General features: G+C 39.5%; 1 long non-coding RNA gene across 1 annotated transcript; it reads left to right on the top strand.

Moving 5' to 3' along the window:
* The first annotated feature begins 11,428 nt into the window (after positions 1-11,428).
* Positions 11,429-45,294, top strand: LOC126058312 (uncharacterized). Its single transcript, XR_007513180.1, has 4 exons — positions 11,429-11,514; positions 11,617-11,719; positions 28,855-29,252; positions 45,160-45,294. It is a non-coding gene; the product is annotated as an uncharacterized LOC126058312 (long non-coding RNA).
* The last annotated feature ends 26,795 nt before the right edge of the window (positions 45,295-72,089 follow it).

The raw sequence follows: 72,089 nt of genomic DNA on the forward strand, positions 1-72,089 counted from the left end.
GATGACATGATCGTATACACAGAAAACCCTAAGGAATCCTCCAGAAAACTACTGAAACTAATAGAAGAGTTTGGCAGAGTCTCAGGTTATAAAATAAACATACAAAAATCACTTGGATTCCTCTACATCAACAAAAAGAACACCGAAGAGGAAATAACCAAATCAATACCATTCACAGTAGCCCCCAAGAAGATAAGATACTTAGGAATAAATCTTACCAAGGATGTAAAAGACCTATACAAAGAAAACTACAAAGCTCTACTACAAGAAATTCAAAAGGATATACTTAAGTGGAAAAACATACCCTGCTCATGGATAGGAAGACTTAACATAGTAAAAATGTCTATTCTACCAAAAGCCATCTATACATTTAACGCACTTCCGATCCAAATTCCAATGTCATACTTTAAGGGGATAGAGAAACAAATCACTAATTTCATGTGGAAGGGAAAGAAGCCCCGGATAAGCAAAGCATTACTGAAAAAGAAGAAAGTGGGAGGCCTCACTCTACCTGATTTCAGAACCTATTATACAGCCACAGTAGTCAAAACAGCCTGGTACTGGTACAACAACAGGCACATAGACCAATGGAACAAAATTGAGAATCCAGATATAAATCCATCCATGTATGAGCAGCTGATATTTGACAAAGGACCAGTGTCAGTTAATTGGGGAAAAGATAGTCTTTTTAACAAATGGTGCTGGCATAACTGGATATCCATTTGCCAAAAAATAAAACAGGACCCATACCTCACACCATGTACAAAAACTAACTCCAAGTGGATCAAAGACCTAAACATAAAGACTAAAACGATAAAGATCATGGAAGAAAAACTAGGGACAACCTTAGGAGCCCTAATACAGGGCATAAACAGAATACAAAACATTACCAAAAATGATGAAAAGAAACCAGATAACTGGGAGCTCCTAAAAATCAAACACCTATGCTCATCTAAAGACTTCACCAAAAGAATAAAAAGACCACCTACAGACTGGGAAAGAATTTTCAGCTATGACATCTCAGACCAGTGCCTGATCTCTAAAATCTACATGATTCTGTCAAAACTCAACCACAAAAAGACAAACAACCCAATCAAGGAGTGGGCAAAGGATATGAATACACATTTCACTAAAGAAGATATTCAGGCAGCCAACAGATACATGAGAAAATGCTCCCGATCATTAGCCGTTAGAGAAATGCAAATTAAAACTACGATGAGATTCCATCTCACAGACTGGCATTAATCCAAAAAACACAAAATAATAAATGTTGGAGAGGCTGCGGAGAGATTGGAACTCTCATACACTGCTGGTGGGAATGTAAAATGGTACAACCACTTTGGAAATCCATCTGGCGTTATCTTAAACTGTTAGAAATAGAACTACCATACAACCCAGAAATCCCACTCCTCGGAATATACCCTAGAGATACAAGAGCCTTCACACAAACAGATATATGCACACCCATGTTTATTGCAGCTCTGTTTACAATAGCAAAAAGCTGGAAGCAACCAAGGTGTCCGTCAACGGATGAATGGGTAAATTGTGGTATATTCACACAATGGAATACTACGCATCGATAAAGAACAGTGACGAATCTCTGAAACATTTCGTAACATGGAGGAATCTGGAAGGCATTATGCTAAGCGAAATGAGTCAGAGGCAAAAGGACAAATATTGTATAAGACCACTATTATAAGATATTGAGAAATAGAAAAAACTGAGAAGAACACATACTTTTGTGGTTACGAAGCAGGGAGGGAGGGAGGGAGGGAGAGGGTTTTTTATTGATCAATCAGTAGATAAGAACTGCTTTGGGTGAAGGGAAAGACAACACTCAATACAAGGAAGGTCAGCCTAATTGGACTGGACTAAAAGCAAAGAGGTTTCCGGGATAAAATGAATGCTTCAAAGGTCAGCAGAGCAGGGGCGGGGGTCTGGGGAACATGGTTTGAGGGGACTTCTAAGTCAATTGGCAAAATAATTCTAATATGAAAACATTCTGCATCCCACTTTGAAATGTGGCGTCTGGGGTCCTAAATGCTAACAAGTGGCCATCTAAGATGCATCAATTGGTCTCAACCCACCTGGAGCAAAGGAAAATGAAGAACACCAAGGCCACACGACAACTAAGAACCCAAGAGACAGAAAGGGCCACATGAAGCAGAGACCTACATCATCCTGAGACCAGAAGAAGTAGTTGGTGCCCGGCCACAATCGATGACTGCCCTGTCAGGGAGCACAACAGAGAACTCCTGAGGGAGCAGGAGATCAGTGGGATACAGACCCCAAATTCTCATAAAAAGACCATACTTAATGGTCTGACTGCGACTAGAGGAATCCTGGCGGCAATGCTCCCCAGACCTTCTGTTGGCACAGGACAGGAACCATCCCCGAAGACAACTCATCAGACATGAAAGGGACTGGTCAGCGGGGGGGGAGAGAGATGCTGATGAAGAGTGAGCTAATTAAATCAGGTGGACACTGGAAAGTGTGTTGGCAACTCTTGACTGGAGGGGGGATGGGAAGATAGAGAGAGAGGGAAGATGGCAAAATTGGCACGAAACGAGAGACTGAAAGGGCTGACTCAATAGGGGGAGAGCAAGTGGGAGAAGGGAGTAAGATGTATGTAAACTTACATGTGACAGACTGATTGGATTTGTAAATGTTTACTTGAAGCTTAATAAAAGCTAATTGAAAAAAAAAATGGCTGGAAGGCTTATGGCCAAAAAATATTACAAGCCATTACTAACCAGAAGTTGGGTTTTCTTGCTAAGGAAAGCTTGTTGCAATATTAGGTAATGTTGATGTAAATATAGTGGCAGGTTCCTAGACAGGATGGTCTATGCATCTGGTAAACGGATTTGCAGTATTGAAGTTCCTTTAGGGTGCTACATTTTAAGAGAGATTCTGACAAACCATAGACTGTTTAATCCAAAAGCAGGTGACCAGAATAACCCAGTATCTGGTGATAAGTATGAGACTGTGAGAGGTTTAAGTAGACCTACTGAGCTTTGCCTCAGAAGTAAGACCATGAGTAGAAGTAACAGTGGTGGGTTGGCTGAGCCAAATAAGAGAAGGTATCAAAGAGCTGGGCAGCAGTGGAATGAGCTGTATTAATACCCAGAGAGGTAAAGCTCAATGATTCAGAACTTGGGATCTAGAGGTAGACCTGGATTGTGATCCAGGCCCTGCTTTACTTCCTGTTCTGTTTTGAGCCTCTCTGCCTCATTTTTCCCATTTGTGAAATGGGGATAATAGTATTTTCCTCATAGGATTATTGTGAATACAAATAAGATCATGCATGTAGACCACTATGCCCAGTCTCTGACCCTGAGTAAGCATTCAAGAAATGTTTAGGATTCACGAGTGGTTTTAAGCCTGAGATGAGCAGCCATGACATCTTTGGGCAGCATTAGGGAAGAGATTCTTAACCCTGGGAGAACGGCGAGACCAGATGACCTTCCCTATTCTAAAATTCTGCATTTAGTTACAGTATTGAAAACAAAAGTTATAATACACGAAAGCATCTATCATTTAGAAATGGCCATTAAAAAAAAAAAAAACATTTTCAGTTGGCATAAAGCTATTTATTCATTCATGTCAGGTACCAGGAATACAGCGGTGAACAAGGTAAAGACTCCTCTTCTTGAATTTACATTTGAGTTGGGGAGAGTGACAGAGCAGTTTAAAAGAAAAAGGAGATTTTGCTTAGAGTTTGTGGTCTACGCCAATGCTGTTTGATGCCTAAAGAAATGCCCATCCCCAGCCCTCCCTCTTCCTTCCCACTGCTAAAGAGACTGGAAGAGCTAGAAGCTTGCTTCCTCAGTGTCCTGGCATCTAAGAACTGGTTGCTGTTGAGTCAACTCCAACTCATGGTGACCCCATGTGTGTCAGAGTAGCAACCTGTGCTCCATAGGGTTTTCAATGGCTGATTTTCAGAAATTGATATCCAACCCTTTCTTCCAAGGTGCCTCTGGGTAGACTAGCACTGTCAGTCTTTTTCAGTTAGTAGCAGAGCATGTTAACTGTTTGCACCACCCAAGGACTCCACCTAACGTCTAGGGGTAGCCATATAACAGATTCTGGCAAATGCAATGTAAATGGAAGTCTGGTAGACTTCAGGAAAAGCATTTGCTTTCTTCTTTTTTTTTTTATTTAATGCAGCTATATTTAGTGCTACCCTATGGGGTCACTATGAGTCGGAATCAACTAGACAGCAACAGGTTTGTTTGTTTTTTTCTCTTTCTCCTACTTTCTTGCTTTGAACTTAAATGTGATGCATGGAGCTGCTATAGCTGTCTTGGAGCTATGAAGCAAAAAACTAATGTTCTGCAGAAAGGCAGAAAGGGAGAAGGAGCCTGGCTTTTTTATGACATTGGGGTACTACTTGTTACAGATTAAATTATGTTCCCCTGAAAGATATGTTGAAATCCTAACTTATGAACATGATCTTGTTTGGAAATACAGGTAGTTTCTGACGTACTACTGGTTTCCATTCCAACGATTCTGTCATAAGTGGGTTCTAATGTAACTTGAATAACTCATTTTTTAGTTTTGTTTTCATTGTTACTGCCTTGTATTATCAGTATCTTTATAAATCTGACCTTTATTTATCTTTGGGGGTTGGAAACATTACACATAAACTTACGGATATATTTTAATACATACATACATTAAAAGAGGTACACAAATTATAAAAATTTACTCCAACAATGAAGAAGAGTTGGACAATGTTGACATTTTGTCAGTTGCAGTAATCACTCCACTTGTGGAAGGTTCTGGATCTGGATTATCCTTGGGAATGGGGGTGGCGTTTCTAGTCAGAGAATTAGTGAGAGTTGTCTGTATAGTCCTTTTCCTTCTTTCTTCATATATTTCACGGTAACATCTCACTGCTTCCCAAATCTGCCTGTTGACTTTAGCAAAGCAATCAACATTTGGGTCCATGTTTTCAAGCAACTGAAGCCCCTCATTTAGTTTAGAAAATTAAATCTATTCAGCAGTGTTTTGAAGACAGTAAATCATAAAATTGAACATCTGCATGTGAACATCTGAGAATGAAAACAGCAAATTACATGCTCAACATTGTATGTAGCACATATTACTAATGATAAGATGTACCAAAAAAAAAAAAAAGAAAGGTCACAAGTATAGTTGCTTGTAACTCAGAGACTTCCTGTAGGGTTTTGGAAGATTTTATCAGTTAACACGAGGTCATACCAGAATAAGGTAGTTCTTAGTTCCATCTGAGTTCTGCCCTTCAAAAAAGAGAACGGACACAAACAGAGGGAAGATGAACTTGTGGAGATGCATCTGCAAGACAAGGAATGCCAACAAGTGCCTGAGGCTGCCAGAAGCTGGAAGGAGACTAGGAAGTTAGAGAAAGCATGGCCCTGCCAGTGCCCTAAATTCAGACTGCCAGCCTCCAGCACTGGGAGACAATGTGTGTCTGTTCTTTAAAGCCACCCACTTGTGGTATTTTGTTATGGCCACCCTAGGAGACTAGCACTCCACTGTACTGGCCCTGTGTTACACCTTTCTCCAGATTTCCGTTTATATGAGGTAATTAAACATTTTTGTTGCTTCAGCTACTATTGGTTGGATATTCTCTTGCAGCTGAAAGCTTTCCTAAGAGATAAAAACCCAGTAACCCAGTGCCGTAGAAAATTTAATTTAACTATTAATTTGGAAGGACTGATATTTGTTTTAAGATTCAATATCTGGGAATATTAATCACTTGACTTTTTTTTTTTTTAAGAGTTTTTAGTTTCTTCAATTTATGGGTGCTTTTTGTTTGTTTTGTTTTCAATCCTGTGACTGTCTTTTGCAATACCTTTAGATTCTTGTTTCAAATTTATGCCTATGCATTTATTAGTTATAGCTTATTAGAACAGTATTTTTCCCATTTCCAATTAGTTGTTACTAGTATAGAGGAAAGGTACCAGTTCTTTCTATATACTGTATCATATTTATTCACTTTAATAAACTTATCAATTTTAATTAGCTATTAGAGATATCTGAGTTTTCTAGGTATATACCATCTGAAAATAAAGATTACTTTATGCATTGCCATTGAGTCAATTCCAAATCATAGCAACCCTATAAGACAGAGTAGAACTGCCCCATAGAGTTTCCAAGGCTGTAATCTTTACGGAAGCAGACTGCTACATCTTTCTCCCACCGAGCAGCTGGTGGGTTCTAATTACCTACCTTTTGGTTACCAGCCAAGCACTTACCCAGTGTGCCATCAGGGCTCCTGTGTCAGTACTTTACCCACCAATTAATGTATTTGCTATTGTTGTTGTTGTTAAGCCATCAAATTGGTTCCAACTCATAGCGACCCTATATACAACAGAACATGCCCACAGTCATTGTTACGCTTGAGCCCATTGTTGCAGCCACTGTGTCAACCCATCTCATTGACGGTCTTCTTTTTCATTGACCCTGTGCTTTACCAAGCATGATGACCTCCTCCAGGGACTAATCTCTCCTGACAACACGTCCAAAGTATGTAAGATGTAGTCTCGCCATCCTTGCTTCTAAGGAGCATTCTGGTTGTACTTCTTCCAAGACAGATTTGTTCATTCTTTTTGGCAGTCCATGGTATATTCAGTATTCTTCACCAACACCACAATTCGAAGGCGTCAATTCTTCAGTCTTCCTTATTCATTGTCCAGCTTTTGCATGCATATGATGTGATTGAAAATAAAATGGCTTGGGTCAGGTGCACCTTAGTCTTCAAGGTGACATCTTTGCTTTTCAACACTTGAAAGAGGTCTTTTGCAGCAGATTTGTCCAGTGCAATGCTTCTTTTGATTTCTTGACTGCTGCTTCCATGAGTGTTGATTCTGGATCCAAGTAAAATGAAATCCTTGACAACTTCAGTCTTTTCTCTGTTTATCTTGACATTGCTCGTTGGTCCAGTTGTGAGGATTTTTGTTTTCTTTATGTTGAGGTGCAATCCATACTGAAGGCTGTGGTTTTTGATCTTCATCAGTAAGTGTTTCAAGTCCTCTTCACTTTCCTGGAAGGCAGAGCTGAAGTCCAGGGCTGAGAGGCCTCAACTCAGAATCCGGAGAGTGTAGCAAATACCTAGAGTCTTGGCCACAGGGCAGGAAGGCAGGGTCATTGTGTAAATTGTCTCAGAGAATGGAGGATTATTTTCAGAACTTTGAGGGCTAATGTGATGTGTTCTGCTGACTTGCTTGGTGCCTGTTATGCCTTCTTTTCCTCCAGTTTCTCCCATTTATAATGGAAATGTCTAGCTTGTGCCTGTTCTGCCATTGCACCTTCACAGATGAAGAGGAATTTTTGGATTTTGGACTTGGAGTTAAGGATTTCGCTATAATACGGTGGGGCGAATATGTTTTGCATGTTGCAAGGATGTGATTTGGGGGGGCCAAAGGGTGGAATGTCATGGATTGAATTATGTCCCCCCAAAAATGTGTATCAGTTTGGCTGGGCCATGATTCCCGGTGTGATTTCCCTATATGTTGTAAATCCTGCCTCAATAATGTTAATGAGGGAGGATGAGTGACAGTTGTGTTAGTGAGGCAGGACTCAGTCTAAAGATTGGATTGTGTCTTGAGGCAATCTCTTGAGATATAAAACAGAGAAGTAAGCAGAGAGACTGGGGACCTCACATCACCAAGAAAGCAGTGCCAGGAGCAGAGCACATCCTTTGGACCCGGGGTCCCTGTGCAGAGAAGCTCCTAGTCTGGGGAAAGACTGATGAGAAGGCTGACAGAGAGAGAGAAAGCCTTCCCATGAAGCTGACACCCTGAATTTGGACCTTTAGCCTACTTTATTGTGAAGAAATAAATTTCTCTTTGTTAAATCCATCCATTTGTGGTATTTCTGTTATAGCAGTACTAGATGACTAAGACAGAATTAAGTTTTGGTAATTTTCATATTTAAATAGTTTTTATTATAATCTCTTGGAGTTTTATTAAAAATTATTACTGAATTTTATAAAATGATTTGGCCTTGATGTATATAATATGTTGTTGTAATGAATGTAGATTTTCTTATGTTTATTATTGGAAAAATTTTCCTTAGTTTAGAATGTCTTGCTTGGAACTTTTGTTGTATTTTATTCTTGAAACGAAAGAGGGCAGTGGATTCTACTCATAGACGATTCACTTATAAATTATGTTCCACACATTTCCAAAAGGACTTTGTGTTTGCTTACAATAAAATACTTGAGTGCATTAAAATAGAAAGAGTAAAGTAAAAAATTATATAGAGGAGGAGAGGAAAATACATTTATTCAAAACCGAGATTAGTAGTAGTTTTACCAATTAAGGATTAAATTAATTATGAGTTTTCTTGTAGCTATGGCAAAGAAGGAAATAGAGAAATAGATTCTTTGGGAGACAAAAACTTTTTCCTGTTCCAAAGTGCCTAAGTTGTTCATTGCATTGATCCCTATAGGTGAAACAAAACAACATATCTTCAACAAAAATTTAATATGACATGAAGAAACTTACATATATATGTGTATAAGATATAAATTTTAAAACGATATATATGTTTTAAATATCTGGTAAAATGTAAAAGGAGGACTGGGCCTTTAAACCAGTACCTCAGTAATAACTCTTCATTTTGGTGCACATATCCCAGATCGGATGCATAGTCTTCACGCTGTCCAATAGAAATGATGGGGGTAACTCTCTGTGTCTCTGCTGTCCAGTGCAGTAAACCTACCCTAGCACATCTGGCTATTCAGCACTTGAAACGTGCTTGAGTGTCAGAGGACCTGAATTTTCCGCTTTATTTTTTAAGTTTAAATTGTCACACATGGCTAGTGGATACTGCATTGGTGACCAGGTTTTCATTCAGTTTTCTAGTTCAGATGTGCAGTTTGCCTGCTGCCAATTCTTAAGGCCATGGATTATGTAGTGTGACCTATCGGCAATGGTTCCCATATTCCAAACTAAACTCAAAGATGAAAAATTATCATCAGCCTTGCAATTTTTATTGAGCCTGCTGTTAAATATTTCCCAAAAGAAAATGAAGTCAGTCAGGCTATACTGTACTAAGCAAATAAGCTTCCAAAAAGTTTTGTGTATGTATGTTTGTGTGTATGTATTTTACCGGTTTACTTCTGGGAATGTGCATATTCTTCCATCGCAGCTTTTTTTTTTTTTTGTCCTAACTAGAAATAATTTTCATACAAAACAGCTCAGGTTTCAACACAAACCTTGTTTCACATAGATTATTAATGTGTACCATCAGTGGAACTCACGCTAATTGTTTCAAACATCCACAAATAAGAATGGAGGGCAGTGAAGTATGTTCACAACTGCACATGGGTGATGTTGAACTACCATATCTTCACTCATGATTGCCTTGCTTCTTATCTCTGTTTTACAGTGACTTCAGTTAAATGTTTATCATTAGTGTGTGCTACTTTAAGCTACTAGTAGAATTAACTTTTTATCTTTTATTTGTAATGATAAAATTTCACTAATGTTTAAATTTGTCTTAGTAATTAATAGTTGTTGTAGACATTCATTATTACTCAGCAGTGTTATTAAAAATTTTAACTCTAAGCAAGTGTTTTTATTTGTATTTTAAAGTCTAGTTAATAAAACTTACTCTGAATAATTATTCAGTTTTTCTTGAACTTAATATTATGGAAAATTTCAACAGCTCATGGACAGTCTCGTTTGTCTCTAGCCTGTATATTTGCTCACAAATTGTTCTGCATCAAATCTCCCAAATTTTCTCTTTTTCTTACTTTCTTTCCTCTAGCTCTGGATCTCCCTTTCTTTTTGCTTTCCATTTATTTGTTGAAGAACCTGGGTCATCTCCAGCCATGGCAAGATGAATACTTGGTTCTTACACTACATCTAGGAACCCTGAGTGGTGCAAATGGTTAAACACTTGACTACTAGCCAAAAGATTGGCAGTTTGAACCCACCCAGAGGCACCTCGGAAGACAGGCCTAGCAATCTGCTTCTGAAAGGTCAAAGCCTTGTAAACCTCATGGAGCAGTTCTACTCTGCACACATGGGGTCACCACGAGTCGGAATCAACTCAGCACTATGACAACAACAGCAACAATGTTCTATCTACCAGTTTTCCAAATAATGAGAATTTGGCTGGCCTTTGTCTTGGATTCCTGGGAGGTAACCTCTAAATTCCTTGAATTTCCTGAGTGTTAGAAATGTCTTTGTTTTTCCTGGGGGACACCTCAGACCACACCTGAATTTATGTTAATGAGGTAGTTCATGGTAGGCCCCTAGATAATTTATCCTAGTGAGATGACTCACAATGGGGGCTGGCCATGCCAGAAAGACAAACCATGTGATTGAAACTTTGTGCCACAAGATAACAGCTCAACTTCCATGGAGAAGTTCAGTCATGTGGTCAATGATTATGGGTCAGTCAATCTTGCCTACATAATGGAACCCCAATAAAAACTCTGTACACCAGAGCTCAGGTGAGATTTCCTGGTTGACAACTTTCGCTGTATTCCTACACACTGATGTGACAAGTGAGTGAGCCATTCTTGAGCACAATGGGAGCCCCATGTTTGGGGTCCTCTCAGACCTCATCATATGTGTCTTTCCCTTTGACTGGTTCTGGTTTTTATCCTTTTACTATAATAAAACTGTAAGTGTAGTGCTTTCCTGCAGTGTGAGAGCATTCTAGTAGATTAAAGCATTATATTCTTAGTTTTTATCATAATAACAGATTGCCTGTAAATATATGCCCTTGGAAAGGTGTTTTATTCTGCAATGATTGAACGCTTTTTGCTGGCATTAGGTGGGCCAAAAGAAGATAAAGGGAAACCGAGCTCCACTGCTTTATGACCTTTTTCAAAGATGGTGATCTCTACCAGGTGTTACGTTAAAACTGAAAATGCAGCCAGTTGAGCATTAAACCCTCTCAGCTGATTGAAGGGCAATCTCCATGCAGCCCCAAGCGTGTATGAAACCTTCAGCCACTTTCCCATCATCTTTCAGTCCCCCTCAAAGCCAGCAAATAAATATTAAATCCAGTGTAAGCTTGTGCTTGCTCTGCAAACTAAGCTTCTTGCGTATGAATTTGGAGTTGCAACTGTTTGGATATTAAGTTTTCACTGTGTGGATATGAACCCAAGGGAATGGCAACAGACGGGGAAGGACCAAGCATCTTCTCAAAAAATATAACCAATGTCACTGAACAAATTGTGTAGAAATTGTTAAATGGGAAGTAATTTGCTGTGTAAACATTCACTGAGAACACAATAACATATTATTTATATATATATATATATAAAATTGTCTCCAAAGATATTTTTGGATCTGAACCAAGTTGAGTTTCTGGATTACCATGCCAGAGTATAAACAACACAGGTGATTATCCACCCCCACTGAGGTAATTTTAACCAGGACAATTTTAGAGAATGTAATGTATCCACTTTGTTTTACAGGAAGCTCTGATTTTGAGTGATGCCACCAGGATGAGCCTACCAGACTGAGTTATTGACAAAATAATGTAGCTAAGTGAACAAATTGACCTGTGAGTGGGTTGTTTACTATTTTTCATTTAAACATTAGAAAATATCTTCCTCCTCACCCCATTGTGGCTAATAGTGTTGCCTGATGTCATTCTATATAACAGATTGTAAAGCCATGTTGTCAGCCTTGAGGAGGAGACAGTTCATTCATTTGACGTTTTCTGAGTACATGCCCTATGCCAGGAACTGAAGGTTTTGAGGAATAAGGTAAGGCACCTTCGTTCAGGAAGCTTACTCAGGGAAGGTGACATATGTCTGATAGATTATTGAGCAGTACCTGGTTATGTACCAAGAATATTAGAACATAAAAGAGGGAACCTGAGAGTCATGGAAGGCTTCACATGTGAGGGGTGACATGTGAGTTAGATCTGGAATTTGACATGTGAAGAAGAACTTTACCCAAGCAGTTTGTATATCTTGAATATACCTAAAGAAAATTATACACACACGAAAGAAGGCTGCCTTGAGATGTGGGGGAAGAAAGGATTGAGCTAAATGGGACTCAAATTAAGCAAAAGACTAAACAATTATCTAAACAGTTAACATCAACTATTTTGAAAGCTCAAATAAAATGAGTAGAGAAATAACAAAATACAAACAATTACATGGGCAAAGCCCATGGATACATAAATCTTAAAGAAAATGTGGCTAGTAAATAAAAGTCAAAAAATATTCAGTCTCTAAGAATAAAGAGCAAGATGTCACCTTAAAGACTAAGGTGCGCTTCTTCCAAGCCACGCTGTTTTCAGTTGCCTCGTGTGCATGTGAAAGCTGGATGATGAATAAGGAAGACCGAAGAAGAATTGACACCTTTGAGTTGTGGTGTCGGCGAAGAATATCGAATATACCATGGATTGCCAAAAGAATGAACAAATCTGTCTTGGAAGAAGTACAATCAGAATGCTCCTCAGAAGCAAGGATGGTGAGACTATGTCTCACTTACTTTGGACTTGTTATCAGGAGTGATCAGTCCCTGGAGAAGGACATCATGCTTGGTAGAGGGTCAGCGAAAAAGAGGAAGACCCTCAATGAAGTGGATTGACACAGTGACTGCAACAGTGGGCTAAAGCATAGCAATGATTATGAGGATGGTGCAAGACTGGGCAGTGTTTCGTTCTGTTGTACACAGGGTCGCTATGAGTCAGCACTGACTCGACAGCACCTAGCAACAACAGCAAGAATAAAACATGCAAAGAAACTCCACAGTGAGTTTTTGATCAATTATCATTTTTGATGTAATTGTAGTAGTGAGTACTGATTAGGATGTGGTGATGGTCCCCCTTACCTAATGCTGATAACATACATTAGTAGAATCTTTTGATGATCTAATTTAGGATGTGTTAAAAGCCATAAATATTTCATAACTTTAGCTAATAATTCTACTTCTTTTAATATACTTTGAGAAATACTTCAAAATATACTAAGAACAGACATTTATTGAGTGCTTACTACTTGGCAGTACTACTACTCATAAGGACATAACCCGTTTCCATCAAGTCTATTCCAACTCATAGCACATACCATCTGTTGACTCATTTAACCCTCCCCAGGCTCTTTGGGAAACCCTGGGGGCATAGTGGTTAAGTGCTACAGCTGCTAGCCAAAAGGATGGCAGTTCAAATCTACCAGGTGCTCCTTGGAAACTCTCTGGGGCAGTTCTACTCTGTCCTATAGGGTCGCTATGATTTGAAATCGACTTGATGGCAACACGTACGTTTTTAGGTGGCTCTTTGTGGTAAGTAAGGCTATAAGATGAGTAAGGAAGGCACAGCAAGGAAGAATAAGTTGCCTCAGCTGGTAAAAGAGAGAGACAGGATGCAAATCCAAGAGCCTGGCTCGGAATGTGCACTCCCAACCACTGTGCTAATCTTCTCACTCAGGGATGCACACACAAATGTGCACACGTGTGAGTGTGTTAAGGAATTTCTGGGATGGTAATTCTTAGTAGTTAAATAGCAGAAATTTGGAAGTTACTGACAGGGTTACAAGACAGTAATGAATAAAGTGTGTGTTTATTCTATATAGACCAATATGTGGCCTTTAAAAATTGTGATCATGAAAAGTGTGAAGGCACACAGAAGATGGTTTTGACATAACATGAAGTGAAAAGGGATATAAGATTATAAAATATCCATTATGGTGGTGGAATAATGTGGAAAAGGAGAGCACAAATGGTAGCACAGCTTGAAGAATGTAACCATTGTCACTGAATTGTACATGTAGAAAGTGTTGATGATGTATCTTTGGCTGGGTATACTTCCACCAAAATAAAAAAATAATTAAAAAGATACCCATTATTATATATATAATTGTGACTAAATAACAATATACATAACACTTTCTCTGAGCCAGGTACTAAGCACTTGGTTTATTATCTCATTTAACACAGCAGTCCTGTTAACAGGTATTATTATTAATTCCTGTTTGACACAAGAGGAAACAGACAAAGGTGAGGGTCACATGCAGTAAATGACAACAACAACTGTGATAACAACAACAACAGCAGTCATCTGTTTTCATCATTGGAATATAGGTTTTATCAGGGCAGAGATGACTTTGCTATATTCAGTAACACATTGTCTGGCACATAGTAAAAAAAAAAATAGGAGTCAGTAAATATTTGTCAAGTGTTGACAAAATGAAAGAATGTAATTATCTTGTATCAGTTTAGTTTCTCTGTTGAGTTTCATGCCTTTTAATTGTTAAGTATATTGTTTAATCAGCTTATTTTAAGCTTCTCAGGTCAAATGATCTATAATTCTCTGCTTGGATCCCTTTAATGCATTTCTGAAGCTCTGGTACTAGTAATATACACATTTTTTCCACTTATCTCTTCCTGACAAGTTAGCCCTTTTATCATTAAGGCCATTCTTTCTTGGATCCATTTCAACCTGTATACTGAAGTCTCTCACCAGCCTGTGCTAGCCCTAGCTTACTGTCTTGAGACCTACACCATTCCTTTTTTTTTTTGCCTTTTCCCCTTGCCTTTCTTCATCTGTCCTTGTTTCATCCCTTTCCTTCCCATTTCTGGATCTGTTTCTTTTTCTCAGAATTCTGGGCATCACTAGTCCCAGACTCATATGGTGACTTTTATTTAGCATTGCTTTCTTTTTTTAATGTATTATTTTTATTTGTGATGATACAGTTCTTACACCATGTTCCAGTTCCTCCTCATCAAAATAAGAACAAGAATCTGTCTTTTCCTAGTTAATGAATATTTAAAGCAGCTTTAGAAATGCTCTGTATCATACATTATATTTATACACAGATAAATATAATGCTTTTGCAGTGTTTAAATCCACCTTGGACAGCAAGCTATTCTCTCACAACTGCTGATATGTGTGTCCAACTGACATTCAGTAAAGCTGGGAAATTTTTGGATAAATTTGAAGGACACTTTTCTTGTTTTTAATTTCCTTTAAAGAAATTAAACTATTTAAAGCAAAAATAATAACAATGTATTGAGGTGTTTATAGTATATGTAGAAGTAAAACATATGACAAGAATATCACAAAGGACTGGGGAGGATGAAATCACACTGCTGTAAGCTCTTTATATTATATGAAGTATATTCCATAATTTGAAGGTAGACTGTGACAAGTTAAAGAGGAATATTGTAAACTCTATAGCAACCAATAAAAAACTAATAGTACAAGTAAAACACTATACAAAATAGTCAATTATTTGAGAAGAACGCTGGAGAAAGAGTACAAAGAGCAAATAGGACAAATAAACAGCATGACGGTAGACTTAAACCCAAACAGATTAAATATAACAGTACATATAAATGGTCTAAATAAAATGCAGAGATTGTCAGTGGTATACAATAAATTATATATAAGACACAGTTAAAAGTGTAAAGTTGAAAAAAGATATAGCATTGCAAACAGTTATAAGAAAACTGAAGTGGCTGTATTACTATCAGTCAAAGTAGACTTCAGAACAAGGAATATTACCAGGGATAAAAAGAGAATGCTCTTAAGGATAAAGTGATTGATTTGTCAGGAAAAGATAAGGAGAAAAAAAATGTGTATATTACTAGTAGCAGAGCTTCAGAAATACATTAAAGGGAAAATTGATAAAGAGAAATGGATTTATGCACAATCATAGTTGGAAATTTTAACACCCATCTCTCAGCTATTGATAGAACAACTAGGCAAAAAGAATAATCAGGAATGAAGACTAGGGAAGAAAATAATGAAAATAAATGAACTAGAAAAGAGACAAACCACAAAGAAAAAGAATGAAACCAAAAGTTAGTTATTAGAAAATATCAATAAAATTGATACACCTCTAGCTATAGTGATGCTGAAACAGCTAAGTATTAATGTGAGAAAAGAAAAAGGCCTAAAATTAATGGTCTATGGTTTCTTAAGAAGAAAAAATGGGCAGAACCAATATGGTGCTATAGACAGAAGCACCACACCGTCCCTCCATAGCAAATACCTGAAAAATTAAAAAAAAAAAAAAACAGAGACAAACATAAATCCTGGAACCCTAAGTGTCAAATAAAGAGATAAAGAGCTCGGACAAGCACCGAATGGAGCAAGAAACTGACTCAGAACAGAGAGTAGGGAGAGATAAGTCCCCTATCAACGAACACAGCAAGGATTCACCATCTTGGACTCCTCAGCCACTGAGATCAGCAGACAGGGAGTATGGGAAGGTGGCTTCATGCAGCTCCCAGCAGGAGACAGAGCACCCAATAACCAGAAATACATGCTTTCCCACCCCCACCCTTCTTCCCCCTCCTTGGCCTCAGCCGTTTCCTGGTGGGCTGCAGTCACTCCACCGGGGAGGCGCTGGCTCTGTGTTGCTTGGATTCAACCCACCCACACTGGCTGGCTCCTTCAGTGCCATTTCTTTGTTGCTGTTGCTTTTTTTGGCTTCTTTTTGTTTCTTCCCTCTCTCTCACGTCCTTCCTCCCTTCCTTTCCCTCAAACACCTGGCTCCATGTGCCATCTCTGTTTCTTCTTGACAGGCTGTGAAGCACCACATGCCTGGTGAACTGCTTCCCCAGTCAGTGCCGCCACACCACTGGGATCTGTGGGACCATTTTTTGTTTGTTTGTTTTTCATTTTCTTTTTTGTTTTTTTTCACTTCTCAATTTCTCATCTTTTTGTACTTTCCTTTTCCTGTCTCCTGAATACCTGGTGCTGTGTGCCATTTCTGCCCCTTCTAGACGAGCTGTACCTTGAGGCTTAGAAGCCACTTTCCTAGTCTCAGGTGGGATCCCTGGGGGCATTTCTTTCTTTTTTTTTTCTCTCTTTTCCTTTTTGTTTTTGTTCATTTCTCAGTTTCTCGTCTCTCTACTTTCCTTCTTTTCCTGTCTCCTGAATACCTGGCATTGTATGCCATCTCTGCCCCTTCTAGATGGGCTGTGCAGTGCCTAGTGGGTTGGAAGCCACTTCTCCGGTCTGTGCCACCAAGCCAGTGGGCTCCTCTGGGGATTTTTAATCTTTTCTCAATCTTCCATCTCTTCCTACCATCCTTCCCTTCTTTTCTCCTGAACATCTGGTGCCATGTGCAATCTCTGCTCCTTCTAACCACTTCTCTGGTCCATGCCATCACACCAGTGGGCTCCTTCAGGGTATCTTTTTTTTTTTTTCTTTCTCTCTTCTTGATTTCTTGTCTCTCTCTACCTTCCTTTGTTACCCTTCTCCTGAACAACTGGCACCATGTGCCATCTCTGCTCCTTCTTGACAGGCTGTACAATGCCACTCAGATGAGGGCCCACTTCTGGTGGGCTCCCTTGGGGAATTTTTTTCTCTACTTTTTTTTTTTCTGTTTCTTGTCTCTACCTACCTTCCTTACCCTTCTCCTGAACACTTGGTGCCGTGTGCCATCTCTGCTCCTTCTTGAAGGGTATGCAGCACCATTCTGCTAGGGACCTGCTTCCGGTGGGCTCCCTTGGGGCATTTTTATTTTCTGTCATTCTCTTTTTCCCCCTTGGTTTCTTGTCTCTCTCTACCTCCCTTCTTACCCTTTTCCTAAACACCTGGAACTGTGTGCCATCTTCACTCCTTCTAACAGGGCTGTGCAGTGCCACTTGGCTGGGGATCTGCTTCTGGTGGGCTCCCTTGGGGCATTTTTTCTTCTTCTTTTTTTTGCCCTTCCTTCTTTTTCTAGATTTCTTGTCTCTCTCTACATCTCTTTCTTTCCTTCCTCCCAAACACCTGGCATCTTCTCTCTCTCTCCTCTTTTTCTCAGTGTCTTGTCTCTCCCTATGTTCCTTCCATTCCTTTCCCCTGACCACCTAGCCGCATGTGCCTTTCTCCTTTCCATTTAATCCAGTTTCTTATCTCTCCCTTCCTTCCTTTTCTTTCTCCCACCTATCTACCTGCATGTGCCGTATCTGTCCCTTCGTAATGGGCTGTGCCTCACCACCTGGCTAGAAAGCCACCAGCACACATCTTCCCCAGGTCTGTGCCACTCCAATAGCAGGCCCTCTAAGCACTTTCTTTTGCTTCTGTTTGTCTCTCCTCTTTCTCTTCCTTCCTGTACCCACTTAGCTCCACAATCACAACCTCCTCCCTCTCTCCTGCCTATCTGCACTGTGCACTGAACATCATACCCCTGAGCAGCACAGACATGGTCTACTGGAACCTGCCCTGTACTGACCCCTGGCCCCCTCCTGTTGGCCCTAGTACATGCCACAAACAACCAATCCCAGTTCCTCCCCCTTCAACTGGACCTGCCCTGCTGCACCATAGCTGAGCAACTGGCCCTGCCCACTGGACAAGGTGATGAGAAGTATTGTGCCCACAGACAAGCAAACAACAAAGAACACACAGCCTACCTCCTCAGACAACCAAATAAAACAAAAAGCAGGACGAAACAAGTCTACAATCAATAAGCCAAGAAAATAACTACTGCAAGTCCCAAAGACATCAGACGATATCAAAATACACACACACACACACACACACATACACACACACACACAGAATAGTTCCAGTAGGCATCCAAAATACAACAGATGACTTTGCAGCAGAAGAAAAGGCACTGGAATTACCTGAGAAAAACCAAAAAACCATTGCCGCTGAGTGGATTCTGACTCATAGCGACCCTAAAGGACAGAGTAGAACTGCCCCATAGGGTTTCCAAGGAGCACCTGGTGGATTCAAAGTGCTGACCTGTTGGTTGGCAGCCATAGGTTTTAACCAATACTCCACCAGCATTTCCAAACTACCTGATAGGAAATTCAAATCTCTAATATTTAGAGCTATCCAAGAGTTGAAGGAAAAAGCAGACAAAAATGAGCAAAAAATAGACAAATTCATGGAAAAGGCAGAAAAAAATGTGGAAAAGACAGACAGACTAATGAAAAAATTCAGGAAAATAACACACATGAACAAAATGTCAAAATAAATTCACAGCTAGAAATTGTACCCCCCCCCAAAAAAATAGAAATCCTAAAGATGAACAAGATCTGAGGAGCAGGTTTGAAACAATGGAAGACAGCATCAGTCAAATTGAAGACAAATACTTGTATACCTCTTTGAGGAAAAATCAGAAAAAAGAATGAAGAAAAATGAAGAAACCCTCAGAGTGATGGATATAATCAAAAGCAAAAATTTGTGAGTGATTGGAGTTCCAGAACAGGGAGAAAACAGAAAACACAGAGAGGATCATTGAAGAATTGCTGACAGAACTTCCCTAATATCATGAAAGATGAAAAGCTGACCATTCAAGAAGCTCCATGCACCCCATATAGGATAGACCCCAAAAGAAAATCACCAAGGCATATCATAATCACATCTGCTAAAACCAAAGACAAAGAAAGAATCCTGAGAACAGCATTTTCAGAAAAATGAAAAGTCACATACAGAGGGGAAGCAACATTAAGCTCTGATTACCTGGCAGAAACCATGCAGAAAAGACAGCAATGGAATGACATACATAAAACTGTGAAGACAAAAAATTGCCACCCAAGAATAATATATCCTGCAAAAGTCTCATTCAAATATGATAGCAAAATTAGGGTATTTCAAGATGAACAGAAATTAAAGGAATGTGTAAAAACCAAATGAAACTTATAAGAATTATTAAAGGGAGTCCTTCAGTTTGAGAAAAAAAAACATCAACAACAGTCTGAATCTAGGACAAAAGACCTCACCAGCCAGATACCAACCTAGGAAATGAACACTCAAGGATTAATCAAAACTAGAAGATTTACAACTAGAAACCAGAGAGGTTAACCTGTAAATGACAACAACATCAGAGGAATAAAAGAGAGACTAAACAGTGTAGGTATAGAACTTTCAAATATAGAGGACGGCAAGGCAATATTAAGTAACAAAAGACTGGTTCAAACTTAGGAAGATAAGGGTAAATTTGAAGGTAACCACAAAGAAAGTTAACGAACCTATTCATCAAAATAAAGAAGAAAAACATAATGGCTCAGTAAAAAGAAAATTTACAAAAACAAAGGAAATGAAAAAAAAATCCACCAACAAAACGAATTCAGCACAGGAGAGTAAGAACAAAGAAAACATCAGCACCACAAAAAAAAGCACTATAAAATAACAGTAATAAACTCACACCTATCAATAATTACACTGAACATAAATGGACTAAATGCAGCCATAAAGAGACAGAGAGTGACAGAATGGATTAAAAAACAGGATCCATCAATATGGTGTCTACAAGAGACACACCCTAGAAATAAAAATGTAAACTCATTACAAATCAAAAGACGGAAGAAAATATATCAAGCAAACAGCTACTGAAAAAGAGCAGGAGTGGCAATTCTAATCTCAGATAAAATAAAGTTTAAAACAAAATCCACCACAAAAGGCAAAGAAGGACATTATATAATGATTAAAGGGACTATCCATTATGAAGACATAACAATAATAAATATGTACATGCTCAATGACAGGGCTCCAAAACACAGAAAACAAGCTCTAACAGCACTGAAAAGAGAAATTGACAGTTCCACAGTAATAGTGGGAGGCTTCAACACACCACTCTTGGTAAAGGGCAGAACATCTAGAAAGAAACTCAAAAAAGATACAAAAGAGCTAAAGGCCACAATCAGCCAACTTGAACTCATAGGCATATATAGAACACTCAATAGCTGCGAAGTACACGTTCTTTTCCAATGCACATGGAATGTTCTACAGAAAGAAGACACCTTAGGCCACAAAGCAACCCTCAACAAAATCCAAAACATTGTAATAATTACAAAGTATCTTCTCTGTCCACAACACTATCAAAGTAGGAATTAACAACAGGGAAGGCATGGAAAAAAAATTACATGGAAACTGAATAACATGCTGCTTAAAAACCACTAGGTAATAGAAGAAATCAAAGATGGAATAAAAAAATTCCTAGAATCAAAGGAGAATGAAAACACATCATGCCAAAACATTTGGGACACACCTAAGGTGGTACTCAGAGGTCAATTTATAGCAATAGATGCACACATCAAAAAAGAACAAAATCAAAGCCTTAGCTACACAACTTGAACAAATAGAAAGAGAACAGCTAAAGAAGCCCACAGCCACCAGAAGAAATAATAAAGATGAGAGCAGAAATAAATGAAATAAAGAATAGAAAAATGATAGAAAGGATCAAACAAAACCAAAAGTTGGTTCTTTGAAAGGATCGACAAAATTGACAAACCACTAGCCAAACTGACAAAAGAAAAACAGAAGAGGGTGCAAATAACCCAAATAAGGAATGAAATGGGAGACATTACAATAGACTCAACTGAAATAAAAAGGATCATAACAGAGTATTATGAAAAACTACACTCCAACAAATTTGAAGACCTAGAGAAAATGGACAAACTTCTAGAAACACACTATCTACCCAAACTAACACAAAATGATGTTGAAAATCTGAACAGAACCATAACAAGAGAAGAGATTGAAAAGTTAAAAAAAAAAAAAAAAAAAACTCCCAACAAAAGAAAGCCCTGGCCCAGATGGCTTTACTGGAGAATTCTACCAAATATTCAGAGAAGAGCTCAACCAGTACTACTCAAACTATTTCAGAGCATAGAAAAGTAAGAACTGCTTCCAAATTCATTCTATGAAGCCAGCATAACCCTAATACCAAAACCAGGCAAAGACACCACAAAAAAAGAAAATTACAGACCCATATCTGCCATGAATATAGATAGAAAAATTGTCAACAAAATTCTAGCCAATAGAATTCAGCATCATAAAAAAAAAAAAATACCACCACCAAGTGGGATTCATACCAGGTATGCAAGGATGGTTCAACTTAATCCATCAACATAATCCAGCACATAAATAAAATAATCATATGATCATCTCAATTGATGCAGAAAATGTATTTGACAAAGTCCAACACCCACTCCTAGTAAAAACTCTTAATAAAATAGGTATACAAGGAAAATTCCTCAACATAATAAAGTGTATCTTTATACAAAACCAACAGCCAACATCATTTTTAAAGGAGAAAGGGTGAAAACAGTCCCCTTGAGAACAGGAATAAGACAAGGATGCCCTTTATCACCACTCCTATTTAACGTTGTGCTGGAAGTCCTAGCTAGAGCAATAAGGCAAGAAAAAGAAATAAAGGGCATCCAAATTGGTAATGAAGAAGTAAAACTGTCCCTATTTGTCAATGATATTATACTATACATAGAAAACCCAAAAGACTACAGGAGGAAACTACTGGAACTAATAGATTCAGCAGACTAGCAGGATACAAGATAAACACACAAAAATCAGTTGGATTCCTATACACCAATAAAGGCAATGACAAAAAGGAAATCAGGAAAATAATACCATTTGTAATAGCCCTAAAAAAATTAATTACTTAGGAATAAATCTAACCAGGAATGTAAAAGACCTAAACAAAGAAGACTACAAAACACTACCGCAAGAAACCAAAAGAGATCTACATAAATGGAAAAACATACCATGCTCATGGATAGGCAGACCCAGCATTGTGAAAATGACAGTTCTAAGCAATCTACAAGTATAATGCTATCCCAATCCAAATATCAACAACATTCTTTAAAGAGATGGGAAAACTCATCATTAACTTTACATGGAAAGGGAAGAGGCCCTGGATAAGTAAAGCACTATTGAAGAAGAAGAATAAAGTAGGAGGACTTCACTACCTGACCTCAGAACCCACTATACAGCTACGGTAGTCAAAACAGCCTGGTACTGGTACAACAACAGATACATTGACCAGTGGAACAGAATTAAGAACCCAGATGTAAATCAATCCACCTATAGTGACCTAATCATCAACAAGGGCCCAAAGTCCATCAGATGGCGAAAGGACAGTCTTTTTACCAAATGGTGTTGGCAAGACTGGATGTCTGTTTGCAAAAAAATGAAACAGGGCCCATATCTCACAAGCTACACAAAAACTAATACAAAATGGATCAAAGACCTAATATAAACCAAAAACTATAAGGATCACAGAAGAAAAAACAAGATCATTGATAGATCAGTGATAGAGGTCCTAATGTATGGCATTAGCAGGATACAAACCATAACTAACAACACACAAACTCCAGAAGTTGAGCTAGATAACTGGGATCTTTTAAAAATTAGACACTTAGGTTCACCAAAAGACTTCACCAAAAGAGTAAGAAGAGAACCTACAGACTGGGAAAAAAAATTGGCTATTACAAATCCGACAGAGGTCTAATCTCTAAAATCTATGGGAAAATCCAACACCTCTACAACAAAAAGGCAAATACTCCAATTAAAAAATGGGCAAAGGAAATGAACAGACACTTCACCAAAGAAGACATTCAAGTGGCTAACAGACACATAAGGAAATGCTCGAGACCATTAGCCACTAGAGAAATGCAAATCGAAACCACAGTGAGATACCATCCCACCCTGGCATTACTGGCGCGAATTAAAAAAACAGAAAATAATAAATGTTGGAGAGGCTGTGGGGAGATTGGAACTCTAATGCACTGCTAGTGGGAATGCAAAATGGTACAACTGTTTTGGAAAATGATATTGCACTTCTTTAGAAAGCTAGAAATAGAAATACCATACTATCCAGCAATCCCACTCCTACGAATATATCCTAAAGAGATAAGTGTTGTCACACGAATAGACATATGCACACCCATGTTCACTGCAGCATTGTTCACAATAGCAAAAAGATCAAAATTACCTAGATGCCCATCAACAGATGAATGGATAAACAAAACTATGTTACATACACACAGTGGAATATTATGACATAAAGAACAATGTTGAATTGCGAAGCATCTCACAGCATGGATGAATCTGGAGGGCAGAATCTGGAGGGTATTATGCTAAGTAAAATAAGTCAATCACAAAAGGACAAATACTGTATGAGACCACTCCTGTAAAACTCATGACCAGGTTTATACACAAAAAGAAACAATCTTTGGTGGTTATCAGGGAGGGGAGATGTGGGAATGGAAAAACACTAAATAGACAATAGATAAGTGATAACTTTGGTGAAGGGTAAGACAGTACACAATACTGAGGATGCCAGGACAGCTTGTACAAGGCAAGGTCATGGAAGCTTCATGGACACATCCAAACTCCCTGAGGGACCGAATTACTGGGCTGAGGGCTGTTGGGACCACGGTCTAGGGGAACAGTTAGCTCAATTGGCATAACAAAGTTTATAAAGAAAATGCTCTACTTTGGTGAGTAGCCTCTGGGCTAATTAAAGCTTGTGAGCAGCCATCTAAGATACTCCAGTGGTCCCACCCCAACGAGAGCAAGGGAGAATGAAGCCAACTAAAGACGCAAGGGAAAGGTCAGCCCAAAGGACTAATGGATCATGTCTACCATGGCCTCCAGCAGACTGAGTCCAGTACAACTAGATGGTGGCTGGTTACCACCACTGACTGCTCTGACAGGGATCACAATAGAGGGTCCCTGACCAGAGCTGGAGAAAAATGTAAAACAAAATTTTAACAAAAAAGACCAGATTTACTGGCCTGGCAGAGACTAAAGAAACCAGTCAATTCTTCTGTCTTCTTTTGCTTCTACCACCGGCCTGTCAGTTTCTCATACTGTGGCAGCTTGAATGTTGCTGATACCAGAAGCTATGCCAAAGGTATTTCAAATACTAGCAGGGTCACACATGGTGGACAGGTTTCAGCACAGGTTCTAGAATAAGGCAGACTAGGATGAAAGGCCTGGTGATCTACTTCCAAAAATTAACCAATGAGACCATATGGGTCAAAATAGAATATTATCTGGTGCACGTAATAAATGTTGCATAAATACAGTCACATCTGGATTCAAAGATCCTTCAGTAGTGATGGAGGAGGAAGAGAGCTATAGGGCAAGAGTTGTGGTCTCTTCAGAGATGAGTCACGAGTAGCTATGAGCTATCAAAGGGGTGCTCTCACAGTGGCTAGAGCAAGCACAGGAAAAAGCAAAGTCTGCTGCCTTAGGACTCAAATAGTCCAGTTGTTTAGGCCCGAAGAACTCCTGTGTTCCTAAGTCAGGGATAAAGCCTCCAACAAGTTAATTTTTCCTTATGTTAACGTAGAAGGGTAAGGAGATTTAACCAGGATTTCATTTTACTTGAATCCATAATAAACACCCATGGAAGCAGCAGTTAAGGCAAATCTGGGCAAAAGACCTCTTTAAACTGTTGAAAAGCAATGATGTCATCTTGAAGGCTAAGGTGCGCCTGACCCAAGCCATGGTGTTTTTAGTTGCCTCATATCCATGCAAAAGCTGGACAGCGAATAAGGAAGACAGAAGAAGAATTGATGCCTTTGGATTATGGTGTTGGGAAAGAATATTGAATATACCATGGACTGCCAGAAGAACGAACAAGTCTGTCTTGGAAGGAGTACAGCCAGAATGCTCCTTAGAAGCATGGATGGCAAGACTTCATTTCACGTACTTTGGACATGTTATCAGAAGGAACTAATCACTTAAGGACATCATGCCTGGTAAAGTAGAGGGTCAGCGAAAAAGAGAGAGAGTCTCTAAGAGATGTATTGACACAGTGGCTGCGACAATGGTCTCAATCAGAGCAACAATTGTGAGGATGTCTCAGCACTGGGGGGTGTTTCATTCTGTTGTATATAGGGTCCCTATGAGTTGGAACCGACTCGATAGCACCTAATGACAAGAATATCAGGAGGAAACGGAAAAAGGCCACCTGAGTTTCTTCTTTCCCCATCAATTGACCACCAGAACCTGTAATGCCACCATCTAATAAATGACCAGCTGTGGAACATGGTGGTAAAGTGAAAAATTTGAGACAGTTCTTCCCAGATGTAGTACCCCATTTGGCTGCCTTCTGCTGCACTCAGAGTGATATCCCCCCGTACATTTAGAATTCATAATGTTGACACATTCTAAGTAAATTGCAAGCCATAGATACAAAGCCACAGATACAGCCACAGGTTATTATTATTATTTAGCTGCTAACGAGTTGCCCCCTGCCTTAGTTATCTAGTGCTGCTGTAACACAAATACCACACATGGGTGGGTTTAACAAATAGAAAGTTATTTTCTCACAGGTTAGGGGGCTAGAAGTCCAAATTGAGGGTGCCAGCTCTAGGGGAAAGCTTTCTCTCTCTGTCGGCTTTGGAAGAAGGTCCTTGTCTCTCTTTTGTGCTTCTGCTTCTCAGCGACCTTCATGTGGCTTGGAATCTATCTTCCCCCATTTCTGCTTGCTTGCTTCCTTGCTTAAACTTCTCTTTAATAACTTAAGAGAGATTGGATTAAGACACACCCTACACTAATATTGCCACATTAACGTAACAAAGAAAACTCATCCCAAGTGGGATTAGAGCCACATGTATAGGAATTAGGATTTACAACACATATTTTAGGGGACATAGTTCAATCCATATCACACCTTGACTCCTGACAACCTCATGCGCAAATGAGTGAAACGCCGCCTAGTCCTGTGCCAGCCTCATGTTTGGGTAGTGTATCAGACTCTTGTGCTACAGAGTTTTCATTGGTTGGTTTTCAGAAGTAGATTGCCAGGCCTTTCTCCCTAATCTGCATCCAGCTGGAAGCTCCACTAAAACCTGTTCAGCATCAAAACAACACGAAAGCTTCCACTGATGGATGGGTGGTGGCAATGCATGAGGTACATTTGCTGGGAATCAAACCTGGTACTCCTACCAGTGAACTAGAGCAATAAAGGTACTGCTCCCAAATGAGAAAGAATCCCATGCAGAAGGATATCTCCATGTTTGGAGATTCACTGAAGCAAAGTTTTTCATTTTAACTGGGGATATTATATTCACAGGTCAGTTTCCCTAAGTAGGTATTAGGAAAGTAGTCTTATAGAGTCCTCCATCTTGAAAGGAAATAATTTGGAAAAGCAGTGATTGGTGGCCCTATTTCCACCTCTACTCGAAGTGTAATCTTATGTAAGTCATTTAAGCTCACTGGACCCTAGTTTTCTCTTCTGCAAAACTTGATAATAATAATAGTCCCTGCCTAATAAGACTGTTGTAAGGGGTCAATGAAATACTGCATTTGAAGAGCTTAGACCAGTGAGGCACATAGAAACAGATCAATAAATACTAACTATTATTGTTGTTGGCAGAGCCTGGGTGGTGCAAATGGTTACTTGCTCGACTACTAGTCGAAAAGTTGGTGGGTCAAACCCACCCGGAGACACCTTGGAAGACAGGCCTGTCGATCTGCTTCTGAAAGGTCACAGCCTTGAAAACCCTATGGAGCCCAGTTCTACTCACACACGTGGAATCACCATGAGTTGATATCGACTTGAAGGCAACTAAAAACAATAACAATTATTGTTGGCATTTGGCTCTGGTGCAGAATTTAAGGTTCACCAAAAAACTCAGTAATCAGATAAATTATATTTTAATGCAGTATTTTTTTTTATTTACTGGATTTTTTTTTTTATCCTGCTTTAAGTGAAAGTTTAAAAATCAAGTCAGCCTCTCATGCAAAAACTTATACACACCTTGCTATGTACTCCTAGCTGCTTTTCCCCCTAATGAGACAGCACGCTCCTCCTCTCTACGCTGTATTCCCCGTGTCCATTCAACCAGCTCCTGTCTGCCTCTGCCTTCTCATCTCACCACCAGACAGGAACTGCCCACATAGTCTGATGTGTCTACTTGAGCCAAGAAGCTCACTCCTCACCAGTATCATTTTCTGTCTTACACTGCAGTCCAATCCCCATATGAAGAGCTGGCTTCATAAATGGTTCCAGTCTTGGGCTAACAAGGTCTGGGGACCATGACTTTCGGGTCCCTTTAGTCTCAAACCATTAAGTCTGGACTTTTTAGGAGCATTTGAGGTCTGCATCCCACTGTACTCCTGCTCCATCAGGGATTCTCTGTTATGTTCCCTGTCAGGGCAGTCATCAGTGGTAGCTGGGCACCTTCTAGTTCTTCTGGTCTCAGGCTGATGTAGTCTCTGGTTTATGTGGCCATTTCTGTCACTTGGGCACATATTTACCTAGTGTCTTTGATGTTGTTCATTCTTCTTTGCTCCAGGTGGGTTGAGACCAATTGATGCATCTTAGATGGCCACTTGCTAGTGTTTAAGACCCCAGACACCACTCACCAACGTGGGATGAAAAACGTTTTCTTAATACATTTTATTATGTATTAAGATGCCCCCTGAAACCATGATCCCCAGACCCCTGCCCCTGCTACGCTGGCCTTCGAAGCATTCAGTTTATTCAGGAAAGTTTTTTGCTTTTGGTTTAGTCCAACTGTGCTGACCTTCCCTGTACCGTCTGTTATCTTTCCCTTCACATAAAATAGTTCTTGTCTACTATACAGTTAGTGAATACCACCCCACCCTTGTAACCATCAAAGAATATTTTCTTCTGTGTTTAAATATTTTCTTGAGTTCTTATAACAGTGGTCTCATACAATATTTGTCCTTGTGCAACTGACTAATTTCATTCATCATGCCTTCCTGCTTCCTCCATGTTATGTTTCATGGATTCATCATTGTTCTTAATTGTTGTCTAGCATTCTGTTTTTTTTTATTCTGTTATGTGAGTATATCATAATTTATTTATCCATTCAACCATTGATGGGCACCTTGGTTACTTCCATCTTTTTGCAATTGTAAACAGTGCTGCAATGAACATGGCTCTTAATTCTCTAGAATATATTCCAAGGAGTGGGATTGCTTGATCATATGGTACTTCCATTTCTAACTTTTTGAGGAAGTGTCAAGTTGATTTCCAAAGTAGTTGTACCATTATGCATTCCCACCAGCAGTGTATAAGTGTTCCAGTCTCTCCGCAACCTCTCAAATATTTATTATTTTACGTTTTTTTTGGGATTAATGCCAGCCTTATTGTTTTTGGTTTGTTTTTTGTTGGGGTGAGATGGTATCTCATTGTAGTTTTGATTTGCATTTCTCTAATAGGTAATCAATGCCTATTGAAGCAGCAGTCAAGAAATGAAATGACGTATTGCATCGAGCAAATCTGCTGCAAAAGACCTCTTTAAAATATTAAAAAAGCTACAATGTCACTTTGAGGACTAAGGTGTGGCTTACCCAAGCCATGGCATTTTCAATGTCCTCATATGCACGCAAAAGCTGAACGATGAATAAGGAAGACTTAAAAAGAATTGATGGCTTTGAGTTATGGCACTGGTGAAAAATATTGAATATACCGTGGAGTGCTGGAGGAACGAACAAACCTGTCTTGGGAGAATTACATCCAGAATGCTCCTTAGAAGCATGGATGGAGAGACTTCATCTTGAGTACTTTGGACATGTTATCAGGAGGGACCAATCCTTGGAGAAGAACAACATGCTTGGTAAAGTAGTGTGTGTGTGTGTGTGTGTGTGTCAGGTGCCATTGAGTTGATCCTGACTCATGGCAATCCTGTGTACAACAGAACAAAGCACTGTTCAAACATTGCTATGTTGGAGCACATTGTTGTAGCCGCTGTGTCAGTCCATGTTGTTGAGGATTCCCTCCTTTTTGCTGACCTTCTACTAAGCATGGTGAACAGAGAAAATATTGAAATTGTCAAGAATTTCAATTTACTTGGATCTACAATGAACCCCCTTGGAAGCAGCAGTCAAGAAATTGAACCATGTATTGCACTGGGCAAATCTGCTACAAAAGACTCATTTAAAGTGTTGAAAAGCAAGGAGACACTTTGAGGACTAAGGTGTGCCTGACCCAAACCATGGTATTTTCAATTGCCTCTTATGCATGTGAAAACTGGATAATGGACAATGAATGGTAGAGGGTCAGTGGAAAAACAGGAAGCCCCTCAATGAGATAGATTCATACAATGGCTGCAACAATGGACTCAAACATAGCAAAGATTGTGAGGATGGCACAAGACCAGGCGGTGTTTAGTTTTATTGTGCATAGGGTCACTAAGAGTCAGAACCGACTCTATGGGACCTAACAACAACAACAATCCAGTCCCTGGAAAGAAGAGAAGGCTGGGAGCCAATCTGAGCCTGAGAAATAGCCCTGGAGCCTCACAAAAGAAAGAAGGAGGAGACAAACCTCACTAAGAACATCCCATGCCAGACTTCTGTTCATACACTCTTTCATTTAGTCCTGACAGCCATCCTCCAAGGCATTTATTAGCCATATCATGAGTATGATGTTACGTGTAAGAAAGCGACCAAGTTGAGTTTCAATCAAGGTCTGTCTCCTCTGTTGTTGTTGTTGTTAGGTGCCGTCGAGTCGGTTCCAACCTATAGTGACCCTATGCACAACAGAATGAAACACTGCCTGGTCCTGCACCGTCCTTACAATCGTTGTTATGCTTAAGCTCATTGTTGCAGCTACTGTGTGAATCCACCTCGTTGAGGGTCTTCCTCTTTTCCACTGACCCTGTACTTTGTCAAGCATGATGTCCTTCTCCAGGGACTGAGCCCTCCTGACAACATATCCAAAGTATGTAAGACGCAGTCTCGCCATCCTTGCTTCTAAAGAGCATTCTGGTTGTACTTCTTCCAAGACACATTTGTTCGTTCTTTTGGCAGTCCATCTTATATTCAGTATACTTCGGCAACACCATAATTCAAAGGAGTCAATTCTTCTCCGGTCTTCCTTACTCATTGTCCAGTTTTCACATGCATATGATGTGATTGAAAATACCATGGCTTGGGTCAGGTGCACCTTACTCTTCAAGGTGACATATTTGCTTTTCAACACTTTAAAGAGGTCCTTTGCAGCAGATTTACCCAATGCAATGTGTCGTCTGATTTCTTGACTACTGCTTCCATGGTTGATTGTGGATCCAAGCAAAATGAAATCCTTGACAACTTCAATCTTTTCTCCATTTATTATGATGTTGATCATTGGTCCAGTTGTGAGGATTTTTGTTTTCTTTATGTTGAGATGCAACCCATACTGAAGGCTGTGGTCTTTGATCTTCATTAGTAAGTGCTTCAAGTCCTTTTCACTTTCAGCAAGCAAGGTTGTGTCATCCGCATAACACAGGTTGTTAATGAGTCTTCCTCCAACCCTGATGCCCTGTTCTTCATATAGTCCAGCTTCTTGCATTATTTGCTCAACATACAGACTGAATAGGTATGGTGAAAGGATATAACCTTAATGCACACCTTTCCTGACTTTAAACCAATCAGTATCCCCTTGTTCTCTCCAAACAACTGCCTCTTGGTCTATGTAAAGGTTCCTCATGAACACAATTAACTGTTCTAGAATTCCCATTCTTCCCAATGTTATCCATAGTTTGTTATGATCCACACAGTCGAATGCCTTTGCATAGTCAATAAAATACAGGTAAACATCCTTCTGGTATTCTCTGCTTTCAGCCAGGATCCATCTGACGTCAGCAATGATATCCCTGGTTCCACGTCCTCTTCTGAAACCAGCCTGAATTTCTGGCAGTTCCCTGTCAATATACTGCTGCAGCCATTTTTGAATGATCTTCAGCAAAATTTTGCTTGCGTGTGGTATTAATGATATTGTTCTATAATTTCCACATTCGGTTCGATCACCTATCTTGGGAATAGGCATAAATATGGATCTCTTCCAGTCAGTTGGCCAGGAAGCTGTCTTCCATATTTCTTGGCATAGATGAGTGAGCACCTCCAGGGCTGCATCTGTTTGTTGAAACATCTCAATTGATATTCCATCAATTCCTGGAGCCTTGTTTTTGCCAATGCTCTCAGAGAAGCTTGGACTTCTTCCTTCATTACCATCGGTTCCTGATCATATGCCACCTCTTGAGATGGTTGAGCATCGACTAATTCTTTTTGGTGGAATGACTCTGTGTATTCCTTTCATCTTCTTTTGATGCTTCCTGCATCATTTAATATTTTTCCACATGGAATCCTTCACTATTGCAACTTGAGGCTTGAATTTTTTCTTCAGTTCTTTCAGCTTGAGAAACGCTGAGCGTGTTCTTCCCTTTCGGTTTTCTATTTCCAGCTCTTTGCACATGTCATTATAATACTTTTACCTTTTCAAGCCACCCATTGAAATGTTCTGTTCAGTTGTTTTACTTCATCATTTCCTCCTGTTGCTTTAGCTGCTTGGCATTCGTGAGCAAGTTTCAGAGTCTCCTCTGACATCCATCTTGGTCTTTTTTATCTTTCCTGTCTTTTCAATGACCTCTTGCTTTCTTCATGTATGATGTCCTTGATGTCATTCCACCACTCGTCTGGTCTTCGGTAACTAGTGTTCAATGGGTCAAATATTACTTCAGATGGTATCTAAATTCAGGTGAGATATACTCAAGGTCGTATTTTGGCTCTCATGCACTTGCTCTGATTTTCTTCAGTTTCAACTTGAACTTGCATATGAGCAATTGATGGTCTGTTCCACAGTCGGCCCTTGGCCTTGTTCTGACTGATGATATTGATCTTTTCCATCATCTCTTTCCACAGATGTAGTCTATTTGATTCCTGTGTGTTCCGTCTGGTGAGGTCCACTGTATAGTCGCCGTTTATGTTGGTGAAAGAAGGTTATTTGCAATGAAGAAGTCATTAGTCTTGCAAAATTCTATCATTTGATCTCCAGCATTGTTTCTATCACAAAGGCCATATTTTCCAACTACTGATCCTTCTTCATTGTTTCCAACTTTTGCATTCCAATCACCAGTAATTATCAATGCATCCTGATTGCACGTTTGATCAATTTCAGACTGCAGCAGCTGATAAAAATCTTCAGTTTCTTTGTCTTTGGCCTTAGTGGTTGATGCATAAATTTGAATAATAGTATTAACTGGTCTTCCTTGTAGGTGTATGGATATTATCTTGTCAATGACAGTGTTGTACTTCAGGATATATCTCGAAATGTTCTTTTTGAGGATGAATGCAACACTATTCCCCTTCAAGTTGTCATTCCCAGCATAGTAGACTATATGATTGTCTGATTCAAAATGGCCAGTACCAGTCCATTTCAGCTCACTAATGCCCACGATATTGATGTTTATGCATTCCATTTCATTTTTGAAAATTTCCAATTTTCCTAGATTCATGCTTTGTACATTCCAGGTTCCAATTATTAATGGATATTTGCAGCTGTTTCTTCTCCTTTGAGCTGTGCCACATCAGCAAATGAAGGTCCCACCAGAAGCTTGGCTCCATCCACGTCATTCAGGTTCACTCTATGTTGAGGAGGCAGCTCTTCCCCAGTCATCTTTTGAGTGCCTTCCAACCTGGGGGCTCATCTTCCAGCACTATACCAGACAATGTTCTGCTACTATTCATAAGGTTTTCACTGGCTAATGCTTATCAGAAGTAGTCTGCCGGCTCCTTCTTCCTAGTCTGTCTTAGTCTGGAAGCTCAGCTGAAACCCGTCCTCCATGGGTGACCCGGCTGGTATCTGAATACAGCTGGCATAGCTTCCAGCATCACAGCAACACACAAGCCCCCACAGTAGGACAAACTGACAGACACCTGGGGGCTTTCATGTTGCTGTGATGCTGGAAGATATGCCAGCGGTATTCAGATACCAGTGTCACCTCTAGAGCCTGACTATTCTTACTACTGGCCGGTATGTGCCTAACAGCTTATAAACAGAATTCTTGATATTCTGTCCATCTTACAGGTCACAAGCAGCACTGCCACATGAAATTTCACACACTTCTCCCCTCTAGAAGCTACCTTAAATTTTAAACCATAGCACTCCTTTCTTGATATTCTTAAATGAATTACATTTCATTCTGTTATACATAAGGTCACTATGAGTTGGAGCTGACTTGACGATATCTAACAACAGCAACAACAAAAATTTCTATGCTTAGTTGAGGTACCATTTGCTGGGCAACAGCATATTTGGAACAGAAAAGGCCAGTAAGTTAAGTGAATTGAGTAACAGTATACACCTTGGTTGTAAATTCAGTCAGTTGTCTGTGCAAACCCAGTCTTGGCGCCAAGTGGAAGGAAGATGGGCTTGGATTCTGAAAATGAAAATGTCTCTGCCAATATGTGAATTGGAATCTTTTATTTTAACTTATTTGGGGTTTCACTTTTCTTTTCTATGAAATAAGAGGATTGGAATACAATAATTTATTTTCAAGAGTAAGATTCTAAGATTTTATGGAAACTTGTCTTTAACATTAAAATGACCCACTGATGAAAGAAAGCACATTGTAATTTCTACTTTTACATCAGGAATCTACGTCAGAAATCCTGGCTAAGTCAACACTTTTACCTACTGTCAACTGTGATTAAGGCATTCAGCCCTTCTTGATCTAATAAATGATTAACCCCAGTGATAAATGTCTACATGGAAGTCTGGTTCCACTGACTAATTCATTACTGGTTATTGCTACAGCCATTATTGGCATTTATCACAGCTTGGGCTGTGTCCATAAATAGAGGACAGTTATTAGCAAATGCATTATTGTTATGTTGTTTGTACGAGTTCAGTTTTAAACAATAACCCTTTGTTATCTAAGGTATCACCTTTTGGCTTCTAAAAACTTGTTCTTAGTTGCCATTGAATCCATTCTGACTCATGGTGACCCCATGGTGCAGAGTAGAACTGCTCCATAGGCTTTTCAAGGCTGCGACCTTTTGGAAGCAGATTGCCAGGTCTTACTTCTGAGGTGCCTCTGGGTGGCTTTGAAATCGCCACATTTTCTGTTAGTAGTCTAGCACTTAACCATTTGAAATATTCTGTGAATTCGTGGACTAGACATAGTCTTTCAGGAAGAATTGATCAAATATCTCTTTGTGCTCCAATAGATTTTTCGGCATAGTACCAATGTATTTACTTCATCTTTGTATGCTCAGTGCCAGGTATAATACCTGGCATGTATTAAGTAGTAGGTTCATCAGCAAATGAGAATTGATCCTAGATGGAAATCACTCAGGTAGTTCTTTTTGTCCCTGAAGAATTGAACAGTATAATTACCGGGCTGTCCAGATCCTTGCCAAATAAAACACAGTACCTTTTGGCAAATACCCATAAATCAGAACATCAGACTAAAGTGGAAGGATCAGGGAACAGAAGAGCCAGTGATTGATACTAATCAAGCTTTTGACTTATTAGAATTAATTTCAGACAAAGACCAATCCTTGTCATTTTGCTTCTTTTTCCAATGTCTGTGCATTTTATTTTGGGAGAGCTTTTCTTTGGAGGCATTCGTTCATTCAACAAATACGTATGCATCAGGTGTCATTCCATGTACCGGGGGTATTGTCTCTGCCTTTAAGGATTTCATAGGCTAATGGATAAAAAAGGCTTGTAATCAAAGAGTTACAATTCAGTGTAAGCACAGTAATAGAAACATGCCTAAGGAAGAATATGGGTATAAATGGAGAATAATGTGCTCCAATCTTCTGAGTTTAGGAATGTGTAGGAAAGACAAAAAAAAAAAAAAAAAACCAAAACCAAACCCACTGCCGTCAAGTCGATTCTGACTCATAGTGAAAATAGTCTAAAGAATGAGAAGAAGTTTTCTAGGTAGAAGAAGATGAGAAATATATTCTAGAACCAGAGATAGCATCTGTGAAAATAGAGGTGTGAAACAGCATATCATATTCTTACCAGTCACTCATGGTGACCTCGTGTGTGTCAGAGTAGAACTGTGCTCCGTAGGGTGTTCAGTTACTGATTTTTTGGAAGTAGATCATCAGGACTTTCTTCTATGTGGATTCAAATTTCCAGCCTTTCAGTTAGCCGCTGAGCGTGTGAACCATTTGCATTGCCCAAGAACTCCACAGCAAATTTAGAGAGTTATAAATAGTTCATAAGTAGCACAAGATTCCTGGAAAGGGTGAGGGATTGCACAGAGAAATAAGCCAGGAGTCTGAAAACAGGACCTTCTATACCTGCTAAGGAATTTTGGCTGGACCCTTCTGCTCAGAGGTTGCAACACTCCTGAGATACAGGGAACTACTTGGGTCACACCTCCACTACTAGTGGTGTCTCATCCGGGGCGAGTTACTTCCTTTGCCCTTGTGATTTTGCTTTAACCTTTCCCCCTGAGAATTTCAAACCTGGCTATGCATTACAATCCCCTGGGGATCTTTTAAAAAATATTTCTTTCTCCTTCTCCACCATCCCAACCCTCAAATTAATTTACCGAACACAGCCCAGCAGTGGTTCTTCAATTAGAGTTAGAGAACTGCGTAAGTGGGGACAGGCTTTAAACAGGACATAACACCAAGGTAAAATTTATTATTTTTGAAAAGCCACTTTGATCACTGTGGGATGATGCTTGGGAAGAGGATAAAGAGTACAGATGACCAATGGCAGGGATTCTCCAAGTCACTGACAGATTCGGCCAGATATGATGAATATCTAAATAAGAGCAAGAGAGGTAAAAAGGAGGAAATAAAAATAAGTACACTCTGACTTTAGTATCTGTGAGATTTGGATTCCATGGAACTGGATGAGGAGATTGAAAAAAAACTCCCAAATTAGAATACTTCCAGATTTATGGCTTAGGGTTTCTGGAAATAGAAAAAGAAGAGTCCCAGCACGCTTGGAAAAAAGTCAGTGAGCTCAATTCAGGACATGGTTTGAAAGTTTGAAATGCCTGTGGTATATTTAAAATGAGATGTCTTGAAGGCTGTGGGATATCCAAAGTTGGAGTTCAGAGAGAGGTCTTGACTAAGGGTGAGCATTTGGAGACACTTTTTGTTTAGGTAGATATGAAAATAGGTCAGTAAGATCACTCAGAGAGTGGAAAGAGTAAGTCTCAGTTGGGTTCTCTAGTGGAACAAAGTCAGTGATATATATATATATATATATATACACACACACACACATACATATATATATACATATAGAGAGATGTGATATATATATATAAACACATACAGACAGACAGAGGGAGATTCACTTCAAGGAAGTGGCTCATGCAGTTGGTGGGGGTGGAGGGGGAGCTAGCAAGTCCCAAATCTGTAGGTCAAGGGGCAGGCCAGAGAGTTCTGCAGGTTTATGTCCTAAGATGTAGAAGTCAGGCAGCAAGGATATTGCAGGGTGGACAGAGAGAGAGAGAGAGAGAGAGAGAGAGAAAGGGCTTGGCCAGAACATCTATTTATTTTCTGGAGGCAGGAAACACCCCCAAGGAAACTCCCTTTTCAACCGATTGGTTGATGATATCAAATCACATCATGGACGATGATTACATTACATTAAATTATGGCATATCAATTAGTCCAGTGTATGCCAAATCATTAAGAATCACGTTGTTGTTGTTAGGTATAGCTGAGCTGGTTCCAACTCATAGTGATTCTGTGTATAACAGAACAAAATGCTTCCCAGTCCTGTGCCATCCTCACAATGATTGCTATGTTTGAGTCCATTGTTGCAACCATAGTGTCAATCCGTCTTGTCTAGGGTATTCCTCTTTTTTGCTGACCCTCTACCTTACCAAGCGTGATGCCCTTCCCCAGGGACTGGTCCCTCCTGATAACATGTCCAAAATACGTGAGATGAAGTCTCACCATCCTTGCTTCCAAAGAGCACTCTGGCTGTATTTCTTCCAAGACAGACTTGTTCGTTCTTCTGGCAGTCCATGGTATAGTCAGTATTCTTTGCCAACACATAGATTCAATGCCATCAATTCTTCTTCAAGCAAGAGGCCATTGAAAAGACAGGAAAGAAAGAAAAGAGCAAGATGGTTGTCAGCGGAGACTCTGAAACTTCTCTCGAACATCGAGCAGCTGAAGTGAAAGTGAGGAATGATGACATAAAAGAACTGAACAGAAGATTTCAAAGGACAGCTCCAGAAGACAAAGTAAAGTATTATCATGGCAAGTACAAAGAGCTGGAGATAGAAAACCAAAATGGAAGAACACGTTCGGTGTTTCTCAAGCAGAAAGAACTGAAGAAAAAATTCCAGCTTTGAGTTGCAATAGTGAAGGATTCTGTGGGGGAAAATATTAAACGATGCAGGAAGCATCAAAAGAAGATGGAAGGAATACACAGAGTCATTATACCAAAAAGAATTAGTCGACATTGAACCATTTCAAGAGGTAGCATATGATCAGGAACCGATGGCACTGAAGGAAGAAGTCCAAGCTGCACTGAAGGCATTGGGGAAAAACAAGGCCCCAGGAATTGATGGGATATCAATTGAGATGTTTCAACAAATGGATGCAGTGCTGGAGGTGCTCACTTGTCTATGCCAAGAAATATGGGAGACAGTTTCCTGGCCAACTGACTGGAAGAGATCCATATTTATGCCTATTCCCAAGAAAGGTGATCGAACCGAATGTGGAAATTATAGAACAATATCATTAATATCACACACAAGCAAAACTTTGCTGAAAATCATTCAAAAACAGCTGCAACAGTATATTGACAGGGAACTGCCAGAAATTAAGAAGAGGACGTGAAACCAGGAATATCACTGCTGATGTCAGATGGATCCTGGCTGAAAGCAGAGAATACCAGAAGAATGTTTGCCTGTGTTTTATTGACTACGCAAAGGCATTCGACTGTGCGGATCATAACAAACTATGGACACCATTGCGAAGAATGGGAATTCTAGAACAGTTAATTGTGTTCATGAGGAACCTTTACATAGACCAAGAGGCAGTTGTTTGGAGAGAACAAGGGGATACTGATTGGTTTAAAGTCAGGAAAGGTGTGCATTAAGGTTATATCCTTTCACCATACCTATTCAGTCTGTATGCTGAGCAAATAATGCAAGAAGCTGGACTATATGAAGAAGAATGGGTATCAGGATTGGAGGAAGACTCATTAACAACCTGCATTATGCAGATGACACAACCTTGCTCACTGAAAGTGAAGAGGACTTGAAGCACTTACTAACGAAGATCAAAGACCAGAGTCTTCAGTATGAATTGCGCATCAACATAAAGGAAACAAAAATCCTCACAACTGGACAAATGAGCAACATCATGATAAATGGAGAAAAGATTGAAGTTGTCAAGAATTTCATTTTACTTGGATCCACAATCAACAGCCATGGAAGCAGCAGTCAAGATAATCAAAAGACACATTGCATTGGGTAAATCTGCTGCCAAGGACCTCTTTAAAGTGTTGAAGAGCAAAGGTGTCACCTTGAAGACTAAGGTGCTCCTGACCCAAGCCATTTTATTTTCAATCGCATCATATGCATGTGAAAGCTGGACAATGAATAAGGAAGATGCAAGAAGAATTGATGCCTTTGAATTGTGGTATTGGCGAAGAATATTGAATATACCATGGACTGCCAAAAGAACGAACAAATGTGTCTTGGAAGAAGCACAGCCAGAATGCTCCTTAGAAGCAAGGATGGTGAGACTGCATCTTACATACTTTGGACATCTTGTCAGGAGGGATCAGTCCCTGGAGTACATCATGCTTGGTGAAGTACAGTGTCAGTGGAAAAGAGGAAGACCCTTAACGAATTGGATTCATACAGTGGCTTCAACAATGGGCTCAAGCATAACAACAATTGTAAGGTTAGCGTACTACCAGGCAGTGTTTTGTTCTGTAGTACACAGGGTCACTATGAGTCAGAATTGACTCGATAGCACCTAACAACAAGAACAACAATTCTTTGGTCTTCCTTATTCATTGTCCAGCTTTCATGTGCATGTGATGCAATTGAAAATACCATGGCTTGGGTCAGCCACACCTTAGCCCTCAAAGTGATATTGTTGCGTTTCAATACTTTAAAGAGGTCTTTTGCAGCAGATTTGCCCAATGCAATACGTCATTTCATTTCTTGGCTGCTGCTTCCATGGGTGTTGATTGTGGATCCAAGTAAAATGAAATCCTTGACAACACCAATATTTTCTTTGTTTATTGTAATGTTGCTTATTGTTCAGTTGTGATAATTTTTGTTTTATGTTGAAGCGTAATCCACACTGCAGGCTGTAGCCTTTGATCTTCATCAGTGAGTGCTTCAAGTCCTCTTCACTTTCAGAAGCAAGATTGTGTCATCGGCATATCACAGGTTGTTAATGAGTCTTCTGCCAAGCCAGATGCTGTGTTCTTCTTCATATAGTTCAGCTTATTGAATTATTTCTTCAGCATACAGAATGAAAAAGTATGGTGAAAGGACACAACCCTGATGCACATCTTTCCTCACTTTAAGCCACACAGTATCCCCTTGTTCTGTTTGGATGGCTGTCTTTTTGTCTATGTACAGGGTCCATATGAACACAGTTAAGTGCTCTGGAATTCCCATTCTTCGCAATGTTATCCGTAATTTTCTATGATCCACACGATTGAATGCCTTTGCATAGTCAATAAAACACAGGTAAACATCTTTCAGGTATTCTCTACTTTGAGTCAGGGTCCCTCTGACATCAGCAATGATATCCCTTGTTCCACATCCTTTTCTGAATTCGGTTTGATTTTCTGGCAGTTCCCTGTTAATGTACTTCTGTAACCATTTTTTAATTATCTTCAGCAAAATTTTACTTGCACGTGATATTAACACTATTGTTCTATAATTTCCACATTTCACTGGATCACCTTTCTTTGGAATGGCACAAATATGATCTCTTCCAGCTAGTTGGCCAGGTATCTGTCTTCCAAATTTCTTGGCATAGACAAAAGTGAGCACCTCCAGCACTGCATCCATTTGTTGAAACATCTCAATTGATATTCTGTCAATTTCTGCAGCCTTGTTTTTCACCAATGCCTTCACTGCAGCTTGGACATCTTCCTTCAATACCATCAGGTCTTGATCATATGCTACCTCCTAAAAATAGTTCAGTATTGACCAATTCTTTTTGGTACAGTGACTCTGTGTATTCTTTACATCTTCTTTCGATGCTTCCAGCATCATTCAATTTTTGCCCATAGAATCTCTCCAAATTGCAACTCGGGGCTTGAATTTTTCTTCAGTTCTTTCAGCTTGAGACATGCCAAGTGTGTTCTTCCTTTTTAGTTTTCTAACTCCACGTCTTTGCATATTTCTTTATAGTATTTTACTTCTTGAGCTACCCTTTGAAATCTTCCATTTGGCTGTTTTACTTCATCATTTCTTCAATTTGCTTTAGTTACTCTGTGTTCAAGAACAAGTTTCAGAGTCTCTGCTGACATCCATTTTTGTCTTTTCTTTCTTTCCTGTCCTGAGAATCATAGCCTAGCCAAGATGACACATAAAATTAAGCATTGCAGCGTAATAGAAGATCAAGAACTAAAGTCTAAGAACACGCAGTTTTAAGAAAAGGGTTGAGAAAGAGGAGTTAGCAAAGGAGACTAAGAAGGAACAGCTGTCGGGATGGGAGGAAATCCAGAAGGGAATATTATTACAGAAGTCAGAGGAATCCTTTCAAGAAAGAAGTGGTTAGCACTGAAACATGTTAAAGACAGGTCGAATAATGAAATGACCATTGGGTTAAGCCAAGAGGAAGTTTTTAAGTTAAGTGCTCAGGAAAAACAAGAGCCAATTTGCTGTGGGCTGAGAAATAAATGGGATGTGAGGAATTGGAGATAAGGAATGTGATTTTTCAAGGAGTTTGCCTGAGATGAGAAAGAAGTAGGGTGGTGGCTAGCAGAAGAGGACACAAGGCTCCATGCATGTATTTGTCTGAGGAGAACCGGAAATGTTTATTTGCTGAGAGAAGGCAATCCATACAGGAGGGGTCAGTTTAAAAATGAGAGGATAGTTGACCCAGGAAAAAATGGGCATCTACAGAATGAGAGGGGGCCTTGCCCTGGTGTCCTTTACTCTACACTTCTTCCACTGAATTGGGAAAGTGAGAGAACAGGCGCTAGACAAAGGTGTTTGCTCACCACCTTCCCGCCCTACTCACACCTATCTACCTTGTCTCTACTACCACCTGCCACCCATCCTCGCAATACATCAAGCCTTTGAAGATATGTATCTTTAGGCCCAGGGACTTTGTGGCATAAAAATGTCACAAATTAAAATACAAAGGCGATCAGTATAAATCCCTCAAACAGCACAAAAAGCTGAATTGACTTTTTCTCAAAAAACAGGGTTGAATTGAATTCGTTGTTAATTCCATTTAGCTTCAAGTGCATTTTTAGGGTTTGTGTTTCACTGTAGATATTGGCCATCATTAGCTCACAAACACCATAGGTCTTTCTTTGATTTCTAGGAGTAGGGACTTAAGAAAGAGAGAAAGTCTAACCTGGCATGATTCTGTCCGTTAGTCAAGTGAAGTTTCTCGTTGTTAGGTGCCTTCAAGTCGTCTCCAACTCATAGACACCCTATGTACAGCAGAGCGAAACACTGCCCGGTCCTGTGCCATCCTCACTATCCTTGCTGCCTTTGAGGCCATTCTTGCAGCAAGTGGGGCTGAAAGGGTTAATATTTGGTGTAATTTTCTATCTCCCATTTTTCAAGAGAGGAGACAGATCACTGTGCAGAAAACGTGCTCTTTCTGTACAGAAGTTTTATTGTACACATCTGCAGAGACTGGCGAGGTATTTGGGGTTTATAAAGAATAAGTAACACCCTCGCTTCATGTACGGTCGTTAGAGACACCTTTGCTGGTGTCGTTTTTGGAAGCTGCTGTGTAGTCACACAAACCACAACACATAAATAACAAAGAGAGAAACTATGCGTCACAGGAAGAAACACAGGAAAAAAGGCATTTCTGGGCTGACAGGTCTCAGCTGAGATGGGGGCTGTGACAGCTGCTGACTGTGTCACCAGAGCAGTTCCTCAGTCTCCGTGAGCCTCCCCTGTCCAATGGCGGCAGGCCGTCGCAGTTGGGCAGACATGTCTGTGGAAGCTGCCTGATGTTAGTGTCTTAGCTACAGAGCCTGAGCCCGCACCGGAGTCACAGCGTGAAAGAAAAATCAGTTTTCCCCAGGCTGTCAAGACTGCCGAAATCCAGTTGCCTGTTATTTCAATCTAAGAGATTAATAGAAAGGCAGACTTGGGAAATAACCTGTAGCTGAGTACTGTACAAGAGTATTAACCCATGGGGCAATGAGGACTGGGTGTGGGAATGGGGAAAGGAGAACAACAGATGTGGCTTTACCAGAGAGTATTGTGGCTGGGTGAGGGCTTTGTTTCCTGGGGCCGAGATGGTGGGATACATCAGTGTATCTTTTTTACAACCCAGTTGACTGGAGGTGTGCCTAGCTTCCACAAGGCTTTATATGGCTAGAAGGTGAGCTTATGCATAAGAAATGGAACGCTCAGCTCTGGGGAATAAAATAGGGGATAAACCAAACCTGTTGCTGTTGAGTCGATTATGACTCATAGTAACCCTGTAGGACAGAGTAGAACTGCCCCATAGGGTTTCCAAGGAGCGGCTGGTGCATTTGAACGGCTGACCTTGTGGTTAGCGCTGAGCTCTTAACCACTGTGCCATGAGGGCTCCAAAATAGGGGAGAGAGTGAGTCAAAAAAAGAAGTGATCAGCGGAGGAAAACCTGAAGCACAAAGAGGCTAATATAGGGGCTTCCTTATACCCACAAAAGGTCCCTGGGGAGTGAAAACATTTTACACTCAGCTACTAACTGGAAGATTGACAGTTTGAATCTGCCCAGTAGTGCAGTGGAAGAAAGCCCTGGTGATCAAATTCCATGGGAAAACAGCCATTGAAAACCCTAGGGAGCCCAGTTCTACTCTGAAGCACATGGGGTCGCTAGGAATCAGAGGTGACTCAACAGCAGCGGGTTTGGTTTTGGAATACCCACAAAATCATAAACGTGCCTTTTATTATTCCCTCTTTTATATAGTATATGCTGTACTGTAATTAAGTCCTACTTTTATTCCTAATATTGCATGTTTGTGATTTCCTTCTTTTCTAAAAACCAATCTTGCCAGAGTTTACACATACTTCTTTTCAAAGAACCAACCTTAGACTTTGTTGATTCTTCTCATAATACCTGTAATTTCCAAGTCATTGTTTTTGACTATTATTTGTTTTCTAATCTCTTTTAGGTTTATTCTGTTTTTTTTTTTCCTTCTAACTTACTTTTTGTGCTTTAGATGAAAGTTTACAAATCAAGTCAGTCTCTCATACAAAAACTTATACACACCTTGCTATGTACTCCTAGCTGAGACAGCACACCTCTCCTCACCACCCTGTATTTCCGGTATCCATTAAACCAGTTTCTGCCCCCCTCTGCCTTCTCACCTTGCCTCCAGACAGGAGCTTCCCACATATTCTCATGTGTCTACTTGAGCCATGAAGCTCACTCCTCACCAGTATCATTTTGTGTTCCCTGTCAGGGCAGTCATGGGTGGTAGCTGGGCACCACCTAGTTATTCTGGTCTCAGGCTGATGTAGTCTCTGGTTTGTGTGGCCCTTTCTGTCTCTTGGGCTCATCTTTACCTTATGTCTTTGGTGTTCTTCATTCTCATTTGGTTCAGGTGGGTTGAGACCAATTGATGCATCTTAGATGGCCACTTGCTAGCATTTAAGATCCCAGATGGCATTCTCCAAAGTGGGATGCAGAACGATTTCTTAATACAATTTGTTAAACCAATTGAACCACATGTCCACTGAAACCATTGTCCCCAGACCCCCATCCTTGCTACTCTGGCCTTCGAAGTGTTTGGTTGTATTCAGGAAACTTCTTTGCTTTTGGTTTAGTCCGGTTGTACTGACCTCCCCTGTATTGTGTGTTGTCTTTCCCTTCACCTAAAATAGTCCCTATTTACTATCTAGTGAATATCCCTTTCCCTCCCCACCATCAAAGAATATTTTCTTCTGTGTTTAAACTTTTCCTTGAGTTCTTATAGTAGTGGTATCATATAATATTTGCCCTTTTGCAACTAATTTTACTCAGCATAATGCCTTCCAGATTCCTCCATGTTATGAGATGTTGCACAGATTCTTCATTCTTAATGATTGGGTGGTATTCCATTATGTGAATATACCATAATTTATCAATTCGTCCATTGATGGGCCCCTTGGTTGCTTCCGTCTTTTTGCTATTGTAAACAGTGCTGCAATGAACACAGGTGTGCATATATCTCTTTGCGTGAAGGCTTTTAATTCTCCAGGATATATTCCAAGGAGTGGAATTGCTGGATCATATGGTAGTTTTATTTCTAGCTTTTTAAGGAAGCACCAAATCAATTTCCAAAGTGGTTGTACCATTTTACATTCCCACCAGCAGTGTATAAGTGTTCCAGTCTCTCCACAACCTCTCCAACATTTATTATTTTGTGGTTTTTGGATTAATTTGCAGCCCTGCTGGGGTAAGATTGTATCTCATTGTAGTTTTGATTTGCATTTCTCTAATGGCTAATGATTGTGAGAATTTCGTCATGTATCTGTTAGCCACCTGAACGTCTTCTTTGGTAAAGTGCCTGTTCATATCCTTTGCCCATTTTTTAATTGGGTTATTTGTTTTTTTGTTGTTGAGGTTTTGCAGTATTGTGCAGTTTTAGAGATCAGATGCTGATCGGAATTGTCATGGCCAGAAACTTTTTCCCAGCTGTAAGTAATCTTTTTTACTCTTTTGGATAAGTCTTTGCATGAGCGTAAGTGTTTGCTTTTTAGGAGCTCCCAGTTATCTAGTTTCTCTTCTGGTGTTTATGCATTGTTAGTAATATTTTGTGTACTGTTTGTGCCAAGTATTTAAAAAAAAATACATGGCACAAACAGTACACAAAATATTAGGGCTCTTACCATTGTCCCTACTTTTTTTCCATGATCTTTATAATTTTAGATTTTATATTGAGGTATGGGTCTTGTTTCATTTTTTTGCAGATGCATATGCAGTTATGCCAGCACCATTTGTTAAAGAGACTGTCTTTTCCCCATTTAACAGACTTTGGGCCTTTGTCAAATATCAACTGCTCATATGTGGATGAATTTATGTCTGGGTTCTCAATTCTCTTCCCTTGGTCTATATATCTGTTGTCGTACCAGTACAAGGCTGTTTTGACTACTCTGGCAGTATAATATGTTCTCAAATCAAGTAGTGTGAGACCTCCCACTTTGTTTTTCTTTTTCAGTAGTGCTTTACTTATCCGGGGCCTCTTTCCCTTCCATATGAAGTTGGTGGTTTGTTCCTCCATCTCATCAAAAAATGTCTGTGGAATTTGGATCAGAATTACATTATATCTATAGATCACTTTGGGTAGAGTTGACATTTTTACAATGTCGAGTCTTCCTATCCATGAGCAAGGTATGTTTTTCCACTTCTGTTGGTCTCTTTTGGTTTCTTGCAGAAGTGTACTGCAGTTTTCTTTGTATAAGTCTTTTACGTCTCTGGTAAGATTTATTCCTAAGTATTTTGTCTTCTTGGGGGCTACTGTAAATGGCATAGAATGGTGATTTCCTCTTCAATGTCCTTTTTGTTGGTGTAGAGGAATCCAACTGACTTTTGTATGTTTATCTTGTATCCCGATACTCTGCTGAGCTCTTCTATTAGTTTCAATAGTTTTCTTGTGGATTCTTAACCATTTTCTGTGTAAGATAATGTCATCTGCAAATAGAGATACTTTTACTTCTTCTTTGCCAATTCGGATGCCTTTTATTTCTTTATCTAGCCTAATTGCTCTGGCTAGGACCTCCAGCACAACGTAGAATAAGAGTGGTGATAAAGGGCATCCTTGTCTAGTTCCCATTCTCTATGGGAATGCTTTCACACTCTCTCCATTTAGGGTGATGTTGGCTTTGTATAAATGCCCTTTATTATGTTGAGGAATTTTCCTTCTATTCCTATTTTGCTGAGAGTTTTTGTCATGAGTGGGTGTTAAACTTTGTCAAATGCCTTTTCTGTATCAATTGATAAGATCCTGTGGTTCTTGTCTTTTGTTTATATGATGGATTATACCAATTGCTTTTTTTAACGTTGAATGATCTCTGCATACCTGGTATGAATCCCACTTGGTCATGGTAAATTATTTTTTTTGATCTATTGCTGAATGCTATTGGCTAGAATCCTGTCGAGGATTTTTACGTATAAGCTCATGAGGGATATAGTCCTGGCTTTTTGTTTTTTTCGTGGTGTCTTTACCTGGTTTTGGTATCAGGGATAGACTGGCTTCATAGAATGTGTTTGAGAGATTCCATCCTTTTCTAAGCTCTAAAATACCTTTAGTAGTAGTGGTGTTAACTCTTCTCTGAAAGTTTGCTAAAATTCTCCAGTGAGGCTGTCAGGGCCAGGGCTTTTTTTGGGGGGGGGGGAGTTTTTAGTTGCCTTTTCAATCTCTTCTTTTGTTATGGGTTTATTTAGTTGTTCTACCTCTGTTTGTGTTAGTTTAGATAGGTAGTGTGTTTCTAGGAATTCATCCATTTCTTCTAGGTTTTCAGACTTGTTAGAGTACAATTTTTTATGGTAGTCTGATATGATCCTTTTAATTTCAGTTGGTTCTATTGTGATGTCACCCATCTCATTTCTTATTTGGGTTATTTGCTTCCTCTCCTGTTTTTCTTTTGTAAGTCTGGACAATGGTTTATGGATTTTGTTAATTGTTTTTCAGAGAACCAGCTTTTGGTCTTGTTAACTATTTCAATTGTTCTTCTGTTCTCTATTTCATTTAATTCTGCTCTAATTTTTATTATTTCCTTTCTTCTGGCACCTGAAGATTTCTTTTGTTGCTCTTTTTTTATTTACTTAAGTTGTTGGGATATTTCTTTGATTTTGGCCCTTTCTTCTTTTTGGATGTGTGCATTTATTGTTATAAATTGACCTCTCAGGACTGCTTTAGCTATGTCCCAAAGGTTCTGATAGGAAATGTTTTCATTCTCATTGGATTCTTTGAATTTCTTTGTTCTGTCCTTAATTTCTTCTATAATCCAATTGTTTTTGAGCAAAGTGTTGTTCAGGTTCCATGTCTTTGATTTCTTTTCCCTGCTTTTTCTGTCAATGATGTCTACTTTTATGGCTTTATGGTCAGAGAAGATGCTTTGTAATATTTCAGTGCTTTGGAATCTGTTAATTTGCTTTATGACCTAATATGTGGTCTATTCTAGAGATGTTCCATGTGCATTGGGAAGGAAAGCATACGTGTCTGCTGTTGGGTGGAGTGTTCTGTATATATCTGTGAGGTCAAGTTGGCTGATTGTGGTATTTAGATTTTCTATGTGTTTATTGAGCTTCTTTTTCAATGTTCTGTCCTTTCACCGAAAGTTGTGTGTTGAAGTCTCCTGCTATTATTGTGGAGCTGTTTTCAATGCTGTTAAAGTTTGTTTTATGTGTCTTGAAGCCCTGCTGTTGGGGACATAAATATTTAATATGGTTATATCCTCCTGACATATCGTACCTTTAAACCTTATATAGTATCCTCCCTTATCCTTTGTGGTGGATTTAACTTTAAAGTATATTTTTTCAGAAATTAGTATTGCCAATCCTGCTATTTTTGTTTGTTGTCTGCTTGACGTATTTTTTTCCCATTCTTTGAGTTTTAGTTTGTTGATGTTTTAAGGTGTGTGTCTTGTAAGCAACATATGGACGGATTGTTTTTTAAATCCATCCTGCTGCTCTCTGCCTCTTGATTGGTACATTTTTCCCATTTACATTCAGCATAATTACGGATAGGTATGAGTTTAGTGCTGTCATTTTGATGCCTTTTTTGGTGCGTTGCTGACAGTTTCTTTGTTCCACTTTATTTTCTGTGCTGAGTAGTTTTTCTTTATAAATTGTTTTTCTCTTTTCATTGCTGTTGATCTTGTTTTTTTGCTGAGTCTTTATGTTTTTCTTGTATTTTCTTTTGATGTGTAGGATTGTTAGTCGCTTTTGTGGCTACCTTACTATTTACTTCTATTTTTCTAAGTTTAAACCAAACTTTTAGCTCTCTATATTGCCTTGACTTCCTCTCCGTATGAAAGATATATCACTGCATTTTTTGGTCCCTCTTCTTTGATTTAATGTTGTCATCTTTTACATAATGACATTGCTGTTTTCCTGTTTTAAGCATTTTTTAAATTACTTTTTTTAAATTTATTTTGTTGTTTTTGAGAATATATGCATTAAAACATACACCAATTCAACCATTTCTACATATGCAATTCAAGGCATTGATTATATTCGACTTATGCAACAACTCTCTCCATCCTTTTCTGAGTTGTTCCTCCCCCATTAACATACACTCACTGTCGCTTAAGGTTCCTATCTAATCTCTTGAGTTGCTCTTGTCAGTTTGATCCCATATAGGTAATTCTTAGAAGAGCATAATGCTCAAGACAGATCTTTTTTACTAGTTAAGCTAAACTTCTGTTCAGCTTTTTTTATTTTATAATTTTTATTTTGCTTTAAGTGAAAGTTTACAAATCAAGTCACGCTCTCACACAAAAATGCGTATACGCCTTGCTACAAACTCCCAGTTACTCTCCCCCTAATGGAACTGTCTGCTCTCTCCCTCCACTCTCTCTTTTCATATCCATTTCGGCAGCTTCTAACTCCCTCTACCCTCTCATCTACCCTCCAGGCAGAAGATGCCAACATAGTCTCAAGTGTCCACATGATCCAAGAAGCTCACTCCTCACCAGCATCCCTCTCCAACCCATTGTCCAGTTCAATCCACATCTGAAGAGTTGGCTTTGGGAATGGTTCCTGTCCTGGGCCAACAGAAGGTCTGGGGGCCATGACCACTGGGGTCCTTCCAGTCTCACTCAGACCATTAAGTCTGGTCTTTTTATGAGAATTTGGGGTCTGCATCCCACTGCTCTCCTGCTCCCTCAGGGGTTCTCTGTTGTGTTCCCCTGTCAGGGCAGTTATCGTTTCTAGCCGGGCACCGTCTAGTTCTTCTGGTCTCAGACTAATGTAGTCTCTGGTTTATGTGGCCCTTCCTGTCTCTTGGGTTCAAAACTACCTTGGGTCATTGGTATTCTTCATTCTCCTTTGATCCAGGTGGGTTGAGACCAATTGATGCATCTTAGATGGCTGCTTGCTAGCGTTTAAGACCCCAGATGCCACTCCTCAAAGTGGAACGCAGAATGTTTTCTTAATAGATTTTATTATGCCAGTTAACTTAGATGTCCCCTGAAATCATGGTCCCCAAACCCCTGCCCCTGCTACACTGGCCTTCAAAGCATTCAATTTATTCAGGAAACTTCTTTGCCTTTGGTTTAGTCCAATTGTGCTGACCTCCCCTGTATTGTGTGTTGTCTTTCCCTTCACCTAAAGTAGTTCTTATCTACCATCTAATTAGTTGTACCACTGCCAGGCTGTTTTGACTATTTTAGCAGTATAATAGGTTCTAAAATCAGGTAAAGTAAGGCCTCCCACTTTGTTCTTCTTTTTCAGTAATACCTTATTTATCCCAGGCCTCTTTCCCTTCCATATGAACTTGGCGATTTGTTTCTCCATCTCATTAAAGAATGTCATTGGGATTTGGATCAAAATTGCATTAAATGTATAGATCACTTTTGGTAGAATAGACATTTTTATAATGTTATGTCTTCCTACCCATGAGCAAGGTACATTTTTCCACTTATGTCTCTTTTGGTTTCTTGCAGAAGTGTACTGCAGTTTTCTTTGTATAAGTCTTTTAACTCTCTGGTAAGATTTATTCCTAAGTATTTTATCTTCTTGGGGGCTACTGTAAATGGCATTGATTTGGTGATTTCCTCTTCGATGTTCTTTTTGTTGGTGTAGAGGAATCCAACTGATTTTTGTATGTTTATCTTGTATCCTGATACTCTGCTGAACTCTTCTTTTAGTTTCAATAGGCACTGGAGGATTCCTTAGGGTTTTCTGTGTATAAGATCATGTCATCTGCAAATAGAGATACGTTTACTTCTTTGCCAATCTGGATGCCCCTTGTTTCTTTATCTAGCCTAATTGCTCTGGCTCGGACCTCCAACACAATGTTGAATAAGAGTGGTGATAAAGGGCATCCTTGTCTGGTTCCTGATCTGGATGGGAATGCTTTCAGGCTCTCTCCATTTAAGGTGATGCTGGCTGTTGGCTTTGTATAAATGCCCTTTATTATGCTGAGAAATTTTCCTTCTATTCCTATTTTGCTGAGAGTTTTTAACTTTGTCAAATGCCTTTTCTGCATCAATTGATAAAATCATGTGATTCTTGTCTTTTGTTTTATTTATGTGGTGGATTACATTAATCGGTTTTCTAATGTTGAACCATCCCTACATATCTGGTATGAATCCCACTTGGTCATGGTGAATTATTTTTTTGATATGTTGTTGAATTCTATTGGCTAGAATTTTGTTGAGGATTTTTACATCTGTGTTCATGAGGGATATAGGTCTATAATTTTCTTTTCTTGTGGTGTGTTTACCTGGTTTTGGTATCAGGGATATGGTGGCTTCATAGAATGATTTTGGTAGTACTCCGTCCTTTTCTATGCTCTGAAATACCTTTAGTAGTAGTGGTGTTAACTCTTCCCTGAAAGTTTGGTAGAACTCTGCAGTGAAGCCGTCCGGACCAGGGCTTTTTTTTTATTGGGAGTCTTTTGATTACCTTTTCAATCTCTTCTTTTATTATGAGTCTATTTAGTTGTTCTACTTCTGATTGTGTTAGTTTAGGTGGGTGTGTGTTTCTAGGAATTCATCCATTTCTTCTAGGTTTTCAAATTTGTAAGAGTACAATTTTTCATAGTAATCTGATATGATTCTTTTAATTTCAGTTGGTTCTGTTGTGATGTCACCCATCTCATTTCTTGTTTGGGTTATTTGCTTCCTCTCCTGTTTTTCTTTTGTCAGTTTGGCCAGTGGTTTATCAATTTTGTTAATTTTTAAAAAAAATCTTGTTAATTCTTCCAATTATTTTTCTGTTTTCTATTTCATTTAGTTCAGCTCTAATTTTTATTATTTGTTTTCTTCTGTTGCTTGTGAGTTTCTTTTGTTGCTCTCTATTTGTTTGAGTTGTAGGGATAATTGTTTGATTTTGGCCCTTTTTTCTTTTTGGATGTGTGCATTTATTGATATCAATTGGCCTCTGAACACCGCTTTTGCTGTGTCCCAAAGGCTCTGATAAGGAAGTGTTTTCATTCTCTTTGGGCTCTCTGAATGTCTTTATTCCATCCTTAATGTCTTCTATAATCCAGTCTTTTTTGATCAGGGTATTGTTCAGTTTCCAAGTGTTTGATTTCTTTTCCCTGCTTTTCCAGTTATTGATTTCCACTTTTATGGCCTTATGGTCAGAGAAGATGCTTTGTAATATTTCAATGTTTTGGATTCTGCTAAGGCTTGCTTTATGACCTAATATGTGCTCTATTCTAGAGAATGTTCCATGTGCACTAGAAAAGAAGGTATAGTTGGTTGCTGTTGGGTGGAGTGTTCTGTATATGTCTACGAGGTCAAGTTGGTTGATTGTGGCATTTAGATCTTCTGTGTCTTTATTGAGCTGTTTTCTGGCTGTCCTGTCCTTCACTGAACATGGTTTGTTGAAGTGTCCTACTATTATTGTGGAGCTGTCTATCTCACTTTTCAGTGCTGATCGAGTTTGTTTTATGTATCTTGCAGCCCTTTCATTGGGTGCATAAATATTTAATATGGTTATATCTTCTTGGTGTATTGTCTCTTTAATCATTATATAGTGTCCTTCCTTATCCTTTATGATGGAATTAACTTTAAAGTCTATTTTGTCAGAAATTAATATTGCCACTCCTGCTCTTTTTTGATTGTTGTTTACTTGACGTATTTTTTTTCCATTCTTTGAGTTTTAGTTTGTTTTTGTCTCTAAGTCTAAGGTGTGTCTCTTGTAGGCAGCATATAGGCAGATCTTGTTTCCTAATCCATTCTGCCACTCTCTTTCTCTTTATTGGTGCATTGAATCCATTTTCATTCAGGGTAATTATGGATAGGTATGAATTTAGTGCTATCATTTTGATGTCTATTTTTGTGTGTTGTTGACAGTTTCTTTTTCCCACTTAATTTTATGTGGTGAGTACATTATCTTTATATATTGTCCTTTCCTCATATTTATTGTTGTTGATTTTGTTTCTGCTGAGTCTCAATTTTTTTCTTGTATTTTATTTTGATGTGTAGGATAGTTTGTCTCCTTTGTGGTTACCTAATTATTTTTCTAAATTTAAACCTAACTTTTATTTCTTTGTTTTGCCGTATCTTCCCCTCCCTATGGAAGGTGTGTGATTACATTTTTTAGTCCTTCTTTATTATTTTAATGTTGTCTTCTTTTATATAGTAACATTGCTCTTACCCTGTTTTGAGCTTTTATTTTTTTTATAACCTTGTTTTTTTTTTTTTTTTGGATTTCCGTGTCTGGGTTGACTTTTGATTGCTCTGCCCAGAGTTCTAGTCTTAGGTTGATACCTGATATTACTGATTTTCTAACCAAAGAACTCCTTTTAGTATTTTTTTAGTTTTGGTTTGGTTTTTACGAATTCCCTAAACTTGTGTTTATCTGGAAATATTTTAATTTCACCTTCATATTTATGAGATAGTTTTGCTGAATATATGATTCTTGGCAGGCAATTTTTTTCCTTCAATTTTTTAAATATGTCATTCCATTGCCTTCTTGCCTGCATGGTTTCTGCTGAGTAGTCCGAGTTTATTCTTATTGGCTCTCCTATCTATGTAGGTGACTTTTCATTTATCCCTCGCTGCTCTTATAATTCTCTCTTTTTCTTTTGCTTTGGCAAGTTTGATTATGTCTTGGTGACTTTCTTTTAAGATCTACCTTATGTGGAGTTTGTGGGTGGGGGGACGTGTTAGAATATACACAATTACTTAGGTTTTGCCGAGAGCGCCGTTCTCCTCAGTTTCTGCAGGTGTGAGTAGGCTGTGTGGCTGGCTGCTTCTCCCTGAGGAAATTGCAACAAAACTCTAGTACCAGCCCACCGTTGCTGCCACCGACGCTGACACTCTCGGAATGCTGCCTGAAGGCTCCCTGTGATTCAGGTCCGGTAACTCTTCTCCACTTCTGAACCGTCTCTTCCTACCTGTCCCTCAGTTTATTTTCTAAGCTTGTCTTTGAAGCTCAGAGCTCCCAGCTTGTCACGAATATACTCATTTCACTTGTTTTTTGGGGTCTTTGTTGTAAAGAGGTCTTGCTGGAAACATCTGTCTATTCTGCCCTCTTGGTCCTCCTCCTGTTTTGAGCATTTTTTAAATCCTGATTTATTTTTGTGATTTCCTGATCTGGGATGATATCTGGTTGCTCTGTCCTGTGTTCTAGTCTTAGGTTGTTATCTGATGTTATTGGTTTTCTAACTAGAGGACTCCTCTTAGTATTATTTGTAGTTTTGTTTTGGTTTTTGCAGATTCCCCAAACTTCTGTTTTTCTGGAAATGCCCTAATGTCACCTTCATATTTCAGAGACAGTTTTGCTGGATATGTGATTCTTTGCTGGCAATTTTTTTCCTTCAAGGCTTTGTATATGTCATCCCTTTGCTTTCTTGCCTGCATGGTTTCTGCTGAGTAGTCTGAGCTTATTGACTCTTCTTTGTAGATGACTTTTCAGTTATTGCAAGCCACTCTTAAAATTCTCTCTTTGTCTTTGGTTTTGGCAAATTTGATTAATATAGGTCTTAGTTACTTTCTTTTGGTATCTACCTTATGTGAAGTTCTAGGAGCATCTTGGATAGATATCTTCTCATCTTTCATTGTATCAGTGACATTTTCTGTCAACAAATTTTCAACATTTCTCTCTGTATATTCAGTTCTCCCTCCCTGTTCTGGTGCTCCAATCACTCGTATGTTATTCCCCTTGATAGAGTCCCACAGGATTCTTAGTGTCTCTTCACTGTTTTCAATTCTTTTGTCTGATTTTTCTTCAAATATATTGGTGCCAGGTGTTTTATCTTCAGTATCACTAATCCTGACTGTCTTTTCCTCTAATCTGCACTTCGGACTTGAGTTGTCTAATTCTGAAATATTATTATTAATCTTCTGAATTTCTGATTGCTCTCTGTCTATGGATTCTTGCAACCTATTAAATCTTTCATTACTTTCTTGAGTAACCTTCTTAATTTTCTCAATTGCTTTATCTGTGTGTTTCTTGACTTGTTCTGTGTTTTGCCTCATCTCCTTCTTGATCTCTTGAAGAGTTCTGTATATTAATGTTTTGTATTGTACCTCTGGTAATTCCAGGAATATATCTTCATGTGGAAGATTCCTTGATTCCTTGTTTTGAGAGCTTGTTAAAGCTATCATGGTCTGCTTCTTTAAGTGATTTGATATTGCCTGTTGTCTCTGAGCCATCTATAAGTTATTAATTTATTTTATGTTTGCTTACTGTGTCCTAGCTTCTTGCTTTGTTTTGTTTTGATATACTCAAATAAGCTGCTGAAGTCATCTAGCTTGATTATTGGTGCTTTTGAAGCTTTAATGTCCTATCTCTAGATGGCTAGCTGCTACTAGGTATATGAGCCTAGGATTCTATTCACTTTTCTTGTATGAATTCAGCTCAGGTATCCAGATAGTCAGTCACCAGCTGTGTGGTGCAGGCTCTCACCTACAGTCTTAGAGGAGCTTTGGTGATTGGTGTATGCACAGGTATCTTGTAGCAGGGGGTCACACTCTGCACAAGGCAGGGGGCTGATAACCATCCCCCAAGTTCTTTGAGGAAGGCACGTCCCTGTTCCTTAGAGTGCACAGGTGGGTGGGCTCTGCAGCCAGACCACGTGCACCCAGTGTTTTTAGCTGTAAGAACTGGGATGCACCACTTATCCTTGGACTCCTGTCACAGGTGACTAGGTGGCATGGGTGGAGCTACCAGTCTTCAGGTCCTTGATATGGGTAGGAGAGGACTCTGCCTAATAGGTAGAATGTTGTCAAACATCAAAAACCCACCTCTCCACTGCACAGCTGTAACAGTTTAAGTCAGACCTCAGGCACATATGCCCTTGCACTGTGCCAACAAAGACCTAGCTGCTGAAATGGGCCCACATGGGTCCCTGAGGATGTGAGAAGAATTCAAAGTCTGTGGACTGCTTGCACCTGGACAGGAGCCACTTCTGCCCTGAGTTCCCAGCTTAGGGGAGCTGGCAGATTATTTTTTCCCTGTTTGTCAAGTTGTCCCTTCTCCAAGACCAGGAGAATTGCTAAGGGGCACAGCAGGATCTATCTCAGGCCCAGGGAAATCGGCTGCCACTGAAGCCAGCTCAGTGCCTGGGGCAGAGGGAGGAATAATCAGATAAATTGGAGAGAGTTCTTTCAAAAGGGGTGCTTTTTGATCCACATGGTAAATTAGATGCAAACATTTATCTTTTGCTGAGAGCTCTGTTCTTTGCTGATTCCAGAGGCATGAGTAGACTCTGTGCTGCTCACTCTCTGTGGCTGAGGAAACCACATCCAGAATTCTTCCATCAGTCCCACTGAAGTCATGTTAGGGAGTTGGAGCTGGGGGGAAGCTGGTTCCTGCCAAGTCAGGTTTGGCAACTCCTCACTGCTTCTGAACCATCTCTCTCTCCCCTTGCCGCTCAGTCTGATTTCTTAATTTTGCCTTTGATGTTCAGGGCTCCTAGCTTGTCATACATATAATTGATTCACTCGTTTTTTTTAGGTCTTTGTTGTAAGACGGAACACCAGAAGTGTCTGACTACTCTGCCATCTTGGTCCCGCCTCCTGTCTTCTTCTAACTTCTTAAGTGAATGCTTAGCCCATTATTTTTAATCCTTCCTTTATTATATATGGCTATGAATTTCCCTCTTATTATCTCTTTAGTTGTGTCACCCAGGTTTTGATATGTAGTATTTTAGGTATAATGAAGCACCAAACGGTTATCTCCATAACGATTTTTCTTTGAAGTCTGTTTTTAAATTTACAGATCATAGGGAATTTTATTTAGCTTTGAGTTATTGTTTCTAACTTAATTGCATAGTGAACAGAGAAAGCAATATGTTTGGTATATGTTGAGGCTTGCTTTGTAACTAAGTATTTTAGCCAATTTTGTAAATGTCCCATTTATGCCTGAAAACAATAAACATCCTTTAGCTGCCATCACTAGATAAAGCTTGCTAATTGTGTCATTTTAATTTTCTGTATTTTTAAAATATATTTGTTTTCCTTGAGCTATTTACTAATGAGCAAAATGTGGGTTTGTTAATTTCCTTTGAAATTGTGTCAATTTTAGCTTTATAAATTTTGACACTATGCTATTATGTATGAGCCCAGGTGGCACAGCAGTTAAAGTGCTCAGTTGCTAACAGAAAGATTGGCAGTTCGAACCCACCAGTCACTCAGCAGGATGAAAAGTGTGACAGTACACTTCTGTAAAGATTTAAAACCTTGGAAACCCTGTGAGGTTGCTATGAGTTGAAAGCAACTTGACAGCAGTTGGTTTTATGCTATTATGTACATTGTTGTTGTTTTGTGCCATTGAGTCAGTTCTGACTCATAGTGACCCTATGTACAACAGAATGAAACACTGCCCAGTCCGGCACCATCCTGACAATCCTTGCTGTCCTTGAACTCATTGTTACAGCCACTGTGTCAACCCATCTTGTTGAAGGTCTTCCTGTTTTGCAGCCACTGTGTCAATCCATCTTGTTGAAGGTCTTCCTGTTTTTTGCTGACCCCCCACTTTATCAGGTATGGTGTTTGTCATGGATTGAATTGTGTCCCCCCCAAAATATGTATCAACTTGGTTAGGCCATGGTTCCCAGTATTGTGTGGTTGTCCTCCATTTTGTGATTGTAATTTTAAGTTAAAAGGATTAGGGCGGTATTGTAACACCACCCTCACCCAGGCCACCTCCCTGATCCAATGTAAAGGGAGTTTCCCTGGGGTGTGGCCTGTACCACCTTTTATCTTAAGAGATAAAAAGGAAAGAGAAGCAAGCAGAGAGTTGGGGACCTCATACCACCAAGAAAGCAGCACCAGGAGCAGAGCGCATCCTTTGGACATGGGTTCTCTGTGCCTGAGAAACTCCTTGACCAGGGGAAGATTAAAGACAAGGACATTCCTCCAGAGCTGATAGAGAGAGAAAGCTTCCACTGGAGCCAACACCGTGAATTTGGACTTGTAACCTACTAGGCTGTGAGGAAATAAATTTCTCTTTGTTAAAGCCATCAACTTGTGGTATTTCTGTTATGGCAGCACTAGATGACGAAGACAGTGTTCTTCTGCAGGGACTGGTCCTCCTGATAACATGTTCAAAATATGCAAGACTTTGTCTTGCCATTCTTGCTTCTAAGGAGCATTCTGGCTGTACTTTTTCCAAGATGAATTTTTTCTTTCTTCTGGCAGTGTGTTGTATTTTCAATATTCTTTGCCAACAACAAAATTCAAAGGTCTCAATTCTTCTTCGGTCTTCCTTATTCATTGTCCAGCATTCTCACGCATATGAGGAGATTTAAAAAAACATGGCTTGGGTCAGGTGTACCTTAGTCCTCAAAGTGACATCTTTGCTTTTTAACATTTTAAAGAGATCTTTTACAGCTGATTTGCCCAAAGCAATATGTGTTTTGATTTCTTGACTTCTACATCCAAGGCCATTGATTGTGGATCCAAGTAAAATGAAATCCTTGACAACTTCAATCTCTTCTTTAATCATGATGTTGCTTATTTTTCCAATCGTGAGGATTTTTGCCTTCTTTATGTTGAGGTGCAATCCATACTGAAGGCTGTAGTCTCTGATCTTAGCCAGTAAATGCTTAAAGTCCCTTTCACTTTCAGCAGACAAGTTTGCGTCATCTGCGTGTTACAGGTTGTTATTGAATCTTCCTTCAATTCTGATGCAGCAGTCTCAGATTATTTGCTCAGCATACAGATTGAATAAGTATGGTGAAAGGATACACCTTTCCTGACTTTAAACCACACAGTATCCCCTTGTTCTATTCAAATGACTGCCTCTTGGTCTATGTACAAGTTCCTCATGAGCACAATTAAGTGTCATAAAATTCCCAATCTTTGAAATGTTGTCCATAATTTGTTATGATTCAAACAGTCGAATGCCTTTGCATAGTCAATAAAACACAGGTAAACATCTTTCTGGTATCCTTTGCTTTTAGCCAAGATCCATCTGACCTCAGTAATGATATCCCTTGTTGTATGTCCTCCTCTGAATCTGGCTAGAACTTCTGACAGTTCCCTGTGGATGTACTATTGCAACCACTTTTGAACAATTTTCAGCAAAATTTTACTTGCATGTGATTAATTATATTATTTGATAATTTCCACATTCTGTTGGATCATCTTTCTTTGGACTGGGCACAAATATGGATCTCTTCCAGTCAGTTGACCAGGAAGCTGTCTGTCAAATTTCTTGACATAGACCAGTGAGTACATCCAGCGCTGCATCCATTAGTTGAAACATCTCAATTGATATTCCATTAATTCCTGGAGCCTTGCTTTTTGCCAAAGCCTTCAGTGCAGCTTGGACTTCTTCCTTCAGTACCATCGGTTCTCGATCATATGCCACATCCTGAAAATAGTTGAACATTGACCAGTTCTTTTTGGAACAGTGACTGTGTATTCTTTCCTTCTTCTTTTGATGCTCCCTGCATCGTTCAAAAATTTCCCTGTAGAATCCTTCAACATTGCAACTGGAAGCTTGATATTTTTCTTCAGTTCTTGCAGCTTGGGAAATGCCAAATGTGTTCTTTCTTTTTGGTTTTCTAACTCCAAGTCTTTGCATATTTCATTATGATACTTTGCTCTGTCTTCTTGAGCTGCCCTTTGAATTCTTCTGTTCAGCTCTTTTTCTTCATCCTTTCTTCCATTCGCTTTAGCTACTCTATATTCGAGAGCAACTTTCAGAGCCTTTTTTTTTTTTTTTCTTCCTTTCCTGTCTTTTTCATGACTTTTTTCTTTCTTTGAGTGTGAAGTCCTTCAAGTCATTCCACAACTTGTCTGGGCTTCAGTCATTAGTGTTCAAGGTGTCAAATCTACTCTTGAGATGGTCTCTAAATTTAGGTGGGATATACTGGAGTTCATATTTTGGCTCTTGTGGACTTACTCTAATTTTCTTCAGTTCAACTTGAACTTGCATATGAGTAGTTGATGGTCTGTTCTGGAATCAGCCCCTGGCCTTGTTCATACTGATGATATTGAGCTTCTCCCTTGTCTGTTTCCACAAATGTAGTCCATCTGATTCCTCTGTATTCCATCTGGTGAGGTCCACGTGTATCGTCACCATTTACGTTGTTGAAAAAAGGTATTTTTAATGAAGTTGTTGGTCTTGCAAAATTCTATCATGTGATCTCTGGCTTCATTTCTATCACCACAGCCATGTTTTCCACCTATGGAAACATCATGGTTTCCAACTTTCACATTCCAATATCCAGTAATTATAAATGCACCTTAATTGCATGTTTGATCAATTTGAGACTGCAAAAGTTGGTAAAAAGCCTGAGTTTCCTCATCTTTGGCATTAGCGGTTGATGTGTAAATTTGAATAATAGTAATAACTGGTCTTTCTTGTAGGTATATGGACATTATCCTATCACTGACAGTACTGTACTTCAGGATAGATCTTGAAATGTTCTTTTTGACAATGAATGCAACACCATTTCTCTTCAATTTGTTATTCCCAGTGTAGTAGACTGTATGATTGTCTGCTTCAAAATGGCCAATACCAGTCCATTTCCACTCCCTAAGGTGCCTAGGATATCAATCTTTATGCAGTCCATTTAATTTTTGAAGGCTTCCAATTTTCCTAGATTCATACTTTGTACATTCCATGTTCCAATTATTAATGGATGTTTGTAGCTCTTTCTTCTCATTTTGAATTGTGCCACATCAGCTAATGAAGGTCTGGAAAACTTTACTCCATCCACATCATTAAGGTCAACTCTACTTTGAGGAGGCAGCTCTTCCCCAGTCATATTTTGAGTGCCTTCTGACCTGACAGGGAAAAAGATAAGACAGTCTGCTTATCTGATTACAGGCTTGGAAACCCTATGGGGAAGTTCTACTCTGTTACATGAGTTCACTATGAGTCAGAATTGACTCGACAGCTACAGGATTTTTCTGACTTGAGGGGCTTATCGTCCAGCAGTATGTCAGACAACTTTTCATTGTTATTAATAAGGTTTTCAATGGCTAATTTTTTTCAGAAGTAGGCCTCTAGGTCCTTCTTCCTAGTCTGTCTTAGTCTGGAAGATCCACTGAAATCTGTCCACTATGGGTGAACCTGCTTGTATTTGAAATACTGGTAGTATAGCTTCCAGGAACACACAAGCCTGCATAGTACACCAAACTGAGACACTCTTGGGGATTATGTACATACAAGTTTAGAATTTTTAGCTTTTCAATAAATTATTCTTTTTTCTGACTACGTGTGACCTTTTGTTCCTAATAATGTTTCTGTTTTAAAGTAAATGATGTCTGAAATAAGTATAGCTAAGCTAGCTTTCTTTTGGTAATTATATTTTGGTGACTTTTATTGTATATGTTTATTTTCAATCTTCCTGTGTTCTTGTATGTTCACTCTCTCACTCTCTTTCTGGTTTACTGACACATTTTATTATCATTCTACTATAAACCTTTTCCACAATTGTTTTAAAGGACATAAAGTCTAGGTATCTTGTTAGAATATCAGATTTTATTTATAGCTTGCTTCAAAGTAAAGCTTATTGACATTTATTTTTTATTATTGGGTTAATACAACATTTTTCCACCAAAGAACCTATGGGTTTATTTGCATAAACAACATAAAGTCAGAAAAAACCCACATACACTAAACTTCAGATCATCAATGTGTCTGTGTAGTTAGTGGTATATCACCAAAAACTATGTGAGGAATTTCCGTTTGTTTTTGTTCCAAGACCACTTTCTGGGATGTCAGTTACCATATTTTCTGTGATCGTGTGTCTTGTTTATCTCTTGGTGGATCAAATCATCTTCTGTGTCTTCTTAGAAGTCAACTTCGAAATCATCAAAAAGAAAATGAGCCCTTATAAGTGAGTAAAGTGATGTGCTTCCTTTGTAATTGAAAGTTGACAAAATGAAGGCATTAGTTTTATTTCTACTTCATTTTACATCTTAAAGACTGTTTCAGATTTGATTTCCATGCATCATTCATGTCTGGCAACTTGGATCATTGTTTTTAAGAACTGAAGGAGGTAACAGGAAATCTAGGCACTGATCCACGAGGTCAGGGTTACCTCAAACAATTCTGTCCATCTCTCCAAAGTCTCAAAGTGAAGAGCTGGATCAAATGACCTCTAAACCCCCTTCCAGTTCTAAATTGCATGGTTTATGACTCCTTCCCCACATCGTGAATTGCCCAGCCCTGCACCTGCAACCTCCATATTAAAAACACAACAGGAAATTGTGAGGTGCCTATTCATATTTGCAATCATAGGTCAAATCTTTTTTGTGTTCCCTCACTCTATTTTTCACTTCCAAATTGCAAAGAAAGCAGCAGCTATTTCTAGAGCCATCAGAGAATGTTATTCCTTTTCTCACACTTCTTTCCAGAATATATGGAAAAACCTCAGGGATATTAAAGACAAAAAAAGTTGAGTAATTGCCCTGAGGGACTGAATTACTGGGCTGAGGGTTGTCAGGACCATGATCTTGGAGAACATCTAGCTCAATTGGCATAACATAGTTTATAAAGAAAGTGTTCTACATCCTACTTTGGTGAGTAGTGTCTGGAGTCTTAAAAGCTTGTGAGCAGACATCTAAGATACTCCACTGGTCCCACTCCATCTGGAGCAAGGGAGAATAAAGAAAATCAAAGACACAAGGGAAAGATTAGTCCAAAGGACTAATGGACCACATGAACCACAGCTCTCACCAGTCTGTGTCCAGTACAACTAGATGGTAGCCTCCTTCCACCACCAACTGCTCTGACAGGGATCACAGTAGGGGGGCCCAGACAGAGCTGGAGAAAAATGTAGAACAAAGTTCTAACTCACAAAAAAAGACCAGGCTTACTGGCCTGACACAGACTGGAGAAACCCTGAGAGTATAGCCCCCGGACACCCTTTTAACTCAGTATTGAAGTCACTCCTCAGGTTCACCCTTCAGCCAGAGATTAGACACGCCCATAAAACAAAATGAGACTAAATGAGCACACCAGCCCAGGGTCGAGGAGAAGTCAGGAGGGGACAGGAGAGCTGGACAAATGGAAATGGGGAAGCTAAGGTAGAGGAAGGGAGAGTGTTGACACGTCGAGGGGTTGGCAACCAGTGTCACCAAAAGATATGTGTATTAATTGTTTAAGGAGAAACTAATTTGCTTTGTAAACCTTCACCTAAAGCACAATAAAACAAAAACACTCCCACACACTGGACACAAGTGTTAAGAACCGTAAAGGAAATATAAGTAAATAAATGTAAACAAATATTGGGCAGGACATATACTATATAAATGTTTATAGCACTGTGCTTTGCATTCTTGAATACACCCTGCTAGCCCTCTAGAGACCAATTTAAGAAAAAGCTTTTGCACCAGGAAAAAAAACAAAAACCTTGAGTAATTGACTTACAGTGATTGAATGTACCATAGTTGGATTTAGCTAATTCGCACATTTTCCCCCACTCTAACTTTCACAGCCTCTGAAGTCTGAGGCGCGTTTAATGCCTTGTTAGTTTTACGTAAGTTCCATTAAAGTCACAGCATCCAGAGAGCTTTGTTTAAGGTAATAGGCATCGCTTCCCGGAAATTTCAAGCCACCTGGAATGTTGTTAGTGGTGTTTTTCTGCCAACTTCCTTTTGAGGTTTACTTTTCATTAGGAGGGGCTTGTCACCTAACAGGTGACTTTGGCAGGTGAGAAGGAGTGCCCACGCACCCTCTTATGTGGCCTGTAACAGTCAGTAGAATATGAGGCCCTGTCAGCCTACTAAATGAACCAAATCTAATACATTTTCTAGCCACAATTTAATGGCTGTCTATTTTCTGTTTCATCTTCCATGTTTCATCCTTTCCCTTTTTCCCCTTTACAGCCACAATGAGGACACTAGTGCCTGTATTTTTTTTAACAGTTGATATTTTTTGAGATTACTTTAGACTTAAAGAAATGCTAAATTAAACAGAGCGATCCTGTTATCACTACCTTGTATAATCATCTTTATATTAACATCTTCCACAAATATATACAGCTTTCCCTTATGCTAACATTTCATATAACTATGGATATTTGCCAAAACAAAGAAATTAAACTGGTTACATTATAATTAACTAGGAAATAGCAGTTTCGTAGATTTCACCAGTTTTTCCCCTAATGTCTTTTTCTGTTCCAGGATCCAATCCAGGGTCCCACATGGCATTTAGTTGTTACGACCCCTTGTTGTTGTTAGCTGCTTTTGAGTCAGCTTAGCCTCACTGCAAGCCCGTGTATACGACAAGACAAAACTTTGCCCAGTCCTGTGCCATCCTCATAATTGTTGCTATGTTTGGGTCCATTGTTGTGGCCATTGTGTCAATCCTTCCCACTGAGGGCTTCCCTCACCTGCACTGGTCCTCCACTTTTCCAGACATGTTGTCCTTCTCCAGGGATCGATCACTACTGATGACATGCCCAAAGCTAGTATGTCAATGTCTTGGAAAATACTCTGTTATGATCCATAGGGTTTTCACTGGCTAACTTTTGGAAGTAAATCTTCAGGCCTTTCTTCCTTGTCTGTCTTAATCTGGAACCTCCACTGAAACCTGTCCACCATGGATGACCCTGCTGATATTAGAAATACTGGTGGGATAGCTTCCAGCATCACAGCAACATGCAAGCCACCACAGTAAGACAGACAGATGGGTGGTGGTCATGTTACTTTAGTCTCCTCCGCTCTCTGACAGTCCCTAGTCTTCCTTTGTCTTTCATAACATGACACTTCCGAAGAGTAATGCACAGTTATTTTGTAAAATATCTCTTAATTTGGGTTTCTCTGATGTTTTCACTTAATTATACTGGAATTATGCACTGTTGGAAAGGATACCACAGAGGTGGTATGCCCTTCTCGATGCGTCGTATCCATGATGTTAACTACTCATGATGTTAACCATGATCACATGCCTCAGGCGATATCTTCCAGAGTGCTCCACCATAAATTTACATTTTTTCCCTTTGTAATTACCAAATATTTTCTGAGAGATATTTTGAAACTATACAAGTATCTGATATTGATTTAAAATTTTGTCTCATGCCACTCAAGGCCTAGTCTCCTGTGAACTTAAACCTGAAGCTCTTTGTTTACTGCAACTACCAAACACCTTCTCCAAATCCAAGGCCTTCCACAGTGTCTGCTCTCCAGCTTCCTCTCAGTGTTTCAGTTCCCTTCTCACTTTTGGCCCACAAGGGTTACTTCTTCCAGTTTACACATTTAAAGGAATGTTTGCTATATTTATTTTATCCAGAAGTTCTATGTGTTTTTTAAGGAGAGGTTTTTTGTGTGTGTTTTTTTTTTAAAAAGATTAGCAATGCCAAAACTTTCCTAAAAGTCAAAGTTACCTCCATCACCTACATACATTGATACCCAATATGTCCTTATTCGCAAGGTCATGATCATGATGGCTCTATTTCCTCAGTCAGTATAAGCACTCCTGTTCTGAACAAAAGGGCAGTGTGGTTCAGCGATAGAATTCTTGCCTTCCGTGTGGAAGACCCAGGTTTGAGTCCTGGCCAGTGCACTTCATGCAGAGCCACCACCCCTCTGTCAGTGGAGACTTGCACGTTGCTATGAAGATGACTAAGTTTCAGCAGAGCTTCTAGGCTAAAACAGACTAGGAAGAAAGGCCTGGAGATCTACTTCCAAAAATCAACCAATTAAAACCCTGTAGATCACAATGGCCCTGTCCACAGTCAATCATGGGGATGGTGCAGGACCTGACAGTCCCATTCCATTGTGCATAGGGTCACCAGGAATCAGGGCCAACTCCATGGCAGCTAACGATTCTGAACAAAGGACTTTTCCTGATTTGTGAATTTCTTTATATGAAAAGCCTTACAATTGTGTAAAAATTAAATTATGTTAAGTTGTATCTTTGATCAGTCATATTTATTTGAAAAGAATAAAATTAAATAAAACTGAGGCAACCACAGAAAATCCTGGACGTGTGTTCTCTGCACTTACGGTTCATTAAGTGTACTGCTCACCTTCTCCGTTTTTGTTCAGAGAACACAATCGCAAACACAGCTGTACTGGGGAACACTGAGCTCCATTCTTGGGTGTTTTTCTGTATTTCTTGAAGAAGATGATGACATGAGGAAATAGCTACCAGGTATTTCCAAATGATGGAGAGAAACACAGGTATACTTAAGGAAGCAGCTTTCTTTCACACATCTTAAAGACAGGTTCTGTTATCCTACATTGCTGTTTTATTGCATTACCAATGTCTGACTTGTACACTGATGCCTTCCAGCATACTTCTTTCTGTGGAACTGTTGTTTTTCACTGGTGCCATCTGTCATTACAATTCCTACCTTCCATCCTGAGTGGCTTTGCATGTGATGATCATTATTGGCTTCGTAGCCACCTGGACCTCACGGTTCATGGAGGAGGTAACTCTCACTATGGCTGTATTTTGATACTTGACTCTGAATCTGAGTTTCCTGCTGGGATTAAAATCTGAAATGAAATGTCCATCAAGTGTTTTCTGTGCAGACTGGGGTGGAGGGGGGAGCTCTGCACTTGTGCGTGGACATGCATGGGTGCTCATTCGGAGAGGGCAGGCGAAGTCCCATTGCTCAAAAAAGTAAGAAACAGATGGCACTGTCAGCTCTAGGCACAAGGTAATCACATGCCAGATAAGTGTTTGCAAACAGTGCTGCATATGCAAACCTACACTGCCAGTGGCTCCGCCTGATCCTTGAACCCCTGGAGCTCCAGGAGTGCATATTGTACTACATTCCATAGAACAATAGAAATCGCTTGACTTTCTGCCTCTCTTCCATGCTCTGCCCCACATCCTGCCCCCTGGGGCAAGTGGTAGATGAGTTTCAAACTGAAATTTTATGAAATCGTCTTTAATTATTTTTATTCTGAAGCAAGGAGATACCGGTAAATGGTGATGCTGGAAATAAATGAGTGAGACTCCTCACAATAAATGTGAAAACTGTTTACTCACTGAACAAATGTATGTAAACATCCCTCTGTCTTTGGGCAAAGGCCTAGGTGGAACAGACAACGGTAAAAGAAAAAAAAAGTACGGTCCCTGCCGTCAAGCCAGTAATAATCAGAGGAGATAAGACACGCACTGCAGCTAAGATACAAGTTGGAACATGAGCAGCATAAAGAGAAAAAAAGTTTAAATGAACAGCATCATTGCTAGCTTGGAGAAGAAGGAAGATTTTAAGGAGGCAGTGGCATTTAAGTTGGACTTTGAGAAAGTCAGCTTTAACTTGCAAGACGGGGGCTATAGTTTACTACTGATTTAACAAAAATAACGTATATTTTTTTACATATGTAGGACACCCTCCTCTCATTTACCAATGCGGTTAGTTTCCAAAGATCAGGTTGTTATGCAAAACTGGTGGTATGCAAAAATGGAGGATGACCACATCAGATCACAAAATAAAGGATGACTACATCATTATATAACTGCCACACCACTGAAAATCATGGCCCAGCCAAGTTTGCTGCATAACCTAAACTATCAAAGCCAGTGTCACTCTTGCCTCTCACCTCAGCATTTGTTACTGCCAGATGTATGTTGTTAGTGGCCGAAACAGTCGGAAAATAGATTCATTACTATTGTAAATTTGAAATATCAGGTAACAAGATAAGCTAGGAGAAGGTGTATAATTCCTATTTTCACCACTACTCTTTTAAGCAGTTGCCGTCGAGTGGACTCTAACTCATAGTAACTCCATGTGTGTCAGAGTAGACCTGTGCTCTATAGGGCTTTTAATGGCTGATTTTTTCTGAAGTAGATCACCAGGGCTTTCTTTCGAGATGCCTCTAGGTAGACTTGAACCTCTAACCTTTTGGTTAGCAGCCAAGTACATTAACAGTTCATACCACCCAGGGACTCCACTAGTCTTTTAGCTCATGGAAAATAAAAATGAAAAAAGAATGTAGTAACCAGGATTTGGTCATTTTCTTCTCACTGAAGAAATACTTTTGAAACAATATGTATCTATTCAAAAGCTTTTAATCCAACTGCAACTCCCACACACTGTTGGTTTAGTGTAAACTAGTACTAACTTTGGAAGAGTAAAGCTAAACATAGTCATCATACACTATTATCCAAAAATTTCCCTTCTTCTTCACCAAAAGGCATGTTCTAGAATACTGATAGCAGTGCTTTATAATAGCCCCAAACTGAAAACTACCCAAATGCATTAACAGTAAAACTGATAAATAAACTGTAGGATATTCACCCACTAGAATGCCATACGGCAATGAATGCATGATCTATGTCAATACACAATAATTGGGATGAATCTCTCAGACATAAAGCTGAGCAAAGAAGCCAACAGAAGAGTATATACTGTATGGTTCCATGTATATAAAGTACACAAAATGGGCAAAAATAATCTATGCTATTAGAAGTCAGAATAATGGTTACTTTGAGGATGGTGACAGATGGGAGTGAAAGAGACAGTTTCTCAGGTGTTAGTAATGTTCTATTTCTTTGCCTGGATTCTAGTTAAATGAGTGTGTTCTGTTTATGAAAAATGAACATTCGTGCTATGTATAATGTACTTTATGATAGGCATAACATACTTTAATAAAAGGTTAAAAATACAATCTCAAATTCAGGTAGCCTTGATTTTTTAATAGAAAGCATAGAAGAATTTATTCAATAGGCTTTTGATGTTTGGAACCTAGTTCTTTACCTTATTGCTATCATTATGAAAACTGAACTCAATCTCTGTATCTCTAAAGGTTCTTCTGCGTAGCTAATACGTATTTTTCTTCAACAAAACAGCTTGGAGTAAGGCAGAATTGATGTTCTACAGTTTTTCTTCTGCTTAAATGTTGTTTAACAAGGTTTTGTCCTTATCCCAGTTCTCTTCATGTTTTATCCCATTTCGACATGCTCCCTCATTCGTGCCATGGCTTCAATTTCCACCCACCAATGGGGATAATCAAACCTATAACACCTTTCTGTCAGTGAATTGCATGTTGCTATGATGCTAAACAAATTTCAATAGCGTTTCCAGACCAAGGCAGACTAAGAAGGTGATCTATTTCCTAAAATCAGCCAATGAAAATCCTGCAGATAAGCAACCAGTCATGGGGATAGCACAGGACAGGACAGCATTTTGTTCTATCGTGTCTGCAGCTCCCATGAGTTGAAGCCAACTCAACAACAGTGAACAACAACAACGATTTCCCACTATAAGCTCCCTTTGCCTCCTGTATTCTCCATCTTGAAGAATGGTCCCTCTGTCTACTACTATTCCAATTCACCAGGCAGAATCATCCTGGACTGTTCTGTCTCCTCCCTCTTCTTCACTCCTTATATAGAATTGGTCCACAAGTTCTGTCAACTCTACTTCCTTCTTAAATCTTTACTCTCTTTCAGTTCAAGACTACTTAAAAAAAAATAACAAAAACCAACTTGTGGAGAAAATAAATCTCCATAGTCACCAAACCCCTGAATCTCCCACCAGCCATTACCTGCACAGCTGTTCCTTCCATGGCCTTTATTTATATGAATGGTAAGTCTAATCTTCTAATTGCTCAGGACAAAAATCTTTAGGTCATCCTCAACTTTTTTCTCTCACACACCCAGTTGGGAAGTCATACCTTCAAAATATATCCAGAATCTGGCCATTTCTCATCCTCTCTCTCCTGTCCCTGTCTCTGTGATCCAAGCGAACATCATCTCCTCCCTGTAGTACTGCGTTTACCCCTAACTGCTTCCCCTGCTTCTACCCATGCCCTTGTATAGCATATTCACCACTCCACAGCCAATCTGATCCTTGTGTAACATGAAACAGGGTTATATTTGGAAGATCAAGCTGCTTATTTTCTAACTTCTTCAATCTTACCCTTAGCCTGAGTGACATTTTGCCTTCTCTGGACTTACACCAAACCATAAATTAAGATACAAAGAAACCATTCACCTAAGGGCTAGAGGATCAACTTTACTTATAGGACTAGCTTTCTTTTATCCCCTTAAAGATGAGACTGAGCCTGGGGAGTAAGAGGGCAATGGGGGTGGGGGAGGCGTGGGGTAGGTAGTTTGTGGCAACTGAAGATGAATGAGAAAGAGGAAGAGGAGGCAACTGTTCTGAAGTAGGAGTCCTGGGGACATAGTAGAAGTGACTCAGAGGAGGAGCTGCACTGAAGCCTGAATTTCCTCCCGACCTCACCAACTTACCACTCTCAGACAATCCACCACGCAGCGGTCTCGTAACACTGATGATCAGGGGCCAGGGATGTGGACACTCTCTGTGGGTGGGGGCATGAAAGATGAATTGCATCCTGACCAAGATAGAACCCAGCTAAACCACTGAGGGATTTACCTGTGAGAAGGGACAGTGTGGGCCTACCTCTATGGATTATACATGTTGAGTACCAAGCATGTTGAGTAAGATCCCCTAATTCCTCTGCTCAAAATCCTCCAGTGGCTTCTCATTTTGCACAGAGCAAAAGCTCTGGTCTTTATTCTAGCCCAAGAGGTCCTCTGTGAACTTGTCTCTGGTAACCTTTCTGACTTATCTCTATGGGAGGGTCAGTCTGAGTATATAGCCTGCCGCCTTTCACTGTGACCCACGAAAGACCTTATGCTTCAGGCCAGATGTGTTGGCCTTGCTTCTAGGGTGAGATAAGAGTGTGCGTTGACTCCTTTTACTAGGGCATCTTGACCCAAAATCCATTGTATAGCAGCTGACGGCCTATCAGCACATTCTTCCCCTCTTACCCTGAGTACATGTCAATGTTCCTAGGAACTAAACATGTGCATTATGTAGTATCTGGCCAACCCCACTGGTGTATCTGTTCCCAGCAGGGAGGAAACAGGGTCCTTCTGCAGCACATGTGGGGTGTGTGCAAACCACCTGCTTGTGTCAGCTGTGGAGTGAAACCTGCAACTCATGGGGTACCAATGCCCACTATTGAAGTTGACCTTTCTCTGTCTCTTCTCCGTATTAGGAAAGTGTTTCTTCTCTATGTGAATAAAGCATTGTTCCATCCAATGCCTGTGTCTGGTGACCCCAAAATCTGCAAATTAAGGAGTGGGTTACTATCCTCTAGGTGACGGGATATCTCCCCTGAGGTGGTAACGGGTGTCTCTTGCCCAGTCATCTCCAATCACTCTCCATGGATCACTCTTCTCCAGCGTACTGAACTCTCTGGTGTTCCTCCAACCCACCAAGCTATATTTTTAAGGCTTTTCATATACAAATGTTTCCTGGAATGCTACTCCTCTAAGTCTTAAATGGGGCTCTGGTGGCACAGTGGTTAAGTGTTTGGCTGCTAACCAAAAGGTGCACAGTTTGAATCCACCAGCCACTCCTTGAAAATTCTATCGGGCAGTTTTATTCTATCCTATGGGGTCACTACTAGTCAGAATCGACTCAACAGCAACAGGCTTTAAGCCTTACATAGCTAACTCCCTCCTTTCCCCAGGCCTTTGCCCAAAAGTCACCTTCGTAGAGAGGCGTTACCTGACCACAGTATTTAAGACTGCAACCACGTGATGGTTACACAACTTGACTACTGCAACTGATATCAATAAGTTGTACAACACAGAAAAAAGGGCAAAAAGGCAAATAGAATGTTATATACAATTTTACAACAATAATAAAAAAAATTTTAAAAAGCTGCAGTTGTTGGTATTAGTTGTAGTTGCTGAGTGCTGTTGAATCGATTCCACTCATAGTGACTCTATGTACAACAGGATGCAATGTTGCGTGTTTCTGCACTGTCCTCATTGTTGTAGCCACTGTGTCAACCCATGTCACTAAGGGTCTTTCTCTTTTTTGCTGGCCCTCTGCTTTACCAAGCATGATATCCTTCTCCAGAGACTGATCCCACCTGATAACATGTCCAAAGTAGGAGAGACAAAGTCTCAAAATCCTCACTTCTAAGGAGCATTCTGGCTATATTTCTTCTAAGACAGATTTGTTCATTCTTCTGGCAGTCCATGGTATATTCAATATTCATAATTCAAATGCATCAATTCTTCTTCAGTCTTCATTATTCATAGTCCACCTTCCTCATGCATATGAGGTGATTGAAAATACCATGGCTTGGTTCAGCCACACCTTAATCCTCAAAGTGACATCTTTGCTTTTTAACAGTTTAAAGAGGTATTTTGCAGCAGAGTTGCCTAATACAACATGTCATTTGATTTCTTGACTGCTGCTTCTATGGGAGTCGATTGTGGATCCAAGTAACATAAAATCCTTGACAACCACAGTCTTTTCTCTGCTTATCATGATGCTCTTTATTGGTCCAGTTGTGAGGATTTTTGCTTTTTTTATATTGAGGTGTAATCCATGCTGAAGGCTGTGGTCTTTGTGCTTCATTAGCAAGTGCTTCAAGTCCTCTTCACTTGTAGCAAACAAAGTTGTGTTATTTGCATATCACAGGTTGTTAATGAGTCTTCCAACAATCCGGATGCCTCATTCTTCT

This window comes from Elephas maximus, chromosome 14 (assembly GCF_024166365.1).
Source record: "Elephas maximus indicus isolate mEleMax1 chromosome 14, mEleMax1 primary haplotype, whole genome shotgun sequence".
In the NCBI taxonomy this organism is placed as follows: Eukaryota; Metazoa; Chordata; class Mammalia; order Proboscidea; family Elephantidae; genus Elephas; species Elephas maximus.